The 72,089-nt window shown below is 33.8% G+C and overlaps 2 protein-coding genes and 1 non-coding gene across 3 annotated transcripts; 2 read left to right on the plus strand and 1 right to left on the minus strand.

Annotated features, from left to right (window-relative positions):
- Positions 1-8,909: 8,909 nt before the first annotated feature.
- Positions 8,910-13,787, plus strand: LOC130941852 (protein SOMBRERO). Its single transcript, XM_057870473.1, has 4 exons — positions 8,910-9,036; positions 10,996-11,195; positions 11,922-12,196; positions 12,960-13,787. The coding sequence occupies exons 2-4, from the start codon at positions 11,027-11,029 to the stop codon at positions 13,566-13,568; spliced, it is 1,053 nt and encodes a 350-aa protein (XP_057726456.1). The 5' UTR covers positions 8,910-9,036; positions 10,996-11,026; the 3' UTR covers positions 13,569-13,787.
- An 18,442-nt stretch (positions 13,788-32,229) lies between these two features.
- LOC130943199 (small nucleolar RNA R71) lies at positions 32,230-32,337 on the plus strand. The gene has a single exon (XR_009071727.1). It is a non-coding gene; the product is annotated as a small nucleolar RNA R71 (small nucleolar RNA).
- A 20,006-nt stretch (positions 32,338-52,343) lies between these two features.
- On the minus strand, positions 52,344-53,323 carry LOC130939831 (gibberellin-regulated protein 6). The gene is made up of 4 exons (XM_057867899.1): positions 53,246-53,323; positions 53,024-53,065; positions 52,829-52,862; positions 52,344-52,737 (listed from the first exon to the last, which is right to left on the minus strand). Exons 1-4 carry the CDS (start codon positions 53,321-53,323, stop codon positions 52,556-52,558), a joined length of 336 nt encoding a protein of 111 aa, XP_057723882.1. The 3' UTR covers positions 52,344-52,555.
- Between the last annotated feature and the right edge of the window lie 18,766 nt (positions 53,324-72,089).

Consider the following 72,089-nt stretch of genomic DNA (forward strand, 5'->3'; position numbering starts at 1 on the left):
GACAAAGAGCCACACAAAAGAACAGAAGCATATGAGTACAAAAGAAAAGAGACGAACAAACCTAGAAAGAAAGAAAACGGCGAGCTCCGACAGCAAGGGGAACGAAACGGCGGCGCAGAGGAAACCCCGGAAAAACGCACAGAAAGATTTGAGGAAGAAGAACAAAGTGAAAGAAGGAGCTGCTCGAAGAAGAAGATGGCGAAAACCTAGAAAAAACAGAAAGGAACAGAATAAACGAAGAAAAGGAGGAAAGGGGCAAATAAATAATGCCTTCACAAAGCCCGAACGGAAATCGAGGAGAAACGGTAAAATGCAATAAATGCAAAAACGGCCATTTTTGAATTTTGAAAAGAACTACTATGCCCGAGCTCGACCTCTCAAGGACGAACTCGGGCAGGGGCACTGTTCATACCCTGACCGAGCTCCCCAAACTCGGCAAAGTTCATAGAAGGTCCGACCTCATCCCCAGGCCCATGCCTGAGGTCGGACCTCGGACAATAAAGCTAAAGAAGCCCAAAAGGAACGAAGCCCAAGACCTAAAGGCCGAAAAGGCCTAGGAAAGGCGGTTCCACAAAGATAAAGATAAAACTCCCAAAAGGATAAGATAAGATAAGAATATCTTATCCAGGGAAGATCACGGCCAACTACTATAAATACACTGGAGCACCCAGGTATAACACACACTCTAATTCTACTCAATATCTGCTTGGACCCATGCTAACTTAAGCATCGGAGTGTCATTGCAGGTACCACCACCAACCACTCGGCATACCAAGCTCGGGTCATCAATCCCCCCATCTCGGGCCTCCCTAAGACGACCGAGCTGCGCGTTTCAGGTAACCCTCGGAACAATAACCATCTAAGAAAATAACTTACAATTTATAAATAAAATTTTAAAAATTTTTAATAACGACATCTAAGCAAATAATTTCTAAGCTCAATGTATTAACATTACATTAGTAAAAAATTTTCCATTTTTTTTGAACTACTAAATTAGTTCAATTTTTTAGAAATGATAGAAAAAAATTAAGTATAGAAAAATATATATTAATTTTTTTAAAATAGTATAAGTAATTTCACATTTAAAAAATAATAATTTTATTTTGTAGTTTGCAACTTTGCTTATAAATTATATAAATAAAAAAGATATTCTTAAAGACATTTGCTTATTTAAGAATTAAAAAAAAATATATTTTAAATTAAAAAGTTTAAACAAAGTGTTTTAATTAGCAATTAGAAATTAGAATTAGATTTTTTTAAATAATTACACATTAAAAATTAATAACTAACTTAATTATATCAACAATATTTCATATTAAAAATATAAAACTTTATGATATCAAATACTAAATTAGAAATTAACAAAATATCAACAGTATAAATTGAAAAAAAAATCACAAGTAATAACTAAATAACATTAACTTATATTAAAAAAAATTCTAAATTCCAAACATAAAAATAAATAAAAAATAACAACTTAAGAATAAGGAGGTTTGAAAAACAAGAGAATAGGTTAAAAACTCAAAAATACAACTTTTATTAAACACGGTTGTCACGTGTACGCATACCACCCCATGTGTACTCATGGACGTGATTTTCAACAAAATCGTGTATGCAGGCACTCAAAATAGAAGGGGTGGTTCGCGTACGCATACACATCACCACGTATACCTACGTTAAAAATTCGTCATTTTCGCGTACGCATGCCCCATACACACAGATGATCGTAAAAATTGACAAGGTCGCATACGCATGTTGACAAGGTCGCGTACGCATCCACTTCATGGTGAAACAGAAAGGATTTTCGCGTATGCATATATGCTTCGCATGTCTTGAGTTTTTCAGAAAAGCTGTTAAGTTTGCAGAAATCAATTTGACACACTAAAATTTAAATGCACATAACTTTTTCATTAAAAATCATTTTTAGTCCATTCTTCAAACGTTATAAACTTCATGGACCCAATTTTTATTCAAAATAAGATTTTACAAAACTTGAGAGTATGAAAGCCAAGTTATGACCTGTCGAAATTGGTCAAAATTTAGCTTTTACTCAAAAACACCAAACCTCAAGTTTTTCCAAAACTTTCAATTCAAAATCTATCGTATCACAACCCAAAACAGCCCTTCATGTCCCAAACTATATTTACATGCTTTCTAAATCACTTTATAATATACCAACACAAAACCATACAATCTATTCAACAAATTTATTCATACAATCTCACCAAATCTAACACCGACTATTAACGCTTAATATTAAATGCATATATCAAATACATATATCGTATCTACTCCCAATCTCTAACCACAATGCACATTAGACTTCTACAATCATTTCTATATCCACAAAACATGAACAATTCACAAATTCAGCTTATCCTACAGTCAATTAGCCTAAGTTTTCACATGACATTATACATTAACTATGAGAAACTAAAATCATACATTGGCCAATTTCTTCCTAAACTCGGAACACTTCAAAATGTCCCATTCCACAAGCTCCAAGCCTTCAACTCCTCACCAATTGAATTCTTAGCTTCCAAGACTCAAATTAAGCATCCAACATTCACCAATTTGATTTCAAATAATACAATTTCATCTAATAACACCATACAATTTCACTATAATCAACATAGGATTCACCAATTTAGACAAACCATAAAAGTTTTGAGTTTTCTTATCTTATCCATTAATGATTGGGGTAAAATCTAACAATTATCCACCGCTAGAGTATCCCTAAACCATCAAAATCACAAAATCTCTTAATATTAAAATCCAAATTCGTGAAAATGTAAAGAAGGAAGAAATGGGCATAGAATTCGAATTTTTTACTACTTTATTCAGATAAAATTGAAGAGAATTTCGAGACAAATGCGTTGTCGCTACGGCTCGTCACTCGAAACTCTGAATTGAGAGATATGATGGATTGAAGTTCTGGACAAGAGTTAGGGTTCTTCTTCCCTTCTCTTTCCCCTTTTAGTGTGATTCCCTTTGAATTTTCGAGGAAGAAGGTTGAGCTTTTTCATTTATATAGTAGGTTTTGAGTTCGATTTGGTTTGGTTCAATCGGTTTGTTTCATTGATCCAATTTTAAGCTAAAATTTTTAAAATTAATGTCTAAATTTATATTTTAAATATTTTTATCATTTTAAAATATAAAATTTATTTTTTATTTTTTTTAATAATAATTAATTTATTAATTAATTATTTATTAATTTTTTGGAGTTTAAATAGGTAAAAATAATAGATATAGAGGGACTTAGGGTGTTTGGTTTCTTATTGATGGTTGCAACTTCTTTTATATTTGTTCATGTGAGTTTATCATCTTTAGCAATATAGTATCATTTCTTTTCTTGTGTTTTCGCTGCACTCTGTTTTTACAATCGAAAGCATCATAGCATATATTCAGGGAAGCTTTTAAAAAATCTCTACTGGAATTAGAAGAAGATTATTTTGCTGTAAAAGGGAAGTTATCTCGTACTTAATCTAGTTTACTTAATGCTCTATATTTCAAAAACTTTTTGTCAACAAAGAGGAAATTGTTAAATTTAAAATATTTTATCTAATTTATTGTAATGACAAATATTGGTTGAGTTAATTAAGTTGGACTCAATTAGTTTTATGACTGAATGTGCATTGAGTGTTTTAGGTATAAAAATAGTATTAAAGGTTAAAGATGCAACTTTAGGGTTATATTGGGAAAGAATTACCTATTAAGGAAAAGTTTTGATTAGAATCAGGCCAAGAAGAGATAGTAGCTACCACCAATAATAAAAATAATTATTATAGTAATCAATTTGAGAGAGATGTGGATTGCAATGGCAAGGAAAAACAAGAGCTACATACTATTATTGTTATAAGAAGATGATCAAGCATGCATTAAGAAGAAGTAAGAAGAAAAGAAAGAAAATATAGCCTGCACGTTTGAGTAACATGTTTCTTTTTCGCTGAGTTTCAAAGCATATATTCAATTTTAGATTTTGGAATTTTTCTATTTAAAAAGAAAAAGACATTTTTTTTTTTGTGTGAGAGAAACTTTGAGAAAAAAAGCTAATGAAAAAAAAGGTAGCACAATAAAAAGAAAAGCCAAGATATAGTTTTTGTTTGGGTTTATGAAGCTCGTAATCGTATATAGTTTTGTTTGTCTTGAAATAAAATCAGTTTGGGTTCATTTATCTTTGACTTTGTATTTGAATTGGTGTTTGTAATTTTATTGATTATTATAGTAAAATTTTATCATAATTATAATGAAAACTGAATGTAGATTTTATAGTTTTATTGTACTTTAAGGTTAAACTAAGATATATATTAGTGTCAATTTCTCTCATCCTTTAATCTATCTTAAAATTTCTCGTTACAAAGGCAAAATAAAAAAATATCCTATTTATTCAATAACTTATTTTAAAATTAAAAGTGACTTAATTCAATTTTTCTTTTTCTGAAAACCTATAAAACCTACACAAATAATTATCATTATGGTTCCAAATTAATGATAGTTCTGTACGCTTCAAAATATATTCAAATTCAAACTAGCTAGGTATGTAGCCACAGCACATGTATGTGTTCATTTCATAGAGCTAGTTATTGATGTCCTTGGAATCAAGAATAACATGTAACGCAGTAACGTAGCGTTCATGATGAGCTTCATTTAGACATATAATAGATTATCGGCTATATATATATCCAACAAAATATTAATGTTGTGGTGCAGTATGTACGTGTTCGTAAAGGTAACGGCACCAGCACTAAGAAGCAAAATGCATGTGTATGCAATAGTAATAGCAATAGCATATAGTATATAGTATATACCCTATATCATATATATAATAAACAACCAAGGAGAAAGTACTAGTTAAGTGGTTTAGAAGATTATTAGTAGCAATAAAGAGTAGTTAGTGCAAACTCAAAGAGCAAATAATGGCATGTAATGTGGCATTCATTTTGGTGTATGTAAAGGTTCATTCATTACATTCGTCAGCGTGGTTGACCAGCTAAGTAAGTAAGTAAGTAAGTAGCTAGTAATAACAAGTGGTTGCGTGGGAATCCCTTTGGTAAGGATGATCACACTGAAATTATTTAAGTCTGAAACGAATTGAAGCCATTAGTCATCAGATCCCGTTTTTGTTTTTGCAACTTATTTTGTTTATGGGAATTTATGTGACCGAGGACCTTGATTTGTGTATTTTCTGTTGAATCTGCACGTGTATAAGCCACGGACTTTAAGGGTATTTTGGATCCTCTTTTATACCCCTCCAATTATTATTATTATTATTATTTTGTGCAAATAATAATGAAAAAATGCAATGGGAAAAAACCAAAATCCAAACCTGCCCATCATTGTGATTCACACATGCATTTTGGGCTTATTAATTAACTGCTTCAAATTTGAGAGGGAGGGGAGGGATAATTTTTATAATTTATTGATTAAATTTCAATAGATTGTAAGTATGAAAAATTTTATATCAATATCTAGTTATGTATTATTATTTTCTTTTCATGACATAATTATGTATTATTATGTTAATAAAATAAATAATTTTGAAATAGAATAATTAATTAATAATCCAATTCAAAACAGTCGTTTCAATAATTAAGTAAATTACTTTTATGTTATTAATGCATCAAAACTAATCACACTCAAACCATATACTTGAAATCCCTAACATAGATTTATAATTTTTGTAGCTATATATTAAGTATTAACATACATGTGATATTTAGAATAAATATATGCATATATAATATAATAAAACATATAATGTGTACATAAAAAAATTAGTTATTAAATCAATCAAAATATATATATATATATATATATATATATATATATTATTTAAATTATTTTTAATATATATTTTATATTTTAATATATATTCTATATAAATAACTGATTTTTGATTTGCATATAAGATAATAGATAAATAAAACTGAAACATTTGTACGAAAATTCCCACACGACCCCACCTTTAGATATTGTTATGAATATGAATGTAGGATAACTATTTTATAACAATATTAATAACCTAACAAAGATGACTTGCCTAACTTATCATCACAAAATTACACAGGATATGATAGAGGGTCTTATATATATATATATCTACGAGAAAAGAGACAATTTTTGTTGGCTCTAACCACAAATTTTCTGCATCATTTCGGATATATACTAACAAGCTGTTTGTTTATATGGTTAAAATTATGTGTTAGTCCGGAGATTCTGTCAGCATGTGTATGACAAAAACGTATAATGTAACATCTTTCTATCAAAAGAAAAAGAAAAACTTGAATACAAGGGCTTGGTCAAGGACATGTTAGATGTTATCCATGTATCACGTACTAACAAACAAATGTGGTCTCAAGTAACCACCAAAAAAGAGTTCCATCTCTCTCAATTAATAATGTAACAAACAAAAAGACTCAGAAAATAAGCATAACGATATATTAATTAGATTTTTAAAGTTGTGAGGTTTGAATGGTCATTTTAGTTTAATTAGCTTGCTTAGCTTAACTACCTCATTGATTTTTATTACCATCACTTTGAGAAACACATTAAAAATATAACTATTTACGTAATTTTTTTATTAATTTTAATTTTTTTTAAAAAATAATTTTATAATATAATATTAAAATTTGATATTATCTTTTGAAAAAAAGTAGCATAAGATAAATAAACAAAAATTATGTAAAATATCTACATATTTTTAAAAAATATAATTATTTATGTATGTTTTTTACTTTTTTAATCTATTTAACAAAAAAAAAGTGCCTTCTTGACAACTACTACGTGGCTAATTAAAAGAAGTGAGGATCGAATGGTCATTTTAGTTTAATTATTAGCTTCCTTAGCTTAATTACTTCACTGATTTTTATTATCAGCACCTAGGATCCGGAATCATGATACAACTAACGTCGTCCTTAGGCAGCTGTAGCTGCATCCCAATAACTCGAAAGATATAAATCGGTAATTAATTAAATAAATTAATAATATTGCGTATGCTGTTAGGCGTGGTGGTGAATAATGACTATACTTGATAAGAGAATTAGAACCCCTAGGTTTGACACTTACACTGAATTTGATGCAAATTCTTCACTTTTATGAACATGATTCAAGGCCTGCCGCTAGATCTCTTCGTCCTTTTTGATTAGTTGACTGCAGCTTTACATTTGATGTAATCACAAAAGTAATTAATTATTTATTTATTTAATTAATTAATATTTACAGATATGAGTGCTAGATAGCTCCTCCTCATATGGCTGATTATAATTAACAAGATATAAAGAAGCACACGCTCGTCACTTGTGCTTGTTCAATTATTCAAACTCATGCATCAAGATATAATTAATTATTAATTCTTGATTACTTGTGGACCATGATACAATACTTTTTAAATAATTAAAAGTCATTGTGAATTATACAAATATCTATAATTTTCGTAATTATTAATAATAGTATTATAATGTCACCAAAGGTGCATGTATTGGGAATATTGGAATGAGCTGAAAATGCCTTATATCATTCTTTCTTTGACTTTGACTAACTGTCCGTGAGAGAGGGACTAATTGAAGACAGATCAGATCTATTTTCATATTGGTAAATAAAATGAAGAATAAAAAAAAAAAATAGAAGTTACTGTTTATTATTTGGATTTAGTAATAGCCAGTTAAGCAGATTTTCTTCATTTTAATGGGGCGAAATTTAGGACTAAGGTCTCCTATTCAACGAACATTTACCAAAGCCTATTTCATATATTATTAACAATGTTTCTGTATCTACCTATCTATAATCATGGTTCATATGATATCATGATAATATACATATAAATATCTATAAAAACCAATAATTTACCCACTGGAAAATTTAATTTATATCGTAAGGCATAGTATTCAAGATTAAGCTGTATATATTAGTGCACACTTTTATGATATCATCATAAGCCATATCACAGCTATATAGCAGCTCAGATACTTAATAATTTACTCAACTCCTTGTCATTCATCTTCTTGTATATTTGGTTCAGCAACACGAAAGCAAAATTAAATTAATTTGATACGGATCGAAGTATATCTTAGGTTAAGCAAGAATAAAAAGAGTTAAAGTTATATTTAGATAATATTATATGAATAATATAATTTAATTTTTGAGTTTTTATAATTTAATAGTTTTTTTCACTATCAAAAAAATTCTTTTAGCAACTATTTATCTCATTTTTAGGAGGAATTAAAATAATCGCTAATCTATTCACCGATAATTAAATATTAGGTCCTATGTTTTGTCATTAAAATATTTTAGCGACCATTATATAATTTTTGAAAAAAATTTACAAAAAATATATAATTACTATTATAACATATAATAATAACAATAAATATATAATTGTCACAAAAACATAAATTAAATAAGATATATAGGATTCATTATATTATTATTACTATTTTTTTTTTGTAGTGTTTATGTTATGATATTATTTTTTTAAAAAATTTTAAGATAGTAAAAAAATATACATAGTAATTAGTTAAAAATTGAGTTTGCGTAAATTTTGTATAAATATTTTATTTTACTTAATTTGTTTTATATTAATTTTTTTTAAATTAATAAGAATTGAACATTAAATCTTCAGATCATAAAAAATTCAATTAAAATATTATATTATTTTTTAAAACTTAAATTAAAAAGAAGTATATAAATAGCTATGTGTCTAACATTCTAAAAATATGATAAAACAATAATGAAATAAAAAAATGTTTTTATATTTTTTATATATTTCTGTGCCATTCTCGGTTGTCAGGCCTTGTTAGAGAAGCTAGCATATTGCACCGATCCACACACACATTACACATCTCCCTCTCTTTCTCTCTCCTAAAAGTTAAAAGCCACATAGATACATAGATACATAGATACAGGTCCGTGCCCTTGAAGCTAAGAAACTGTGCAAACTAAGCCTTCTCTTTGCTTGTTTGTCCCCTCTTTCCTGTGAGCTTCTTTGTCTTTTTTCCTTTGTCCTCAAACGCTCATTTCCCTTATTGCTTCTCACTAAAGGTTTGTATCTATCTATCTCTGTGTTTTTGCTATCACTACTTAATTTCTTCTTCTTCTTCTTTAATTTCTTTTTTGACATGCATGAGTCTTGGTTTTCTTATTTTTCACTTTATTAATAGAATCTATTTTTGTTTCTTACTCTTCCTTTTTGTTAGCTTCTATATGTATTGCCTTTTGATCTATCATATGCTTCATTTCAGAAAATGAACTAACCCTTTTCTTTAATTTTTTTCTTGGTGTTTTAATTCTGTAATATTAGTTACACTTAAACTCTAGCATACATAAATCATAAATATTACGCTTTCTCCTAGCTAGCTCTTGTATTAATTAGGTTTGGGACAAAAAGGATTATATATATTCATATTATTTGGTTGAAAAAACTAAAAGCTTTAGAGAGAAGGAACAACAAGCTTAGGGTTTTAGCTAATGGGTTCTATATCTTAATTATACAAAACTTTTCAAGATATGAGATGAAGATACTAGTTACTTTTCTTTAATTTTATTAGTTTACTTCCTTTCTCTTAAGTGATTTCTTTCAATCTTTGGTTGTGGTATGTGCTTAATTATCCCTCCAATAATACACGTGTAGTAGTCCAAAGTTCAAACTGATATGCATGAACGTTGGTGTTTGTTTCTAAGGCAATCAGCATGGACATAACTTATCATTTTTTTTTCTTATAGTTTCTGATTGGTTCTGGGTCAAATATCAGTCTAAGTTTAATATAGTCATCATTGGAAAAAAGATCTCTAGCTTTTCTCTAAGGATCTTCCCTAGGGTTAGATTATAGATAGATCTCATAGATTGAAAATTCCTTGTGTCAGAAGAAAATGCCTCTTATATTGTGTATGGACACAACTTTAAATGAAAAACTGATATTTGTATTATTATAAATAATTTTTTGTACTCCTTTATTTATTTTTTTTTATGGGTGTACTCCTTTATTTATAGTATAAAAGACAAATAGTTTATCTTCTTTCAATTTTTTTTTATCAATCATCTTTAATTTTAAAAGTAAATGTACAAAAATATGTACACAGAGTGATGTATATAACATTCCTCGTTTTAAATCATATATACTTAGTATTTTTCGATTTGATAAAATATATTTACTTTTGTATATTTCTTATATACTTAATCATTTTCTATTTGAAGTATATATATAATATATATTCTTAAACTTAATTAGTTTCAATAATAATTAAGGTAGTATCTCTCTAAATAAATTGGATCACATAAATCACACTACACTTTCCAATATTACATTTGTATTTATGTTATTTTTTAATAAATTATGGAAGGTGTGATTTTATTTAGACTAATTTTCTATATAATTGTTATTTCCTGCAAGTTCTCCTTTTTTTAGTTATATAAAAGTAGGATTTTCACACAATGACGGTTCAGGAAGAACACACATACACATATGTTCTCGAGATTATCAATTTTTGGGCCACTAATTTTGAATTTCTACAACATAGACTACCGCTAGCTAGTTCCATTCATTCATACTTGCTATGTTCTTAATTAATTAACTATAAAAAAACGTTTCACATCTACCTTTTAATTATTTATTCAACAATGTTAAATTACTAGCTAATAAATATTATTATTTTAAATCATCACATAATTAACAACAATTTATACTAATATTTACAAAAAATTATATAATTTAGATTTATATTTACTAAAATTTACACACATAAATAAATATATTTTATATTCATATTTATCATGATTTATACTAATAAAATAATAAAATTTATTTGTTAAAAATAATTTAATATTTATATAGTCAAAATTATTAAAAAGTACTCACTCCCAAAATTTTTTGATATTTATTTATTTATTTTGGTATAGATATCTACCATCTATTGCTATCTATAAAATAAACATACAATCAATAATAATCCAAGGATTAAGTAAAGCTTAATGATTATTATTATCCTTGATTTATTTATCAGGTAATTAATTAAAAGCAGAAGAATAATCAGAATGATGGCAGGTAGTGGACAACTAACAGTTCCACCAGGGTTCCGGTTCCATCCAACTGATGAGGAGCTTCTCTACTATTACCTAAGGAAGAAAGTTTCATATGAAGCCATTGACCTTGATGTCATTAGAGAGGTTGATCTCAACAAACTTGAACCTTGGGACCTCAAAGGTATCTTTCCATCTAGCTACATTCATTACATATATCAATATAAATTCTTAGCTTCAGTATGATAAAACTAATTATAGTAGTTGGAAAACCTTAACTTTTTTGTTCACCCCTCTATCTAATTAGGGCTTAACGTAGCATGGGTCAATTATATTAATCGTGATGGTTAAAAATGGAGGACTACAATAATTGTTGCAAGCAGCAAGCCCCTGCAACTGTGGTGTGTTCTCGATTTACATTAAATTTGTAATGAATAAAAAAAATTTAAAGAAACCATTAATTTGACATTAAACGAAAGTAATATTTAGATGTTATACATGTACGATCATACTAGTACTAATAGAATAAATTCCATCAAAACTTCATAGTTAAGTGTACTAAGACAAAGTAGTACTAGGATGAATGAATTTTCAGTAAATCTCGGTGTTACACATCTTTTTTAGTATTTAATCAATGTAGTTGGTTGAATGGCTAGTTCTCTCATTCTTTCAAGCAAATTTGTCAGAGTTCGACTCCTATTTTATATATACAGTAATAATTTATTGACCAATAATAAATTTTTAAATAAATATCAGATTCGTTTTGGATTAATTTTTAATTCTTTGGATTAAAAAATACGGTGATAATTGAAAAAAAAAACAATGCTTCATCTTTGTTTAAAATAGTTAAGTACCGTACTAAGATGTTGGCATTGAATGATGATTGAAATATACGTGTGGAGTTGTGCAGATAAATGCAGAATAGGATCAGGGCCTCAGAACGAGTGGTATTTCTTCAGTCACAAAGACAAGAAGTACCCAACAGGAACAAGGACCAATAGGGCAACCACTGCTGGTTTCTGGAAAGCCACTGGGAGGGACAAGGCCATATACCATACTAGCAATTCCAAGAGGATTGGGATGAGAAAAACCCTAGTTTTCTACACCGGCCGTGCGCCCCACGGCCAGAAGACTGACTGGATCATGCATGAGTACCGCCTAGACGAAGACGATGCCGAGGTTCAGGTGACAAAGAAAAATAATTCCTTACATGCATGCAATGCCATTCAATAATAACAATCATGTTTGGAGAAAAATTTAAGATTGGCAAAATTTATTATTTTTTATTAGCATTTTTACTCATTAATTTATTTTATTTAGTCTAATAATTTAATAATGTATTTTTAATTCATATATATTTTTATAATTATGTTACATAAACACTAAAATTAGTCATTAAAATTAATTATTAGTATAAAATATATATTGAATATAAATATACATTTGAAAAAATTAAACCTATATACAAATATATTAGTAATTAATTTTAGTGACTAATTTTAGTGTACAAATAATATTTTTAATATTTTTAAAAATTAATGACTAATTACTAGTAAAAAAAATAATTTATTAATTTTCTAGTATTTCTCTAATGTTCAAGATGAAATATTATCTTCTGTAAAAAAATATGTATTATACATAAATATAGATGACTGATTTTGATAATTAATTTAGTATAGATATGAAATTTTGCCGTACAAATATGGTTTATGTTCATCTTATAACAACAAAATGAGTCATTTTATTTGTGTACACAAAAGATAAGTTATATAAATAACTTTTTAGTCACCAAAAAAAATATAAATAACTTTTTGAAAAATTGATATAGCCAATAAGTCATTCTATATTCCTAGTGAAATTTGACATGCTTCAAACAATTAGTGAGTGCTATATACATATAATGAGAAAATTGAAGTTGCAATAAAAAATGATTTTGTATGTATTGCAGGAGGATGGGTGGGTGGTGTGTAGGGTTTTCAAGAAGAAAAACCAAAGCAGAGGGTTTCAACAAGAAATTGAAGAAGAAGAACATCATCACTTAGCAGCAGCACATCAACACATGAGAGGAGTAGCAAGCCAACAAGTTCTGGACCCAAAACACCACCACCACTTGCAACATCATCAAGGACTCTATGATAATGAAAATAATAATAATTACACCAATAATTTTGATGGATCCATGCATCTTCCACAGTTGTTCAGTCCAGAATCTTCCGTGGCTACTGCGGCGGCGCACACTTCCATGAATGCCATGGACATTCTTGAATGCTCCCAGAACCTTCTAAGGCTCACAACAACAAGTGGATGTGGACTCAATCTCATGCAACAACAACATGGAGAGAGGTTCAATGGTGATTGGTCTTTCTTGGATAAGCTTCTTGCTTCACACCATGGCAGCACCATGGATCATCATCAGCATCATCATCATCATAGCAAATGTAACAATAATCTTCATCATCAGCATTCTGCAATTGCTATTGGAACTACTTCATCTCAGAAATTCCCATTTCACCACCTTGGTTGTGACAACCATGATATCATGAAGTTTTCCAAGTAGGGTTATTATGAAAAATAATAATATAATTATTATTATTATTATTATTATCATAAAAGATGATGAGGTGAGAATCAGAAACTTCCTTTCTAGTATATGTATTTCAGAGTATCCTCCTGTTTGTTAGGTACTCATTGGAAAAATTCTCCCACTCATTAATATTTATTAGCATTTCTTTATTTTGAGTATCAATTGTGTATAGGTATGTATCTTTGTTATATTTTCAAGCTGCTGTTAAATAATATGATACTATTCATGAATGCTCATTATTCATGTTGTTGGATACCATGGCGATCTACTTTCTGCACATAAATAGTTCTTTGCGATGTATAATATTTTCGAAAAAAAAAATGTTTAGGGGACAACAGTAGGTATCGAGCCTAAAACTACTCAAACTTTTTTTTTTCACTATTTATTTGAGTGAAGGATATATTAGAGGAAGTATAGGGAGCCAATGGAATATTTGTACAATGTGTATAATGGAGGTTTAGAGAGTATTAGAGATATAATCATTAGTGTTACTTTTTTTCATTAGCGTAAGCTTCTGGGATGAGTGGTATCTGACATGGTATTAAAACTCTAGATCCGAAAGAGACAATAATTTAAAGTTACCTTATTTAACTTAATATTTGAATATATATTTTTTAAAATAAAAAATATTTTTATTTGTAAGATTTATTAAAAATTTTTAAAATATTCTTAAGTTTTATTTTATTTTAATTTTATATTAAAAATTTTTAATTGCACCAACTTTATCTCTAACGACTAATTTTTCAAAAAAATTATGACCAACATAAGAATAACTCCACAAAAATAACTTTTAACGTAAGCAAATTAAACATATTTATCATGTATTATGATTAGATTTGTCCTAAACTTTTTTAAAATTTAGTTATGAGGGATATATTTAATATAAATCGAAAATTTTTGAAATAAAATTAAAACAAAATGAAATTCAGGAATACTTTTAAAATTTTTAACAAATTTTAAAAAAAATTATATTTTATCCTTTTTTATATCTAATATTATATATTTATTCTAACAATAATTAATTATTATTGAAAACAAATAACAAAAAAAGGCAAGATATGATTATCTTTCGCTTATAATTTGTTTATTTTTTTGTTTTTTTAATTTATTTTTATTTTTTATTCTTTAATTATTATTGAAATTAATAGATAATTTTAAATATAATAAATATAAAATTATAGATATTGAATTAGGGTTTAATCACTTAAAGTTTGCCATAAACTGAATCTTTGCATGATTAAAGTAATTGATAAGAACTATTAATGCAAAAATTTAAACACCTCCAAAATCTTAATTGTTCTCTCATATTAATTTCACCAACTATTCTTTGTTTGCTTTCTTGCACTCTCTGATTTACTGTTTTATACTATTTGACCTTGAAATCACTCCTTTTAGCTTGTCTAACTAGCCTAATCACTCAACTATTGTTGCTTCTTCATTAATTCTTGTGGGATCGACAGTCACTCATCACTTGAGTTATTACTTGATACGATTCGGTGCACTTGCTAGTTAGTTTGTTGTATTAAAAAATTCGCACCAGTTGATCAACATACATATACTTCTTCCACTTTTTTCTATTTAGAAAGGCAAATTTTCATATCTAGTTGATAGATCTTTCATTGCTTTTTGTGCAGCAGTGCAATGAGTGTCAATTATTGTATTTAGGTGAGTTACAAGTACAAATATCTCTGTATAATCTATCTTAAAAATTTAGGAATTCGTACATATTCTTTAGCTATGAGTCTTGCCTTATGCTTCTGAATGGATCTTTTAGGATTGAGCTTAGTCTTGTACACCTATTTGACTCCAATGATATATTTATTTAAAGGGCGATATACCAGCTTCCATGTGTTGTTCTTCTTTATCATCTTGATTTTTTCTTCTGTCATATTTCTCCATTCTTCTTACTTTTCTGCTTTTTCAAAGTTTGTAGGCTTGATCTTGACAAAATGCATGTTTTGTATACATTTTATAGAGGTTTAGTTTTTCTTGTAGGCTCAATGCTTCTTTTCTCGACTTTTACATCTTTCTAGTCCTATGAAGCATCTTCATCAAAATCCACTTCTCAAAAAATTACAAGTTTCTTTGTTTTCAAGTTATACACATGATATCCTTTTGATTGTGTACTATACCAAAGAAGATTTATTTTTCTATCTACTCATCAAACTTGCTTCTTTTCTGTGTAGGGATGTGGGCATAACATGTGCATCAAAAGGTTTTTAGATGCTTTGTTGAAGATTTTTGTCCAATTCATGCTTTAATTGGAGTTTTATTTAATTTTCTACTGTCTTAGTGGGACAATGATTTAGTAGGTATACTATTGTATATATAGCTTCTACCTAGAAGATGTTGGACAGATTTTTCTCCAAACGGATCGAGCGTGTCATCTCTATCACAGTTCTATTTTTTTCTCTCAGATACTTCATTCTGCTTAGGAGCATATCCAACTGTGAGTTAACGTGTAACGATTTAGCTTCTAGCACGTCATGATCATACCAAATGTAAGGCATTACTAGCTAATTCCTTTATTATCTATTTAATATTGAACCTTTATGCAACAATTTGTTGACAATTTTTCTAAAAGGTTAAAATTTTTCCATCAAGAACAAATAACGCATATTCACATACTTAATATTAATAATACATTATAATATTACATACAAAACCAACTACAAAATCTATCCCTCTGAATAAAACTTCAAATAACAAGGCGAGGGAAAAAATAAATTCTAACGACAACTCAACTTGCAAACATATTTTTCTATGCTCCTGCAGTTTCGCAATAAGCTTTCGCACCTGTAGCTGAAAGGGGTGAAAATAGGGAGTAAGAACTGGGGAGTTCTTAGTCGTAGGGCCAGGGTAGTTAGTTAAGTCCATTTTAATACTATACCCAGTCAGCAGCAACAACCAATAAACTCAACAAGCATAATAATTAAAGAACATAGAAAGTCAAGCACAACACATACACAATCACAGAAAACAAAGTTCACAGAAAATATGTGAAAATAATTATGATGCATGTCTATTCCTAGTGTAGGTAATGTGCTCAGCTGTTAGTTTCTACCCGCTCCCAACACTATCTGGTACTAGTTCTAGACATGGCTTTCTAATTGGCATAACCCCTATAAACAAGCTCACCATACAGGTGTAGCTGTCTTTAGCTGTCAAATGTCGAACATAACCTCTATAAGCAAATTCATCTTACAGATGCACTTCTTTCTTGCTGTTGTATGTTAAGATAAACCTCTGTAAACAACCTTGCCTTATAGGTGCGACTCTCTATGGCCGATGTATTCCTGGAAAGCAACTTTCTCAGTGAAATTACCACCATATATCTGCTCGATCTCAGCAGCAAACAATCATCTCAGCCCGCTTTCAATGAAAAATGTCTCTGCTCGTTTTCTTTTTGTTTCAATTTTTTTCTCTTTCTTCAATCTTTTACTTTATTATTCTTAATATATCAAAACTTGTTTGCACTATACGCTCGCCTTCCCCTAAATATTTTATGAAAAGAGAATTATAAAATTTATAATATAACTCTATTTTTCTAATGATTTTAGAAAGTCTTATTGTCTCACTTTTCCTTTCTTATTTAATAAAAATAATGATTTTAGTAAAAATAACTAATAAAAATGTATACTAATTAAATTGATATAAGTAAAATAATATTAAAGGAGTATTAATAATATTCAATGTTTCTAAGTTAATATACCAAAACTAATTTTATTAAAACTTTATTCTTAAATTTTTAGAAATTATACTTTAAACCTCAAACTTTTAAGTATTTTATTTTTAACCCAACAACTTTAAAAAATTACTAATTATATATATATATATATATATATATATATATATATATATATATATATATATATATATATATTCACAAAAGTAAATCTGAGTTTTTATAAAAAAAGAAAATACTCACTCACCCCCTAAAGGCTTATTTTTTATTCAAAATATCTCTAAAGTTATTTATTTATAAAATCAACTTCAATTTTTTTTTTATAAAATTACAATTTTATTCTCAAAATAATAATGTTATATTCGTAAAAGAATACATTTCTTTAAATCCAAAATTCTTTCTTGTAACCTGATAGAAAACTTTTATTCTATTTTTGAGCTTTACGGTTACTGATTTTTTTTTAATTTTTCGTTTAATCTCTTGGCCATCAAAACCTATCAATTTAATCAAGTTTTCTCACTGGAAGACAACCCCAAATTCACTCAAAATACCTCGGTTCTAGACTGTAACCATATAGATTGAATCATCAAGCAATCAAAACAACAACAATTTCAATAAAAATCAAGCATAATCTCAATCAAACTAAAAAAAATCAATTAGACCAACAATCACTTATCACATTAACATTTAGTCAGTAAAAAATTATTAAAACCTACCTCCGTAGAAGAATCACAACCGAAACTCCATGGAAGGCTTCTGGAAAAAAAAATTGACAAAAATGTCAAAATCGGCTACTCCACTTTCGAGGTTTTCACTTGGCCAAACCATGCATGGAAGATTAGTGGCGTCATTGTTGATTTTTTTCCGAACAAAAATGACGTCAACGTGAAGAAGAGAAAAATACGAACACTTTAATCGGATTAAATTTTTTATCGGAGTTACAGAACTCAAAAAATCGAACTCAAAATCTTTTGAGTTCCATGAAAGTTCTTACGTTCTCTCTTGTTCTCTTTCTCTGAGTTTTGGCTGAAATGAAATAAGAATGACGATGATTAAGGATGATAATGATGATTATGTTAGTTTGGTAACACACAAGGGCTGGGTGTCATACATATGGGCTGCTGAGTCAGCGATTCAAGTTATAAATATCTGAATAACTATGAAAGCTGAATATATTAAAACATATATATATATATATATAGGGATAAATATAGATGAGTTACTAATATAAATGATATTAGTAATATAATGATAAAAAAATATACGATGAAGTATTAGTGAATCTAAGTTCACCAAAGAGTACCGATATTTATTCATACCGGCAGATTTTAAACATAAAATATTAATTATCAAAATTAAATTATAAAATATTTATTATTAATAGATTACGAAAATTATAATTTCAATTATGTAAAATATCTTATTATAGTAAAGATATATAATAATCTTAATTATTATGAACTCAAGGTATCATAAAAATTAATTTAAATACCTTTAACAAAATAGTTTCTAGAAATAAAAAATCAATAAAATAAGTCATAAATTATTCATAGTTAATAATTTAAAATATGATATTTAACAAAATATCAATCACTTAATTTGAATGATATAATTCTTACCATTCATAAATTACCGAAATTCTAATTTCAATTGTGCAAAATATCACATTTAATAAAATTATATATAATAATCTTAGTCAATTTAAATTTCAATAATCATAAAATCAATTTGATTATATCTAATAAAATAATTTTCAAATAAATAGTTCAAATTAATAAAATAGGTCATAACTAATTTATAAAAGAAGTTTAAAAAATATAGGTTGTTACATGATGTTTGATGATTTCTACTTCACAAAATTTATTAAATTCCTTTGAAGTGTATTCAGTTTATCTGTCGCTGCGAAGTACCTTGATGCTTTGACCGCTTTGCTTCTCCAAATGTTCCTTGAATGTCTTGAAGATGCCAAAAACTTATGATTTTTTGTGTAAAAAATATACTCACATTATCCTGGTATAATTATCAATGAAGAGAATGAAGTACCTATTATTACTGATTGACAGTATCTTCATCGGTTCACAGACATCAATGTGAACTAATTCAAGCATCTTCTTAGCTTGCCAAGTTCTTCTAGAAGAAATTAGTTGACAATATTATTTGCCAAATAAGCATCCTTTACAAAGTTGTTCAATCTCTGTGATGCTTGGTAGATCTCTCATTAGTTATTTTTTGTGTAGTACCATGAAACTAAAAATGACCAAATCTTCAATATGCCACAACCATAAATTATCTTATTGTACCTTTAATGCAGTTTCTATGATATAACTCCAATTTAATTGAAAGCTTATGTTTTTTATTTTTACTATTGCTAGAAATCTTTTAGTTTTTCTTTTACTTATGGTGCATAAGTTTTTTCAATGTGTAATATGTAATCTTTTTTCATTATTTGGCCAATACTGCAGATCTTGTGTAAGTTTAGAAATTAATAGAACATCATGGATATTCTTAGTTTTTATCTTGGTGTACACGGTATTCATAGCTTTGCCATTCGCCCGCACGATCATTCTGTCTTTAAGTTTCATGCCAAATCAAACAGATTTATTGATTTCACTGAATAGGCTTTGATCACCTATCATATGATTACTACAACCACTATTGAGACACCATATGTCATCTTTTTTTCGCAATCTTTTTGTGATGATATATAGAATAAACATTTTTTTCTATCCTTTTTTTCAGAGAAGTTTGGGTGATGATTGATTTTTATTCTGTAGCCTTTCTCCATATGCCCAAACCTTTTGCAATTGCGATATTATGATTTTTTACGATGCCAATAATCCTTCTTTAGGTTGTTAGATTTCTTGCATATGCCAAATAGAGAATATTATTTTCTATTGTCAATTTTATTTTCTATTTTTCTAGATGTGTCTGTCTTTTCAAAATATTTGTCTTTTTTTTCTTCCTCTTTTATTTAGATTATGAGACTTTATATTGAACTTAGACTGAAATGCATTTTCTATTAAATCTTTATATTGTCTCGATTTGCATGCTTGTTCAAAAGAGTGTAATGAGCTTATTAACTCTATTACTATTATCTTTGATAAATCCTTTATATCTTAAATTGTAGACAATTTAGGATCAAATTTGGATGACAAACTAATGAGTATTTTCTCCACAATCCTTTTATCGGACATGTCCTCTCCATAAGCTTTTATTTCAGTTACTAAGCTCATTAATCTTGTATAGTAACTTTTTATTGTCTCATAATCTTTCATTTTCATATTTTCATATTACTTTCTTAGAGATTAGAGGAGGATTGTGTGTACCTTTTGTAAACTTCGTAATACTAGCAAATAATTAGTAAATAAATTAATTTTTAATAAAAAATAAAAAATGTGAATTTTATAGTTTTATAATATAGAGCTAATTAAAACAAGAAATTTAACACTAATTTCAAAGAATTTGGCCCAAGATTGGACCAAACGGGCTAAACCAGTCAAACTGAGCCCGTGGGCCCAACCAACCCCTTCCACTTAATGAGCTCAGCTCACCTCTTCCCCGTTTTTGCATGCAAACACGCTGGAATCACAGCCAAGGGGGGAAGAACACTCCTCCACACCCAAACCCTCACTCACATAATCAAACCCACATAACTTTTCATTCTGAACTTCGATCCTCGCACCGTTTGTGGCTACGCGTTCGCGTTGTTGAGCTCTACAAAGCCTAGAACATTGTAAGGTAAGGAAGCCATGTTTTCTTCCTCAATTTTCTCATTTTCAGTTTCGAAATTCATGAGCCAAGATGTTGAAAATTGTTTAATTTTCAGTGTTTAGATTCGAATTAGCTTGGAGAAAACACTTAATCTTGCTTTATGGGTGCTTGAGTAAGGTGAAAATCCTAGAACCCTTGTTAATTTATTGATTTTGAGTGTTGGGTATTAAATTTTGGGTATGTATGTGTGAAAAATGTGTTAGGTGTATGTATATGTGTGATATGAAGTAATTGGATATGTTGGAAGCTCAATTGGAAGCTTAGGATTTGGTGCTAGTTGCTGAAATTGGTGTTGAGGGCTTGCTTCTTGCCTAGTGGGTTGCCTTGGGAAATACAAAAAAATTGGCCAAGGTATGGCTTAGGTTTCTCGTATTTAATATATAATGTCTTGTGAAAATTTAGGCTAGATGACCATAGGATAGGAATAAATGCATGAGTGTGTAAATTGCTTAATGCCTTGATGATAATTGTGAACCAAGTTGAGTATGGATTTGTTGTTTATTGTTGGGAGTGGAAATTGAATGTTAAAAGATGATTTAATGATGGTTGACAAATTGAGAATAATGAATATGTATAGATGATGGATTGTTGATGGTCTTGTTGATATAATTGAGAACAATGAATATGTATGAGAATCATTTAAAATTGAGGTATGATAGATGATGAAGGGGGTGTAAGGCTGTGTTGTTGTGATATTGCATATGTTGGAACTGATTTTGAAAGTAGGAAGATTGATATTGAATGGTGAATTAATGAAAATAAAGGTTTGAAGATTTTTGTGTAAATTTGAATTTTTGTCTGAACTTCAACGAGTCATAATTCGGTTTTCAAACCCCTAAATTATTTCAAAATTATTTCATATAGAAATTGGGTCTGTGAAGTTTACGTCGTTCAAAGAACGGATGAAAAATGTTTTAAAACGAGAAAGTTATGCGCGTCGGAAGTTCGGTATGTAAAACTAAAAAATTTGCAGACTTAGCCATTTTTGACTAATCTGCAATGTATGCGTACACGACCCCTCCATACGCGGATAGGCGTTTCTATTTGGCATGCATGTATACGCGGATGACGTAATGCGTACACAAGCATGGCCAAAAGAGACCCGTGCGTATGCGAGCCTAGTGGGTTTCATATGCGGACGTTCAATTCTGCCCAGCACACTTGTGTACACGGACGAGGTAATGCGTTCGCGTGATGGGCGAATTGCACTCCCAGGACGCTGTAAATCTGGCGTTAAAGGCCCAGAAGGTGCTTCTTTCTGGCGTTCAACGCCCAGAAGATGCTTCTTTCTGGTGTTTAATACCTAGATGGCTATCTCTACTGGCATTGAACCCCTAGTAGATGCTTCTTTTGGGCGTTCAATGCCCAAAACAGCTCTTATTGATTTTTTCGCACTAGTGAGCTTCTTTTTGCTGTTTTATCCTCTGAATCCTTCTGTAACTCTGTGAACTCAAGCAATTACTATTTTACCTTGAAGATAATTGACATAAACCTCTAAAAATCAATTAATTAACAAATAAGCTTTGTAAATGGCTGGGTTGCCTCCCAGCAAGCGCTTCTTTATTGTCTTTAGCTGGACTATTATTGAGCTTTAATCAAGTCTCAATTTTGAGCATTCAAGCTCAAAATTGCTTTCAAGATAATGTTAGACTCTCTGTCCATTAACAATGAACTTTTTGTTAGAATCATTATCTTGAAGCTCCACGTATCCATATGGTGACACACTTGTAATCACATATGGACCTCTCCACCGGGATTTTAATTTCACGGGGAATAATCTGAGTCTAGAATTAAATAGCAGAACTTTCTGCCCTGGCTCAAAGACTCTGGATGACAGTTTCTTATCATGCCATCTTTTTGCTTTCTCTTTGTAAATTTTTGCATTTTAGAAAGCATTGAGTCTGAATTCTTCTAGCTCATTTAACTGGAGCAATCGTTTTTCTCCAGCTAACTTGGCATCAAAGTTTAGGAATCTGGTTGCCCAATAGGCCTTATGTTCCAGTTCCACTGGCAAGTGACAGGCTTTTCTATACACCAGCTGGTATGGAAAAGTTCCTATAGGTGTCTTGAATGCTGTTCTGTATACCCACAGAGCATCATCCAAGCTTCTTGCCCAATCCCTTCTACGGTTAATCACAGTCCATTCCAGGATTCTTTTAAATTCTCTATTAGAGACTTTAGCTTGCCCATATGTCTGTGGATGATATGGAGTAGCTACCCTGTGGCTAACTCCATATCGAACCAAAGCAGAGTAAAACTGTTTATTGCAGAAATGAGTGCCCCATCACTGATTAGTACTCTAGGGGTACCAAATCTGCTGAAGATGTATTTCTGGAGGAATTTCAGCACTGTCTTAGTATCGTTAGTGGGTGTTGCAATAGCTTCCACCCATTTGGATACATAATCCACTGCCACCAAAATATAAGTGTTTGAGTATGATGGCAGGAAAGGCCCCATAAAGTCAATACCCTATACATCAAACAACTCAATCTCCAAGATCCCTTGTTGAGGCATGGCATAACTGTGAGGCAGATTGCCAGATCTTTGGCAACTGTCACAATTAAGTACAAACACTCGGGAGTCTTTATAGAGAGTAGGCCAGTAGAAGCCACATTGGAGGACTCTTGTGGCTGTTCGCTTACTTCCAAAATGTCCTCCATACTGTGATCCATGGCAGTGCCAGAGGATCTTCTGTGCTTCTTCTTTAGGCTCACATCTACGGATTACTCCATATGCACATCTCTTGAAGAGATATGGTTCATCCCAAAGATAGTATTTTGCATTCGTGATCAATTTCTTTGTTTGCTGCCACTGTACTCTTTGGGTATGAATCTCACTGCCTCGTAGTTTGCAATGTCTGCAAACCATGGCACTTCTTGGATGGCAAAGAGGTGCTCATCCAGAAAGTTTTCAGAGATTTCAGTAAGAGGGAGGGACGCCCCTTCTACTGGTTCTGTTCGGGACAGATGATTTGCTACTTGGTTCTCTGTCTCTTTTCTGTCTCTTATTTCTATATCAAACTCCTGCAGAAGTAACACCCATCTGATGAGTCTGGGTTTTGAATCCTGCTTTGTGAGTAGATATTTAAGAGCAGCATGGTCAGTGTACACAATCACTTTTGATCCTACTAAATAAGATCTGAACTTGTCAATGGCGTAAACCACTGCAAGTAACTATTTTTCTGTGGTTGTGTAGTTCTTCTGTGCGTCATTTAAAACATGACTGGCATAGTAAATGACGTGCAGAAGCTTGTCATGCCTTTGTCCCAACACTGCACCAATGGCATGGTCACTGGCATCACACATCAGTTCAAATGGTAGTGTCCAGTCTGGTGCAGAGATGACTGGTACTGTGACCAGCTTAGCTTTCAGAGTCTCGAACGCCTGCAAACACTCCTTATCAAAGATAAATGGCATGTCAGCAGCTAGCAGATTACTCAGAGGTTTGGCAATTTTTGAAAAATCTTTTATAAACCTCCTATAGAATTCTACATGCCCCAGAAAGCTTCTAATTGCCTTAACATTGGCAGGTGGTGGTAATTTTTCAATTACCTCTACCTTAGCTTGATCTACCTCTATTTACTTGTTCGAAATTTTGTGCCCAAGGACAATTCCTTCAGTCATCATAAAGTGACATTTTTCCTAGTTTAAAACCAGGTTAGTCTCTTGGCACCTCTTTAGAACAAGTGCTAGATGGTCAAGACAAGAGCTGAATGAGTTTCCAAATACTGAAAAGTCATCCATGAAGACTTCCAGAAATTTTTCCACCATATCAGAGAAAATAGAGAGCATGCACCTTTGAAAGGTTGCAGGTGCATTGCACAGGCCAAATGGCATCTTTCTGTATGCAAATACTCCGGATGGACAAGTGAATGTTGTTTTCTCTTGATCCTGGAGATATACTGTAATTTGATTATAACCTGAATATCCATCCAGGAAGTAGTAGTATTCATGACCTGCTTGTCTTTCTAGCATCTAGTCTATGAATAGTAAAGGAAAACGATCCTTTCTGGTAGCTGTATTAAGCCTTCTATAATCAATACACATACGCCACCCTGTAACTGTTCTTGTAGGAACCAGTTCATTTTTTTCATTATGAACCACTGTCATGCCACCCTTCTTAGGGACGACTTGGACAAGGCTTACCCAGGGGCTATTAGAAATAGGATAAATAATCCCAGCCTCTAGTAATTTAGTGACCTCCTTCTGCACCACCTCCTTCATGGCTGGATTCAGCCGCTTCTATGGTTGAACCACTGTCTTAGCGTCACCCTCCAATAGGATCTTGTGCATGCATCTGGCTGGACTAATTCCCTTAAGATCACTGATGGACCATCCAAGAGCTGTCTTGTGTGTCCTTAGCACTTGAATTAGTGCTTCCTCTTCCTGTGGCTCTAAGGTAGAGCTTATGATTACAAGAAAGGTATCACCTTCTCCCAGAAATACATATTTCAGGGATGGTGGTAATGGTTTGAGCTCGGGTTTGGGAGGTTTCTCCTCTCTCTGAGGAATTTTTAGAGGTTCTATTATTCTCTCTGGTTCCTCCAGATCAGACTGAACATCTCTAAAGATATCTTCTAGCTCTGATTCGAGACTCTCAGTCATATTAACCTCTTTTATCAGAGAATCAATAATATCAATGCTCATGCAGTCATTTGGGGTATCTGGATGCTGCATAGCTTTGACAACATTCAACTTAAACTCATCCTCATTGACTCTCAGGGTTACTTCCCCTTTTTGGACGTCAATAAGGGTTCGGCCAGTTACTAGGAACGGTCTTCCTAGAATGAGAGTTGCACTCTTGTGCTCCTCCATTTCTAGCACCACAAAGTCAGTGGGAAATGCAAATGGCCCAACCTTGACAATCATGTCTTCAATCACGCCTGATGGGTATTTATTGGAGCTATCAGCAAGTTGGAGACATATCCGGGATGGTTTGAATTCTTCAGTCAAACCAAGCTTCCTGATAGTGGATGCAGGTATTAGGTTGATACTTGCCCCAAGATCACATAAAGCTTGCTTGGTACAAGTACCCTCTAATGTGCATGGTATCGTAAAGCTTCTGGGATCTTTAAGCTTCTCAGGTAAGCTTTTCAAAATGACTGCACTGCATTCTTCAGTGAGGTAAACTTTTTCAGTTTCCCTCCAATCTTTCTTATGACTTAAGATCTCTTTCATGAACTTAGCATTAGAGGGTATTTGCTCAAGTGCCTCTGCAAATGGAATCTTTATTTCAAGAGTCCTGAGATAGTGTTCAAAGCGGGCAAATTGCTTATCCTGTTCTGCTTGGCGGAGTTTCTGAGGATAAGGCATTTTGGCTTTGTATTCCTCAACCTTAGTTGCTGCAGGTTTATTACCTACAGATGTGGGTTGAGAAGCCTTTTTAGAGGGATTGCTATCAGCACTTGTATGTGTCTGATGGTGCACGAAATTGTGATCAATACTTTTACACAAACAATCCCCGGTAATGGCTCCAAAGACTTGGTGCTCAATACCATGGCATAAACACAACTTCGCACAACTAACCAGCAAGTGCACTGGGTCGTCCAAGTAATAAACCTTACGCGAGTAAGGGTCGATCCCACGGAGATTGGTGGTATGAAGCAAGCTATGGTCACCTTGTAAATCTCAGTCAGGCAGACTCAAATGGGTATAGTGGTATACGAATAAAGCATAAAGATAAAGATAGAGATACTTATGTATATCATTGGTGAGAGCTTCAGATAAGCGAATGAAGATGCCTTCCCTTCCGTCTCTCTGCTTTCCTACTGTCTTCATCCAATCCTTCTTACTCCTTTCCATGGCAAGCTTATGCAAGGGTTTCACCGTTGTCAGTGGCTACCTCCCATCCTCTCATTGGAAATGTTCAACGCACCCTATCACGGCACGGCTATCCATCTGTCGGTTCTCAATCAGGCCGGAATAGAATCCAGTGATTCTTTTGCGTCTGTCACTAACGCCCCGCCCTCAGGAGTTTGAAGCACGTCACAGTCATTCAATCATTGAATCCTACTCAGAATACCACAGACAAGGTTAGACCTTCCGGATTCTCTTGAATGCCGCCATCAGTTCTCGCCTATACCACGAAGACTCTGATCTCACGGAATGGCTGGCTCGTTTGTCAGGCGAGCACTCGGTTGTCAGGCGATCAACCATGCATCGTTTATCAGGAATCCAAGAGATATTCACTAAGCCTCAGATGCTTGTAGAACAAGAGTGGTTGTCAGTCACTTTGTTCATGGGTGAGAATGATGATGAGTGTCACGGATCATCACCTTCATCAAGTTGAAGAACAAGTGATATCTTGGACAAAGAACAAGCGGAATTGAATAGAAGAACAATAGTAATTGCATTAATACTCGAGGTACAGCAGAGCTCCACACCTTAATCTATGGTGTGTAGAAACTCCACCGTTGAAAATACATAAGAACAAGGTCTAGGCATGGCCGAATGGCCAGCCTCCCAAAGAGGGTTCAATCATCAAAACATGATCAAAAGATAGATTAAAAATACAATAGTAAAAGGTCCTATATATAGAGAACTAGTAGCCTAGGGTGTACAGAGATGAGTGAATGACATAGAAATCCACTTCCGGGCCCACTTGGTGTGTGCTTGGGCTGAGCAATGATGCATTTTCGTGTAGAGACTCTTCTTGGAGTTAAACGCCAGCTTTGGTGCCAGTTTGGGCGTTTAACTCCCATTTAGGTGCCAGTTCCGGCGTTTAACGCTGGAATTTCTGTAGGTGACTTTGAACGCCGGTTTGGGCCATCAAATCTTGGGCAAAGTATGGACTATCATATATTGCTGGAAAGCCCAGGATGGCTACTTTCCAACGCCGTTGAGAGCGCGCCAATTGGGCTTCTGTAACTCCAGAAAATCCACTTCGAGTGCAAGGAGGTCAGAATCCAACAGCATCTGCAGTCCTTTTCAGTCTCTGAATCAGATTTTTGCTCAGATCCCTCAATTTCAGCCATAAAATACCTGAAATCACAGAAAAACACACAAACTCATAGTAAAGTCCAGAAAAGTGAATTTTAACTAAAAACTAATAAAAATATACTAAGAACTCAACTAAAACTACTAAAAACATACTAAAAACAATGCCAAAAAGCGTATAAATTATCGCTCATCACAACACCAAACTTAAATTGTTGCTTGTCCTCAAGCAACTGAAAATCAAATAAGATAAAAAGAAGAGAATATACTATAGACTCCAAATTATCAATGAAACTTAGCTCCAAATTAGATGAGCGGGACTAGTAGCTTTTTGCCTCCGAACAGTTTTGGCATCTCACTCTTTCCTTTGAAATTCAGAATGATTGGCTTCTTTAGGAACTCAGAATCCAGATAGTGTTATTGATTCTCTTAGTTAAGTATGATGATTCTTGAACACAACTACTTTATGAGTCTTGGCCGTGGCCCAAAGCACTTTGTCTTCCAGTATTACCACCGGATACATACATGCCACAGACACATAATTGGGTGAACCTTTTCAGATTGTGACTCAGCTTTGCTAGAGTCCCCAATTAGAGGTGTCCAGGGTTCTTAAGCACACTCTTTTTGCCTTGGATCACAACTTTATTTCTTTCTTTTTCTCTTTTTTCTTTTCTCTTTTTTTTTTCGAATTTTTTTTTTGTATTCACTGCTTTTTCTTGCTTCAAGAATCATTTTTATGATTTTTCAGATCCTCAGTAACATGTCTCCTTTTTCATCATTCTTTCAAGAGCCAACAATTTTAACATTCATGAACAACAAATTCAAAAGACATATGCACTGTTCAAGCATACATTCAGAAAACAAAAAGTATTGTCACCACATCAAACTAATTAAGCTAGTTTTAAAGATGAATTCGAAATCCTGTACTTCTTGTTCTTTTGTGATAAAAACAGTTTTCATTCAAGAGAGGTGATGGATTCATAGGACATTCATAACTTTAAGGCATAGACACTAAGACACTAATGATCATAAGACACAAACATGGACAAACATAAAGCACTAAAATTCGAAAAACAAGAAAATAAAGAACAAGGAGATTAAAGAACGGGTCCACCTTAGTGATGGCGGCTTGTTCTTTCTCTTGAAGGTCTTATGGAGTGCTTGAGCTCCTCAATGTCTCTTCCTTGTCTTTGTTGCTCCTCTCTCATGATTCTTTGATCTTCTCTAATTTCATGGAGGAGAATGGAGTGTTCTTGATGCTCCACCCTTAGTTGTCCCATGTTGGAACTCAATTCTCCTAGGGAGGTGTTTAGTTGCTCCCAATAGTCTTGTGGAGGAAAGTGCATCCCTTGAGGCATCTCAGGGATCTCTTGATGAGAGGGGTTTCTTGTTTGCTCCATCCTTTTCTTAGTGATGGGCTTGAGGTCATGCCTTCTCAGTTGAACCGGCTTCCCTCTTGAATCTCTCTTTCATTGAACGCCCTCTTCACAAATGTTTATGAGGACTTTGTCCAACCTTTGATCAAAGTTGACCCTTCTTCATGGCCACAACTTCATAGAAGTGGTTTTGATGCACCCTTGAGATGAATCTCTCCATCTCCCATGACTCGGAGGTGAAAGCTTTTGCCTTCCCTTTCCTCTTTCTAGAGGTTTCTCCGGCCTTGGATGCCATAAATGGTTATGGAAAAAATAAAAAGTAATGCTTTTACCACACCAAACTTAAAATGTTTGCTCGTCCTCGAGCAAAAGAATAAAGAAGAGAGTAGAAGAAGAAGAAATGAGGAAGAAAGGAGTGGCTTATGTATTCGGCCAAGGAGGGGTAGAAGTGGTGTGTAGGTTGTGTGAAAATGAAGGTGTGAAGGAGGGTTTATATAGGAGAGGGGGGAGATGGGGTTCGGCTATTATGGGTGGGGTTTGGGAGGGAAAGTGGTTTGAATTTGAAGGGTGAGGTTGGTGGGGGTTTTATGAAGGATGGGTGTGAGTGGTGAAGAGAAAGATGGGATTTGATAGGTTAAGGGTTTTTGGGGAAGAGGTGTTGAGGTGATTGGTGAATGGGGGAAGAAGAAAGAGAGAGTGGTGGGGTTGGTGGGGGTCCTGTGGGGTCCACAGATCCTGAGGTGTCAAGGAAAAGTCATCCCTGCACCAAATGGCACTCAAAATCACGTTTTGAGGCATTTCTGGCGTTAAACGCCGGGCTGGTGCCCATTCCTGGCGTTTAACGCCAGGTTCTTGCCCTTTTCTGGCGTTTAACGCTAGTCTGGTGCCCCTTTCTGGCGTTAAACGCCCAGAATGGTGCCAGAATGGGCGTTAAACGCCCAACTGCTAGCCTCACTGGCGTTTAAACGCCAGTGGGTTCTTCCTCCAGGGTGTGCTATTTTTCTTCCTGTTTTTCATTCTGTTTTTGCTTTTTCAATGGATTTTGTGACTTCTTATGATCATCAACCTACAAAAAACATAAAATAACAAAAGAAAATATATAAAATATAATCATTGGGTTGCCTCCCAACAAGCGCTTCTTTAATGTCAGTAGCTTGACAGAGGGCTCTCATGGAGCCTCACAGATACTCAGAGCAATGTTGGAACCTCCCAACACCAAACTTAGAGTTTGAATGTGGGGGTTCAACACCAAACTTAGAGTTTGGTTGTGGCCTCCCAACACCAAACTTAGAGTTTGACTGTGGGGGCTCTGCTTGTCTCTGATTTGAGAGAAGCTCTTCATGCTTCCTCTCCATGGTGACAGAGGGATATCCTTGAGCCTTAAACACAAAGGATTTTTCATTCACTTGAATGATCAGTTCACCTCCATCAACATCAATCACAGCCTTTGCTGTGGCTAGGAAGGGTCTGCCAAGGATGATGGATTCATCCATGCACTTCCCAGTCTCTAGGACTATGAAATCAGTAGGGATGTAATGGTCTTCAATCTTAACCAAAACATTCTCTACAAGTCCATGAGCTTGTTTTCTTGAGTTGTCTGCCATCTCTAGTGAGATTCTTGCAGCTTGTACCTCAAAGATCCCTAGCTTCTCCATTACAGAGAGAGGCATGAGGTTTACACTTGACCCTAAGTCACACAGAGCCTTCTTGAAGGTCATGGTGCCTATGGTACAAGGTATGGAAAACTTCCCAGGATCTTGTTTCTTTTGAGGTAATTTCTGCCTAGACAAGTCATCCAGTTCTTTGGTGAGCAAAGGAGGTTCATTCTCCCAAGTCTCATTTCCAAATAACTTGTCATTTAGCTTCATGATTGCTCTAAGGTATTTAGCAACTTGCTCTTCAGTGACATACTCATCCTCTTCAGAGGAAGAATACTCATCAGAGCTCATGAAAGGCAGAAGTAAGTCCAATGGAATCTCTATAGTCTCATTTTGAGCCTCAGATTCCCATGGTTCCTCATTGGGGAACACATTGGAGGTCAGTGCACGCCCATTGAGGTCTTCCTCAGTGGCGTTCACTTCCTCTCTTTCCTCTCCAAATTCGGCCATGTTGATGGCCTTGCACTCTCCTTTTGGATTTTCTTCTGTATTGCTTGGAAGAGTACTTGGAGGGAGTTCAGTAACTTTCTTGCTCAGCTGTCCCACTTGTGCCTCCAAATTCCTAATGGAGGACCTTGTTTCAGTCATGAAACTTTGAGTGGTTTTGATTAGATCAGAGACCATAGTTGCTAAGTCAGAGGGGTTCTGCTTAGGATTCTCTGTCTGTTGCTGAGAAGATGATGGAAAAGGCTTGCCATTGCTAAACCTGTTTCTTCCACCATTATTGTTGTTGAAACCTTGTTGAGGTCTCTCTTGATTCTTCCATGAGAGATTTAGGTGATTTCTCCATGAAGAATTATAGGTGTTTCCATAGGGTTCTCCTAGGTAATTCACCTCTTCCATTGAAGGGTTCTCAGGATCATAGGCTTCTTCCTCAGATGAAGCATCCTTAGTACTGCTTGGTGCATTTTGCATTCCAGACAGACTTTGAGAAATCAAATTGACTTGTTGAGTCAATATCTTGTTCTGAGCCAATATGGCATTCAGAGCATCAATCTCAAGAACTCCTTTCTTCTGACTTGTCCCTTTGTTCACAGGATTCCTTTCAGAAGCGTACATGAATTGGTTATTTGCAACCATTTCAATGAGCTCTTGAGCCTCTGAAGGCGTCTTCTTCAGATGAAGAGATCCTCCAGCAGAGCTATCCAAAGACATCTTGGATAGTTCAGAGAGACCATCATAGAAAATACCTATGATGCTCCATTCAGAAAGCATGTCTGAGGGACATTTTCTGATTAATTGTTTGTATCTTTCCCAAGCTTCATAGAGGGATTCTCCATCCTTCTGTCTGAAGGTTTGGACTTCCACTCTAAGCTTACTCAATTTTTGAGGTGGAAAGAATTTTGCCAAGAAGGCATTGACTAGCTTTTCCCAAGAGTCCAGGCTTTCTTTAGGTTGAGAGTCCAACCATATTCTAGCTCTGTCTCTTACAGCAAAAGGGAATAGCATCAGTCTGTAGACCTCAGGGTCTACCCCATTGGTCTTGACTGTGTCACAGATTTGCAAGAATTCAGCTAAAAACTGATGAGGATCTTCCAATGGAAGTCCATGGAACTTGCAATTCTGTTGCATTAGAGAAACTAATTGAGGCTTAAGCTCAAAGTTATTTGCTCCAATGGCAGGGATAGAGATGCTTCTCCCATAGAAATCAGGAGTAGGTGCAGTAAAGTCACCCAGCACCTTCCTTGCATTGTTGGCATTGTTGTTGTTTTCGGCTGCCATGTCTTCTTCCTTGAAGAATTCGGTTAGGTCCTCTACAGAGAATTTTGCCTTAGCTTCTCATAGCTTTCGCTTCAAGGTCCTCTCAGGTTCAGGGTCAGCTTCAATAAGAATGCCTTTGTCTCTGCTCCTGCTCATATGAAAGAGAAGAGAACAAGAAAATATGGAATCCTCTATGTCACAGTATAGAGATTCCTTGAGGTGTCAGAGGAAAAGAAAAATAGAAGAAAGAAGAAGGAGAAGAATTCGAACTTGATCAGATAGAGTTCGAATTGTGCATTAAGAAGGAGTGATACTCCATAAATAGAAGGATGTGAGAAGGAGGGAAGAGAATTTTCGAAAATTAAGTTAAAAAGTTTGAAAACATTTTGAAAAACACTACTTGATTTTCGAAAATAAGAGTGGGAAAGAAATCAAGTGATTTTTGAAAAAGATTGTGAAATTAGAAATTAAAAAGATTTGATTGAAAATTTATTTTGAAAAAGATGTGATTGAGAAGATATGATTTGAAAATAATTTTAAAAGATATGATTTTTAAAAATTAATGACTTGCCTAACAAGAAAAGATATGATTCAAACATTAAACCTTTCTCAACAGAAAAGGCAACAAACTTGAGATGTTCAATCAAATCATTAATTGTTAGTAAGTATCCTTGAAAAAGAGAAAGAAATTGATTTTGAAAACATTTGATTGAAAGGATATGATTTGAAAAAGATTTGATTTTGAAAAACTTTGAAAACTTGAAAAAAAAATTGATTTGAAAAACAAAATCTTCCCCCTAGCACCATCCTGGCGTTAAACGCCCAGAATGGTATACATTCTGGCGTTTAACGCCCAAAATGCTACCTTTTTGGGCGTTAAACGCCCAACCAGGTACCCTGGCTGGCGTTTAAACGCCAGTCTGTCCTTCTTCACTGGGCGTTTTGAACGCCCAGTTTTTCTGTGTAATTCCTCTGCTGCATGTTCTGAATCTTCAGTCCCCTGTACTATTGACTTGAAAATAGAACCAAGATCAAATAAACAAGGCATGCAAAACACCAAACTTTAAGATTAGACACTAGACTCAAACAAGAAACATAAAATATTTTTGGTTTTTATGATTTTTAAAATTTTTTTGTGCTTTTTTCGAAAATTATATGAAAATAGAAAATAAAGGTTTCAGAATTCTCAATTTGAATTTCCAGGAATCATTGCAATGCTAGTCTAAGACTCCGGTCCAGGAATTAGACATGGCTTCACAGCCAGCCAAGCTTTCAAAGAAAGCTTCGGTCCAAAACTCTAGACATGGCCAATGGCCAGCCAAGCCTTAGCAGATCATTGCTCCAATAGCAAGATTGATGGAAATCAACAAGCTACTGTGATGATAAGTTGAAACCTCGGTCCAATAAGATTAGACATGGCTTCTCAGCCAGCCAGATTTCAACAGATCACCATGAAACACTAGAATTCGTTTTTAAGAACTCCGAAAAAAAATACCTAATCTAAGCAACAAGATGAACCGTCAGTTGTCCATACACAAGAACAATCCCCGGCAACGGCGCCAAAAACTTGGTGCACGAAATTGTGATCAATACTTTTACACAAACAATCCCCGGTAATGGCTCCAAAGACTTGGTGCTCAATACCATGGCATAAACACAACTTCGCACAACTAACCAGCAAGTGCACTGGGTCGTCCAAGTAATAAACCTTACGCGAGTAAGGGTCGATCCCACGGAGATTGGTGGTATGAAGCAAGCTATGGTCACCTTGTAAATCTCAGTCAGGCAGACTCAAATGGGTATAGTGGTATACGAATAAAGCATAAAGATAAAGATAGAGATACTTATGTATATCATTGGTGAGAGCTTCAGATAAGCGAATGAAGATGCCTTCCCTTCCGTCTCTCTGCTTTCCTACTGTCTTCATCCAATCCTTCTTACTCCTTTCCATGGCAAGCTTATGCAAGGGTTTCACCGTTGTCAGTGGCTACCTCCCATCCTCTCATTGGAAATGTTCAACGCACCCTGTCACGGCACGGCTATCCATCTGTCGGTTCTCAATCAGGCCGGAATAGAATCCAGTGATTCTTTTGCGTCTGTCACTAACGCCCCGCCCTCAGGAGTTTGAAGCACGTCACAGTCATTCAATCATTGAATCCTACTCAGAATACCACAGACAAGGTTAGACCTTCCGGATTCTCTTGAATGCCGCCATCAGTTCTCGCCTATACCACGAAGACTCTGATCTCACGGAATGGCTGGCTCGTTTGTCAGGCGAGCACTCGGTTGTCAGGCGATCAACCATGCATCGTTTATCAGGAATCCAAGAGATATTCACTAAGCCTCAGATGCTTGTAGAACAAGAGTGGTTGTCAGTCACTTTGTTCATGGGTGAGAATGATGATGAGTGTCACAGATCATCACCTTCATCAAGTTGAAGAACAAGTGATATCTTGGACAAAGAACAAGCGGAATTGAATAGAAGAACAATAGTAATTGCATTAATACTCGAGGTACAGCAGAGCTCCACACCTTAATCTATGGTGTGTAGAAACTCCACCGTTGAAAATACATAAGAACAAGGTCTAGGCATGGCCGAATGGCCAGCCTCCCAAAGAGGGTTCAATCATCAAAACATGATCAAAAGATAGATTAAAAATACAATAGTAAAAGGTCCTATATATAGAGAACTAGTAGCCTAGGGTGTACAGAGATGAGTGAATGACATAGAAATCCACTTCCGGGCCCACTTGGTGTGTGCTTAGGCTGAGCAATGATGCATTTTCGTGTAGAGACTCTTCTTGGAGTTAAACGCCAGCTTTGGTGCCAGTTTGGGCGTTTAACTCCCATTTAGGTGCCAGTTCCAGCGTTTAACACTGGAATTTCTGTAGGTGACTTTGAACGCCGGTTTGGGCCATCAAATCTTGGGCAAAGTATGGACTATCATATATTGCTGGAAAGCCCAGGATGTCTACTTTCCAACGCCGTTGAGAGCGCGCCGATTGGGCTTCTGTAGCTCCAGAAAATTCACTTCGAGTGCAGGGAGGTCAGAATCCAACAGCATCTGCAGTCCTTTTCAGTCTCTGAATCAGATTTTTGCTCAGATCCCTCAATTTCAGCCAGAAAATACCTGAAATCACAGAAAAACACACAAACTCATAGTAAAGTCCAGAAAAGTGAATTTTAACTAAAAACTAATAAAAATATACTAAGAACTCAACTAAAACTACTAAAAACATACTAAAAACAATGCCAAAAAGCGTATAAATTATCCGCTCATCATCTGATCTCCCACTGGCATTTGAATGCCAGGGGTGGAAGCTGGAGTGGCGTTAGACGCCAACTCCTTACCTGTTTCTGGCGTCTGAACGCCAGGACTGTGCTTTCTTTGGGTGTTCAATGCCAATTCTTTGCTTGTTTCTAGCGTTGAATGCCAGGACTGAGCATGGGTTGGGCGTTCAACGCCAGCTTTCCACCCATTATCTGGCGTTTGAGCGCCAGAATTATTCCTCTCTGGGCTCTGACTGTCCTCAGAGGGATTTTGGATAGTAGTCTGTTCATTTCTTGGCTTCCTGCTGCCTTGAAGTGGGGTATTTAATATTTTTCCACTTCTTAATTGAACTGCTTGGCATTCTTCTGTTATTTGTTTTGATAATTGCTATTCTGTTTGCTTCAACTACACTTCCATATTCATATTATCCATTCTTGTTTCTTGCAATATCTCCTTGAATTCGACTAACTATTTTGTTAGAAAATCTAATTGCTGATTGAATTCAGTAGCTTGATTTGCAGGACTGAGTTCAGCAGTTGCTGTTTTAGCCTCTTCGTTGATGGAAGATTCACTGCTTAGGTACAGATGCTGATTTCTGGGAACTATATCAATAAGCTCTTGAGCTTCTTCTATTGTCTTTCTCATGTGTATAGATCCACCAGCTGAGTGGTCTAGAGAAGTCTGAGCTCTCTCTGTAAGCCCATAGTAGAAGATGTCTAACTGCACCCACTCTGAAAACATTTCAGAGCGGCATTTTCTCAGCATCTCTCTGTATCTCTCCCAGGCATCATAAAGGGATTCTTTATCTCCTTGCTTAAAGCCTTGGATGCTCAGCCTTAGCTGTGTCATCCGTTTTGGAGGAAAATAGTGATTCAGAAATTTTTCTGACAGCTGTTTCCATGTCTTTATGCTGTCCTTAGGTTGGTTATTTAACCACCTCTTAGCTTGGTCTTTTACAGCAAATGGAAATAGTAACAATCTGTAGACATCCTGATCTACTTCCTTATCATGTACTGTGTCAGCAATTTGTAAAAACTGTGCCAGAAACTCTGTAGGTTCTTTCTGTGGAAGACCGGAATACTGGTAACTTTGCTGCACCATGATAATGAGCTGAGGGTTCAACTCAAAGCTACTGACTCCGATAGAGGGTATACAGATACTACTCCCGTATGAAGCAGTAGTGGGGTTAGTATATGACCCCAGAGTCCTTCTGAACTGTTCATTTCCACTTAAGTCCATAACGGAGAAAGGGAGATGATGTGAATTTATTTTATTTATTTTATTATATATAAAAATTTTGAATAATAAAATAAAATAAAATAAAATAAAGACGACAATAAAATTAAAAATAAATAAAAATAAAAATAAAATAAAAAAAGAATTTAAAAATATTTTATGAAGATTTTCGAAAAAGTGAGGAGAGAGAAAGTGGTTAAGATATTTTCGAAAAAGATATAATTTTTTTTAAATCTTAAAAGGATAAGATTTGAAAAATTTTGAAATTGAAATCTGAATTTTTATATAAAAAATTCGAAAATATGGCTTAAAATTAGTTAGAAAATATATTTTTTTGAATTTTGAATTTTATGATGAAAGAGAAAAACACACAAAAGACACAAGACTTAAAAATTTTTAGATCTAATGCTCCTTGTTTTCAAAAATTTTGGAGGAAAAACACCAAGGAACACCAAACTTAAAAATTTTAAGATCAAAACACAAGAAAGACTCAAGAACACCTTGAAGAATCACAAGAACAACAAGAACAAAAGAAAGAGTACCAAACTTAAAATTTTTAGAAAACCAAAATAAATTTTCGAAAATTAAAGAAAATTAACAAGAAAACACCAAACTTAAAGTTTGGCACAAGATTCAATCAAAGAAAAATTATTTTTGAAAAAGATTTTAAAAAGAAGATACCCAATTACCAAGAATATAAACCAACGCTCTAGCCAATTGAGCTATAAATGTAACGTGTTTTAAAGAGGTATTTTTAATAAATAAAAATAAAATTTTTTTGAAAACTAATATTTTGAACTTGCACAAGGAAAACACAGAAAATACACAAAATAGGAAAAATCAAAGATCAAACAAGAAAATTTGACAAGAACAATTTGAAGATCAAGGAAAAATAAAGAACATGCAATTCAAAAATTGAAAGACAAAGAATAGCATGCAATTGACACCAAACTTAAAACATGACACTAAATTCACAGAAAAACTAAAAATTAATAAAGAAAACTAATATTTTTGAAAAAAAATTTTTAGAAGGGATAATAAAAGATGCAATTCTAGTAAAAAAGATAAATTTTTCCTAATCTAAGCAACAAGATTCACCGTTAGTTGTTCAAACTCAAACAATCCCCGACAACGTCGCCAAAAACTTGGTGCACGAAAATTGCAATCACACTTTTGCAATCCGCACAACTAACCAGCAAGTGCACTGGGTCGTCTAAATAATACCTTACGTGAGTAAAGGTCGAATCCCACGGAGATTGTTGGCTTGAAGCAAGCTATGGTTATCTTATTATTCTTAGTCAGGATAGAATATCAATAATAATTTTTAGTTTTAATTGTAAAAAGTAAAAGAGTATGAAATAAATACTTATTATGCAGTAATGGAGAATATGTTGGAGTTTTGGAGATGCTTTGTCCTCTGAATTCCTGCAACATAATGCTTTCTCACTTTCATAAATGCAAGGCTCCTTCCATGGCAAGTTGTATGTAGGGCATCACTGTTGTCAATGGCTACTTCCCATCCTCTCATTGAAAATGGTCCAAATGCTCTGTCACAGCACGGCTAATCATCTGTCGGTTCTCGATCATGTCGGAATAAGATCCATTGATCCTTTTGCGTCTGTCACTACGCCCAACACTCACAAGTTTGAAGCTCGTCACAGTCATCCAATCCCAGAACCCTACTTGGAATACCACAGACAAGGTTTAGACCTTCCGGATTCTCAAGGATGCCGCCAATGGATTCTAGCTTATACCACGAAGATTCTGATTAAGGAATATAAGAGATACTCATTCAATCTAATGTAGAACGGAGGTGGTTGTCAGGCACACGTTCATGGATTGAGGAAGGTGATGAGTGTCACGGATCATCACCTTCTTCATAGTGAAGCACGAATGAAAATCTTAGATAGGAACAAGTGTGTTTGAATGGAAAACAGAAATAATTGCATTAATTCATCGAGACGCTGCAGAGCTCCTCACCCCCAACAATGGAGTTTAGAGACTCATGCTGTCAAAAGGTACAAAATTCAGATATAAAAATATCATCAGGTACAAAATAAGTCTCTAAAAGTTGTTTAAATACTAAACTAGTAACCTAGGTTTACAGAGAATGAGTAAACTAAGATGGATAGTGCAGAAATCCACTTCTGGGGCCCACTTGGTGTGTGCTGGGGCTGAGACTTAAGCTTCTCATGTGCCTGGGCTCTTTTTGGAGTTGAACGCCAGGTTGTAACCTGTTTCTGGCGTTGAACTCCAACTTGCAACCTATTTCTGGCGCTGAACGCCAAACTGCAACATGGAACTGGCGTTGAACGCCAGTTTACGTCGTCTATCTTCGAGCAAAGTATAGACTATTATATATTGCTGGAAAGCCCTGGATGTCTACTTTCCAATCCAATTCAGAGCGTGCCAATTGGACTCCTGTAGCTCCAAAATATCCATCCCGAGTACAGGGAGGTCAGAATCCAACATCATCAGCAGTCCTTTTTCAGCCTAAATCAGATTTTTGCTCAGCTCCCTCAATTTCAGCCAGAAAATACCTGAAATTACAGAAAAACACAAAAATTCATAGTAAAGTCCAGAAATATGAATTTTGCCTAAAAACTAATAAAATTACACTAAAAATTAACTAAAACATACTAAAATCTACATGAAATTACCCCCAAAAAGCGTATAAAATATCCGCTCATCAATAGACTCTTGGGGATGCGCGTCGGAAGACAGTGCAGGGTTTAGCAGCCGGACTTGTCAGGTTATTTTTATAACCGACAGATGAGACTCATCAGCCATAGGACAGGTATACATCATGTGCATATTGTTTGAATTGCTTGCTTGTGTATTAATTGTGAATGTCTAAGTGATTATAATATGCTAATTGTGATACTTGCTATCTGCATTACTTGTACTCTACTTGTGTTTGCCATTGTTTGCTTTTCTATCTGTGCAATTTTATCGGAGTTTGAGGAACAGAGGAAAGGCGGGGAGATTTGAGGGTTTTAGTTCAGTTTTAGTTAAGTTTAGGAATCCCTAGAGGACCACACATTCATGGTTTCTATTTTAGTTCTTTAAGTTTTATAATTTGAGTGTCGGTATTCTAGGATTTCCTCTGGCATTCTCAAGACCTTATATCTTATGTACGTGGCACCTTTACCATGCTGAGAATCCCCGGTTCTCATCCCATACGATATTGTTGTTTTTCAGATGTAGGTCGAGAGACACCTCGTTAGGCGTCTAGAGTTCTGCAGCGAAGTGGATTTTGGGGCTTTGTTTTGATGTATATTGTATATATGATCATATATATAGAACTCTCCTGATAACTTGTTTTACTTTTGTACCTCTTAGAGGTGTATGAAGAAGTAGGATTTTATATATGTATTTTGGATTGTGGGTTACGTATATATGTATGTAAATATTCTCCGGCCAGCCTTAGCTTCGCAGGCTGGGTTAGGAGCTTGTTATTTTATACTATTGACCCTCTGTTCTTACTTTATATATATATATATATATATATGAACTCTAGCTTTCTTCGTACGCAAGAAATCCTTAATCTTGAGCGTTACGCTTTTAATTTTGCGATTTTGTTTCACCAATTCTTTAAGACTTCTCGTATATTATATCCTTTCAATTACTATATATATATATATATATATTTTAGAGGTCGTAATACCACACTACCTCTGTAGAGCCTGAGAGACTGACTGACTATGCTTCTGTGCATTCTCTATGTATGTGTCTATGTGCTATTAGGATATGTAATTGATATATGTGGCATAAATGTTCACGAGCATGCATTTGGGACTTGAAACACTAGACTTATGATATTGAGACTAATCAACTTAATATTACCTGTTTGGTGTGTATAGAAACCAGATGTCGACTCGCGGATGCGGTCGCGGGCGAGGTAGAGTTAGAATAGGCAATGCCATTCCTGAACTATGCAGGTGACAGTCGAAGCGCTGGGAAACCAGATGAATAACGGGAACAACAGGAGAATCGAAGAGGAGGGGCCAATGACTCTCGCCTCCTTTCTGAAGGTTCACCCTTTGACCTTCAGGGGGACCTCAAACTCCACTGAAGCGGACAACCAGATTCAAGCTATGGAACGGGCACTGTAGACTCAGCAAGTTCTCGAGGAGTAGTGGGTTGAATTCAGGATTTATTAGTTACAAGGGGAGGCCCAGTACTGATGGCAAGGAGCACAATGTATCCTATAGCCAGATATAGCTATGGTACCGTGGAAAGTGTTTCGAATAGAGTTCTATAGAAAGTATTTTCCAAGCTGGGTCAGAAACGCCAAGGAACTTGAATTGCTTCAATTGAAACAAAGCCAGATGACTGTTACTAAGTACACTAACAAGTTTGAAGAATTATGCCATTTTTCGTGAATCTGTCAAGGTTCGCTTGAGGATTTCCTTGAATAGAAGTGTATTAAATACGAATGAGGCCTTTAGAGTGATATTTTGAGCTCTGTTGCACTGATGGAGATTAGAGTGTTCTCTGAGCTTGTAAACAAAGCCGAGTGGTGGAAGAGTGTGTGAGGAAGGCAGCATTAGTGAAAGGAAGTTTGAGGGTTGATAAACCACTATTTTATGGTTTACAATGTATTTAATTGTGTGGTTTTATCATGGTCTTTACCCACTTATTCATATAATTAGCATACATTTATATTTTTCTCCTAAAATTATTATATGATTGAAAACTTACTTCCTGGAGACTTTTAATTAGGTATTTCAATCCTTCTTTACTCCATTTGATACAGTGATCTGTGTGTTAAGTGTTTCAGGCTTTATAGGGCATGAATGAGTGGGAGATTGGGAAGGAAGCTTGCAAAAATGGAAGGAATACAAGAAATTGAGGAGATGACCAGTGAGAAGTGACGCATACACGTCAGCAACGCGACCGCGCGGAAGAGAGAAAATCGCAGTAACGCGGCCGCATGAGTGACGCGGATGCGCGGATTGGAAAAACAGAAGCGACGCGGAGGCATGGACAACGCGCCCGCATGGAAAAGCAAAACGCCGAATGACGCGTCCACGTAAATGATGTGTCCGCGTGACGTGCGCGATCTGCAGAATTTTAGAAAGTCACTGGCAGAGTTTCTGGGCCGGATTTCAACCCAGTTTTCGACCTGGAATTACAGATTAGAGTCAGGAAACATGCAGAAACGGGAGACACAATTCATTCTGCATAATTTTTATTTTTAGATATGGATTTACTCCTCCCCTAGTTTTTTCACTCACTTGAGCATTCATAATTAGGATTGGAAGATTTTGGCTTTAGCTTTTGAGAAGAGTTTACCTTCGGTACTGATGAGCGGATAATTTATACGCATTTTGGCATTGCTTTTAGTATGTTTTTAGTATGTTTTAGTTAGTTTTTATTATATTTTTATTAGTTTTTAGTTAAAATTCACTTTTCTGGACTTTACTATGAGTTTGTGTATTTTTCTGTGATTTCAGGTATTTTCTGGCTGAAATTGAGGGACCGGAGCAAAAATCTGATTCAGAGGCTGAAAAGGACTGCAGATGCTGTTGGATTCTGACCTCCCTGCACTCGAAGTGGATTTTCTGGAGCTACAGAAGCCCAATTGGCGCGCTCTCAATGGAGTTGGAAAGTAGACATCCTGGGCTTTCTAGAAATGTATAATAGTCCATACTTTGCCCGAGATTTGATGGTCCAAATTGGCGTTCCAAATCAGCTCAAAACTGCCCGGCGTTAAACGCCGGAACTGGCACAATACTGGGAGTTAAACGCCCAAACTGGCACAAAAGTTGGCGTTTAACTCCAAGAAAAGTCTCTACACATGAAAGCTTTAATGCTCAGCCCAAGCACACACCAAGTGGGCCCGGAAGTGGATTTTTATGTCATTTACTCATTTCTATAAACCCTAGGCTACTAGTTCTCTACAAATAGGACCTTTTGCTATTGTATTTTCATCTTTGGATCTTTGGATCACTTTAGATCTTTTGATCATCTTTGGACGTCTAGTTCTTAGATCATCTTGGTTCTTCTGGTTCCCTCTCTGGGGCCGAAGCCAATGATCACCATTATCACTTATGTATTTTCAACGGTGGAGTTTCTACACACCATAGATTAAGGTGTGGAGCTCTGCTGTACCTCGAGTATTAATGCAATTACTATTGTTCTTCTATTCAATTCAGCTTATTCTTGTTCTAAGATATTCATTCGCACTCAAGAACATGATGAATGTGATGATTATGTGACGCTCATCATCATTCTCACTTATGAACGCGTGTCTGGCAACCACTCCCGTTCTATAAGCAAACAAGGCTTGAATGTTTATCTCTTGGATCCCTTAATCGGAATCTTTGTGGTATAAGCTAGAATTGATGGTGGCATTCAAGAGAATCCGGAAGGTCTAAACATTGTCTGTGGTATTCTGAGTAAGATTCAATGATTGAATGACTGTGACGAGCTTCAAACTCCTGAAGGCTGGGCGTTAGTGACAGACGCAAAAGAATCACTGGATTATATTCCAACCTGATTGAGAACCGACAGATGATTAGCCGTGCTATGACAGAGCGCGTTAAACATTTTCACTGAGAGGACGGGATTGTAGCCATTGACAACGGTGATGCCCAACATACAGCTTGCCATGGAAAGGAGTAAGAAGGATTGGATGAAGACAGTAGGAAAGCAGAGAGACGGAAGGGACAAAACATCTCCATACGCTTTTTTGAAATTCTCACCAATGAATTACATAAGTATCTCTATCTTTATCTTTATGTTTGAAAAGTAGAGATCACAATTTCGTGCACCAGGTACTAGTCATCTTATTTTGTTATTTATTTTTTATATTTATTCTTCCATATTCTTAATCCCTCTAGAGTTGACATTGGATTATTTCTACAAGTTATTAATATAGACTATTTTTATTTTCAATTAATCCTTTTATTATTATTTATCATGTCTTCTTTTATTTTTACCATTAATTCTGTGGAACTTATAATTATGATGAGTGAGTAGTCCCATGACTTAATTGGGGATGATTGAAAGGAACCCTTGAGTTGAACTACTCAAGAGAGAAATTATAATTGGGTTAATAGTTGAATCACCCTCTAATCATTAACTCTAGTCCGTCCCAAGGGAGAGGATTAGGACTTATGATTAGAAACAGATTTCCAACTTGCTTGACTTTCCTTTACCTAGTGAGGGTTAACAAAGCAGAGTAACTTTCAATTATTAATTAATCTTGAGAGTACTTCAACAAGAATAGGGCTTCCAACTAATCTACCCCCAGTCAAGGCTTTTATTCAAAATTAATTAAAAATTCTCTAATTTAAATTTCTGTCTATCAACTCAACAATTTTTGAAAATACCCGATTGATGAAATAGCACATCTCTCTGCAACTCGTTGGGAGACGACCTGGGATTCATACTCCCAGTAATTTAATTTTCAATATTGTGACAACCCCTTTTAAATTGATAAGTGGATTTTCGGCTGGTTAAGGACTGTGCTTGCAACGTGTCCCTTTTTATAAATTCTTAACTTGCCAATTTTCGCCACGTCAAGGATGCCTTTTTAGAAGGCTCAAGGAAGGAACTTTCCACCGAGGGGTAGAATATTCAAGCGTGGAGGTTTTTTTCCACAACATAATCAGGGTCAAGGCAATTTCAGGAGTCCGAATAATAATGCCAATCAAGGAAGAAGGTGTGGAAAGTAGCCACAGCAAGACTTAAGTTGTTAGAGGTGTGGAAAGCATCATCCGGGAATCCCATGTAGAGTAGGATTAGGGGTGTGTTTCTTTTGTGGACAACATGGGCACCTAGCCTGTAATTGTCCAAAGAAGAAAAAGTATGAGACCGGTAGAGTACAGCAATCAGGGAGAGTATTCACTACTTTTGCAGCGAGTGCCGAGGGATCTGAGGCCTTGATCAAAGGTAACTGTGAAGTAGCTAGTAAAATTTTAAATGCTTTGTTTGAAACTGGGGCGACGCATTTATTTATAGCATTTGAACGAGCTAGTAAGTTAGGATTGAAGATTGTGGTCTTAGGTTATAATCTAAAGGTGCATAATGCCACTTCTGAAGCCATTGTGACTAGGTTAGGATGTTCACAAGTCTCGTTTTGGGTTCAACAACGTGATTTCGTTCATGATTTGATCTGTTTAACGATGATTGGTCTGGATCTTATTTATGGACTGGATTGGTTATCTAAGAATCATGTTTTGCTTGCCTGTTATGAGAAATCAGTGTACTTTATGCCGGAAGAATTGGAAGGGCTGGTTGCGGTGAATAGCTACTATTTGAAATCAGCGCACTTGCATATGCAGACGAAGTAATGCGTTCGCGTGATGGGCGAATTGCACTCCCACGCATACGCGTGGCCCACGGGTATGTGTGGCCCCTGTTTCAGCAAATATGAATTTTGTATTTTAAAGCTTAATTTCAAAACTCTAAACCTTTATTTTCATTCCTTTGGCCGTAGATCTTATTAGTAAGCCTAGTAATAAGATGGAATTAGGAAATTGTGGTAACTTGGGGGTGAAGCAAGGTTAGAAAAATTGATGAATTATTTATGAAAATGTAAATATTCGGAGTGTATGTGGTGCCATGGCTTTGATGATTGATTGTGCAATGCTTATGAATGTTTGTGAGGCTTATACACTCAATTTTATCTGAGATACGAGTTTTTCTGGGTAAAGTACCGTGGCTTGCCACCACATGTTCCAGATTAAGACTCAATACGCTGTTGACCCTATGACGTAAGGGTGACCGGGCACTTATAAATTCCCGGAAAGGTTCCCCCATTGAGCAATTATAGATAAATGAGAAAAAGCTATGCATACACTCTTGGGGATGCGCGTCGGGGGACAGTCTAGGGTTTAGCAGCCGGAATTGTAAGGTTGGCTTTATAACCGACAGATGAGACTCATCATCCATAGGACAGGTATACATCATGTGCATATTATTTGAATTTTTTTGCTTGTGCATTAATTGGGATTGTCTAAGTGATTATAATACGCTAATTGTGATACTTGCTATCTGTATTACTTGTACTCTACTTGTGTTTGTCATTGTTTGCTTTTTTGTCTGTGCAATTTCATCAGAGTTGGAGCAACGGAGGAAAGGCGAGGAGATTTGAGGATTTTAGTTAAGTTTTAGTTAAGTTTAGAAATCCCTAGAGGACCACCCATTCATGGTTTCTGTTTTAGTTCTTTAAGTTTTATAATCTGAGAGTTGGCGTTCTAGGATTGCCTCTGGCATTTCCAAGACCTTATATCTTACGTACGTGGCACCTTTACCATGCTGAGAACCCCCGGTTCTCATCCCATACGATATTTTTGTTTTTCATATACAGGTCGAGAGGCACCTCACTAGGCGTCTAGAGTTCTGCAGTGAAGTGGATTTTGGGGCTTTATTTTGATATATATTTTATATATGATCATATGTATAGAACTCTCCTGATAACTTGTTTTACTTTTGTAACTCTTAGAGGTGTATGGAGAAGTTGGATTTTATGTATGTATTTTGCATTGTAGGTTATGTATATATGTATGTAAATATTCTCCAGCCAGTTAGTTTTAGCTTCACAGGCTGGGTTAGGAGTTTGTTATTTTATACTCTTGACCTTCTATTTTACTTTATATATATATATATGAACTCTAGCTTTCTTCGTACGCAAGAATCCTTAATCTTGAGCGTTGTGCTTTTAATTTTGCGATTTCGTTTCACCAATTCTTTAAGGCTCCTCATATGTATATATCCTTTCAATTACTATATATATATATATATTCTCACTAGTCTTTGTACTGATTTAATATTATAACTATCAATTTTCTCAAAATATTTATCAAAATTACTTCTTCATCAAAACTATCTTTACTATTCTTTCTATAACATTTAAGTCCATGTACACAAAATCAATTTTAAACTAATTCATAAAGCTAATAGTGGCATTAGAGCTACATTTGGTCATCTAATGGGGTGGAATCTTTCTTCTTAATCTATCAACTATATATATATATATTCTATTTTAGAGGTCGTAATATCACACCACCTCTGTTTTACGGTTTAAGCGTAAAACTCTGTGTGGTAAAGTGTTACACCTTTGTGTCACCTCTGAACTCTTCCTCCAAAATTTTTTCATACTTTCTTATCTAACGATATTCTTCTTATCCTTGAAAGAATTGTCTTTATCATAGCTTGTTGAAGGAAGCATATAGCAATATAATTTTTTTGTTTCTCTTCCTTCAATTTCTTCTTTTCTATAGCAAAAGGTATTTTGCTTGATTATTTGGCATGGTGAACCCTTCGTGAACAACATCCATATGTCTTGTGCAAGTAGAAAGATTTTCATTTGAAAATACCAGTCCTCATAATTGTCTTTTGACAATATGAGCACGAGAATATTTATAGTTGGGATAGTTATGGTTATGAGAAATTTGTTTGAGTAGAATATAATACACTATATATATATATATATATATATATATATATATATATATATATATATATATATATATATAGTTGATAGATTAAGAAGAAAGATTCCACCCCATTAGATGACTAAATGTAGCTCTAATGCCACTATTAGCTTTATGAATTAGTTTAAAATTGATTTTGTGTACATGAACTTAAATGTTATAGAAAGAATAGTAAAGATAGTTTTGATGAAGAAGTAATTTTGATAAATATTTTGAGAAAATTGATAGTTATAATATTAAATCAGTACAAAGACTAGTGAGACCTTATGTATTTGTTAGTTGATTATGTAAAATCCAGTTAATTTATGGCTAATTAACCAATAAATTAAAATATATTCTAGAAAGTGAGAAATGAGATTTTTATGGTTTTATGTGGTAGAGAAATTCAAAACAAGAATTTGGACACCAATTTTAAAGAAATCGGCCCAAGATTTGGCCGAGCAGGCCAAACTGGGCTAACCGGACCCAAGTTGGGCCCAAGGGCCCAGCCAAGCTTTATTAAATGAATCAAAGTAGGCTAGTGAAGAGGGTAACTGGTGGAGGAAGAAAGGGGATGTTGTGCTGAGTTATGATGAGTACAATGAATGATGATGGTATGAGTTGCCGATGATGATGGTGGAGTACTATACATGTCGTGAGCCGAATGGCTGTGTATGTTATGAGTCGAATGGCTAGTTGTGAATCATGAACTTAAGCCGGATGGTTGAGATGAATGTTGAGTCATGGCTGAGGATAAATGCATGTATAATTCATGATTGAACATAGTAAATGAATAATGAATGAAAAGGTTGGATGTGAGTATGTTTGTTTGCTTTCTCTCTAGTTGTAAGGGTGACAGGGCACCGATACTCTCTAATGGTAAATAGGTGACAGGGCACAGATACCCTCTAATGGTAAAAAAGCGACAGGACACAGATACCCTCTAATGGTAAAAATAGAGATTGGGCGCATATACCCTCTAATGATATTGATGTACAACAGAGAGACTGTGTCCGGGTTAGCTACCGGATACGTCGGGTTGGATTGATAATCGACAGATGAGATTCATCAGCCACTAGGACAGGCATGCTTCATATGCATTATGTATGACTCGTTTGGAATGCCTATTTGATTGCATTATTACTTGCTATTTGCTTAGTTGATATATTCGCTTCCTACTTGTGCATTTCTTTGTTTGATATACTTGTGTTTGCATCTTTACTACTGTTGGCGGTTGGGAGGTTTACAGGATTTGGAGAGGGGATGTTTAGTTAGACTGAAGACCCTTAGTTAGTTGCCTGTTTTCGATTCTTATGGATTAGAACTGTTTATACATTTTGATTATAATTTGGAAGTTCTAAGATTGCCTTCGACTTTCCCAGGACATTACATGTTAGATATTTGGGTACTCTTACTATGCTGAGAACCTCCGGTTCTCACCCATGCGGATTTTGTGGTTTTCAGATGCAGGACGTGAAGTTCCTCGCTGAGACATGTCGGAGACTTCCTTTTGGCGAAGACCCTTAGTATCATAGGATTTTATTTTGGTTTATATACTTTATATACTTGTTTAGATACTTATATTCTCCACTATATAAGTATTTTGTATTGACTCCTCTTAGAGGTTATTTCGGAAAAACAGGATTTGTATATTGTCTTTTGGGTTGTCTTTTGGGATTTCCTTACTATATATGTATGTGTACTGTATGCTCGGACCGGTTATCTTCGCAAACCGAGTCCCGAGTCTTGATATACGTATGTTGGCACTCTTTTGTATGTCTCTACGCGTTAGCTTACTCCTTATATGTTCGTTTACGTTATCGATCGGAGAGTTGTACTTTTCGGTTTAAACAGCTTTGATTTACCCCTTTTTCTTCTAAAACCCTTAGTTATAAACATTCTTGCAATACTATATGTACTAGATCTTATTTTTAGAGGGCGTAATGCCTTGCCACTTCTATCTTATGACTTAAGCATAAGACTTCGTGTAGTAGAGTGTTACAAATTACAATAAATACTATAATGGCCTGTTTTTAAGCCTTACAAGTTAGTTCTAGATCCTAGATATTAACTTACATATATCTAGATTTTTTTAAATATTATTTTAATTATTTATAGCACTTGATTAATTTATTTAATTTCTAAACTTCTCCATCATAATATTTAATTATTTATTTTTATTAGATAAGAAAATTCCACAAATGTTTAATAGATTAGTAAATAATATAGTCCGAATTTTCGTATTTTTGTACAACCATTTACCGAATACAACTTCTTTTGTATTGATGGCTAAAAAAAAAACCTTTTGTGTCCCCTAAAAAAATTTAAGGACAAAAAACTTCAAAAGTTGAAGGTTCATAATCATGGCTTATGTTTTAATTTATTTATCCCTTGTTATCTTGAAAGACTGATACTTCAAGATAAAAAATAAAAAATAAAAAACTGATATTTTAATTTAGTTCTCAATGTAATAATTCGTAAACATTAAAATAATCAGAACTCAAAAGTTAAGATAAAAAATAAATAAATAATAAGAAGTTAATATTTGTTGTTGAGATAAAAAAGATTTTAAAAATTTGGGAATCAATTTGTTGTCAATAATTTGTTTTAAGATTAAGTTAATTATTTAAGGAATTTTGAAAACGTCCAAAATATAATTTCATTTTAAAGACTAAGTTAATTTTCAAATGATGTTTTGCTCATTTGTGTAAGTTTCGGGTTTAACATTTTGTAGTTGACAAATATTTAATATTTAATATACAATAAAGTAAGAATTAATTTTTTAAAAATTTTGACCTTAAGCTAATTAATTCTTTAAGAAGAGTTGTCTATATATTGTGTTATTCTTTCAGCGGATATTTAACCGTCACAATATGTTTATCCGTAGTTAAAAATGGCCGCAATATGGTCCTAGAACTACCGCAATCTACTAGTAGTATTGTAATGAGGGACGGATGCATACATTGGAGTGTGGGGCAATCGCCCCCACTACGATTTGAAATTTTTTTGAGTAGTATATGATAATAATATTTATTTGCCTCACTAAATTATTAAATTTGACCCTACAATAATTTTTTACTTAATTTTTGGTACTTCATAAACAATTTAAAATTTTCATATTAGATATCATTAGAAAGATCAATTCTCAAATTAAATGAAATTTGTGTTATTTATCTTTTTTTATATTAGTTTTAATTTTTTTTCTGTAACAATTACATTAATTGAAAGAACTTTTTCAACTATGAATCTCAATAAAAATTAACTTCTAATTGTATAAGAAATAAATTTTTAAATAAGTATTTACTTATATATATGTAAAAGAATACTACACATCCAAGTCTTTTTTTGAACTAAGTCTAACCATGCAAGTTAAACAATAAAACTTAAAATAATATTAGTCATAACTGATTTTTGTTGTCTTAGACAAATTTAATTGGATTTGGTTAACAAAAAAATATGAATATGTAGCATTATCCTATATAAAAAGACAGATATTTATAAGGGTAAAGTATATTTTTTTTCTCTGAAGTTTGGCAAAAGTTTTAAAAGTATCCATAAGTTTTATTTTGTTTCAATTTTCTCCCAAAAATTTTCAATTTGCATCAAATATACCCTCGGAAACTAAATTTTCAAAAAATTTAAGACCAATATAACAATGATGCATGAAAATTATGCTTGATTTGCTTGTGTTGAGGGGTTGTTCTTATGTAATTATTGTTGAATTGATCTTAAATTTTTTGAAAAATTAGCCGTCAGGGGTATATTTGATGCAAATCGAAAACTTTTGGGACAAAATTAAAACAAAATAAAACTTAGGGATATTTTTGAAACTTTTATCAAGCTTTAAGATAAAAAATATATTTTATCCTATTTATAAATGATTATTTTAGTATTTTAATTTGTAAAATTAGATATTATAAAAACTAATCATGTTATATTTACATCGAAAATAACTACCTGTGTATATATATTGAAATAAGAAATACACATTAAAAATAAATTAAACAATATATATATTTATATACGAATACATAATGATTAATAAATAATTTGATAACTAATTTTTATGTACACATAATATTTTTATTATAAAAATTATTATTATTATTATTATTATTATTATTATTATATATATATATTTTTTGCCCCCACTATCAAAATTTTCTAAATTCGTCACTGATTGTAATATATGAATATATAAAAATTATGTTATTTTAGAGAATAAATCATTTCATCTAAATTTTCACTTGTAACTCTTATCAATTATTCTATATTTATCATAAATTTTAACAAATCAAATAAAATTTCGTTTTAAAAATTGTTGAATTTTATATGATGAAATGACAAAATATATAATATAATTTATTCACTGTTTGTTATCATAAAAAATTTAATTAATATTTTTTTTAGAAATTAATTAGTTTAAAGTAAAAATTCTAATTAAGGACGTAGTTGTGCAATATGGTACTACTTTCTAAGAGAGATGCCAGATCCTATACGCATAACTAGTATTGGGAAGTAGTGAAGAAAACATGAACAAAATCAAGGACTGATCTACAAATCCCTTAAACCACAGGAGATGTCTCATAATTCGTGATATCAAAACTAAAATTAACATATGCACAGTACTCCATTTAACACGAGAACCGGACAAGGACAAAGAGGATTGATTAGATGAGATCATGGTGAATGGGCTTCTCATATCGTGATTAGGAGCGGGATCCCAATCCCACAAATTAAAAAGGCCTCAGCAATGAAGCATGAAATGAATCACATCACAGCAAATGAGCATATAGTCCTAATAATTCCACTTCTTTCTTGGTACAGTTTAATGCAAGCCAAGCAATAAGTATAAAGTAAAATTATATAGCTGCAGGTGCAGGTGACATAGTTTCAACTTTCAAGGGCACTTGGGTCCTCCACGCTTGGTCTTCCAGTTGTTGTAGCAGGGGCAGACAGCCTTGTTGCCATAGTAGCCAGGAGGAACACAAAGGCACTTAGCACAACATTTTTGGCAGAAGAACATGCATGGCTTGTGGTACTGTGTCTGCCCACATCTTCTAGCACATTGAGATGGGCACTCTGATGATCCAATCAAATTCACAAGCAATCAAACAACCATTAATTACCATTATTACTTAAAGAAAAATATATTAATTAGATTGTAACTCACGGTAGCTCTTCAGACTTCCGGGACCATAACTACCCTGTAAATTAAATCAATTATTAAAATATATAAGACGATATTTGCAGCATTCTTTATTGATCTTGCCATTAAGTTACTAGAAAAGCATTAAATATGTTTTAAGAACTTCCAAATCAAATGTTTGGATAAAAAAACAACAAAAAAGAGAAGAGATATACTCACACTGTTCAAGTGATACTGAGCAGCCTCTTTTGCCATAACCTGCTGAGATATGAATTGGAGATTTAAAACAAAATGTTATATACTTGAATTGCATAGTACAAAATAGTAGCTACTAGTACTGGCTAGAGATCATATATATAACGACTTGACAACATATATATATGTATGCATTTTCACGGGAGTTATGTTAGGATGGTATAGGGACTAGTAATAACTTCTAACCTTAGCTGAGATCGCGGAAATGGCAATGAGTAGTGCCAGAAGCAGAACAGAGACAAGCTTAGCCTTGGCCATGGCCATTGCACAAGATTGTATCTGAGGAAGCCAACAATTAATAATAAGATGAGGGGTCCTCTAGTTTTAAGAGGCATCAATGGGTTTGGTGCGTTTGGTTTGGTTCAGAGGAAGGTTTTAAAAACCGAACCGATCATTAATCTTTTTAATTATTAATTTATTTGTTTAACTGATTTAATCACAGTTTAATCAAAATAATCATTTTATATTAAAATAATAAATAAAATATAAATAAATATACTAAAATATAATTATAGTTTAATATGAATTTTTAAATATCATCCAAAATAAAAATATTGAATTAATATTAAATTTAGTCTCTAAACTTACATACAGTCTTAATTTAGTTTTTGAAATTTTAATTGTTTTTCTTCAATGCCCAAACTATGATACCGTGACTCACATTAGTCATTCAAACAATTTATGGCATAAAAACGTTAATGAAGTGCTAACATAGATAACCAAATGCCATGTTGAAACTTGTAAAACAATGTCGTGTTGGTTTTCGCGCTCAAATAGTCCAAAAATGACACCAGATCACTTGCATTTGGAGAAAAAATTTCAATAAATACCATTGACGATATTTTTTTTTTTGTTATTTGAGTGCCAAAACAAAAATATCGTTGTTTTACAGAGTTCAACGTGGTATCCGACTTCTATGTTAGCATTCTGTTAATGTTTGTGCGTCGAAAATGATCCCAAGGACTAACATGAGTCACATTCACAAAGTTTGAGGACTAAATATAGGCAATTGAAATTTTAGAAACTAAATTGAATCACATGTTGAGGGACCATATTGAATATTATCTCAAAAATATTACATCAACTAAAATATTATAATCTCATCCAAATACAAATTCAATAGTTAAATAACAAAAGAAATATCTAAATATCAAATTCCAACATTAAAATTTGTCATCGAAATATCAAAATATCAAAATTTTAATATAAATTTAGTTTAAATTAAATATATTATATTAATATCTTAAAGATAAGTATAATTTATTATATAAGAAAAAAATACATTATTATATGATATATATTAGTTTAATAATATCTTAATTCCTAATTTTTTTCTAACACAAATATGTTTTAGTAAATAAATATATTTTTAGAAGTAAATAAATATTGAAAGAAAGTTTGATGAAGGCAAAAAAAAAAAAGAAACATCCCAAATGTGGCACAATAGCAGCAGTTCGACAAAGAGAAAAAAAAATCATAATCTATTGAGGCAAAATTGATACACTCAAAAATTGGCAAGTGTACTAAATCGCATCAACTAATATCATAGTGAGTGGATATCATTCCCACGAGGATTAACGGATTGAATAAGAAACATCTAATTGAATCTCTAATTAGATCGATCAAACCTTGGCAAGAGGATTGTGAATCTTGAAGTAGAGCAAACAAACAATAAAGAGAGAATTGCTTGGACCGAAAGAGGTTTAGAGATCTATGAAGGTAATCAAAGAATGGGAATGAGAATGTTAAAGGCTTTGGAAATGTTAAATTTTTAGAAAAAGTAATGCTTGTGTTTTTCTATTTGACTCGTGCAAAAATCTTTTCACAGCAAATCATTAATACTCAGATTCCAATTCTTTGACAATTTAATTTCTCTTAACTTAATTAATCGCTAGAATAGACTAACTAAGAGAAGAGGTAAAGAACAATTTCGATTTTAAGCCACATAATATTCAAAGACTATCCCTAGCTGGATTAAATATCACATATTTAAAGACTAGTTCTAAATAATTGAAGATTATGAGATGAGTTTCTAGCTAATTCTGATATTAAATTTCATAAAGTAATAACAGAATTCAAAACATAATTAGAATATTTTCTAATACTTCCAACCATTAATGATGAAGAACGAAACTCAATCTTAAAAATGTAGAAAAGCATGAATCAAAATAAAGCAAAAATACTTGCATTACTAATCCGTAAAATAAAATAGAGCTCGTAATATTTAACAAGAGAGGTTTAGTTACTCATGATAGAAAGAAAAATAGCCTAAAACTAATGAGGTGCTGGATGGCTCTAGTGATTATTCACTGATTAGAGATCAAAGATAATTCTTATGAATCGTGTTCACTTATTTATAATCTAACTTCTTAACTATTTGAAATTCAAAAACTAATCTTGGTGCTAGGCTCCTTATTTGGACAATGGGCTTAAAAATATTGATGATGGGCTTGATAGATTTTGAACCACTGGAAGTGACAATTGTACTTGGAGCTGGGCTCTGAATCTTGGTACTAGGAGCCCAGTACTTAAGAATTTGGTGGGGTTGGGCACCAGCCCACTTTGCTTTCTCCCAAGCACGAAGGTGCTGGGCTTGAGGATACTGAGCTAGGCACTACTTCCTTGGAGTTGGGCGCCCAGCTTGGATCAAGGGCATTGGACGCCAGTCCTTGAAGCCGGGCTTTGGATTTTGGGCGCTCATGTTAGAGTTTAGGCGTTGGGCTTGGCCTCCTTAAGCTTGGTGCCAGTTTCTCTTCTAAATTTTATCCTGATTTGCTTAATTATATCCTGAAAACAAAATCATTCTAACACAACTTCAAACATATGATTAATCATTAAAACTTCACTAAAAATATAAGAACTTTGATTTAAATCCAAGAAAACTAAAAAACAACTAAAGATGCCTAGGCATCACAATACTAAACTTAAAACTTTGCTTGTCCTCAAACAAAAAAGAAAAGTAAACAGAGCTTATCTTAATGAAAATAATTGAAGAGTTTATAAATTCAACTCCAAATCAAAGTAGCGTTTGCAATGAGCTCTCTGATTATAAACAGACTTCTCTTATCTTAATGAATCTTTCATATCTAGGAATCAAGAATGTTCAAAAACTCAAATTCAAATTGTATTATGAGAATTTTTTTTAGACTTGTATAATCCTTGAAGTAGTTTACTTTTCAATTCAATCGAGGAAAAGATGTTGAGGTTCTTGACTCTAAGTGTTTTGTCTTATATATGGCATCTCTTATCAGATTTTCAACCGATAGTCTCAAGCTAGTTGGCCCAAGTTATCGGGTGATAAAACGTCCCTCGGATCTAATTACCCAAGTCTCTCTTTAACACAGTCACACCACAAGAACATAACTAGAAATTTGTTCATCCAGACATCGATGCCCAGAGCTTCTTTAAACCCTAAATATTTTGTTTCAAGGCAACTCTTTAATGTGGACTTTAAATCGATAATCCCAAGCTAGTTGGCCCAAGTTATCAGGTGATAAGGCACCCTTTGGATTTAATTGCCCAAGTCTCTCCTTGAAACACAAATATCACAGGAACATAACTGGACTCCAATCATTGGTGCTCAGAGCCTTGCAACTTTAGGTTTTTCGATCTTTTCATACTTTTTTTTCAAATCACTGCTTCAAGGTCTTGGATATTCAGAATCTCATAATGTCTCTAAACTTTTGTTTCTAGAGATTTTGTCTCTCTTTTCCGCAAGATTCGTTCAAATACTTTAAGTCCATGGAATATAATTATATTACTAATGACTACCACTTTTTAATTAGACTTCTGATGAGCGGATAATTTGTACGCTTTTTGGCATTGTTTTTAGTATGTTTTTAGTATGATTTAGTTAGTTTTTAGTATATTTTTATTAGTTTTTAGTTAAAATTCAATTTTCTGGACTTTACTATGAGTTTGTGTATTTTTCTGTGATTTCAGGTATTTTCTGGCTGAAATTGAAGGTTCTGAGCAAAAATCTGATCCAGAGACTGAAAAGGACTGCAGATGCTGTTGGATTCTGACCTCCCTGCACTCGAAGTGGATTTTCTGGAGCTACAGAAGCCCAATTGGCGCGCTCTCAACGGCATTGGAAAGTAGACATTCTGGGCTTTCCAGCAATATATGATAGTCCATACTTTGCCCAAGATTTGATGGCCCAAACCGGCGTAGCAAATCAGCATCAGAAATTCCAGCGTTAAACGCCGAAACTGGCATAAAAATTGGAGTTAAACGCCCAAACTGGCATGAAAGCTGGCGTTTAACTCCAGAAAAGGTCTCTACATGAAATTACTTCATTGCTCAGCCCAAGCACACACCAAGTGGGCCCGGAAGTGGATTTTTTTTGTCATTTACTCATTTCTGTAAACCTTAGAATACTAGTTTTACTATTTATAGGATCTTTTGACATTGTATCCGTACCTTATGACCTCATGACATTTTTACACGTTTCTTTGTATACATTCCACGGCATGAGTCTCTAAACCCCATGGTTGGGGGTGAGGAGCTCTGCTGTGTCTTGATGGATTAATGCAATCACTACTGTTTCTTATTCAATCATGCTTGCTTCCATTCTAAGATATCACTTGCTCCTAACCCGGATGAATGTGATGATCCGTGACACTCATCATCATTCTCAACTATGAACATGTGCCTGACAACCACCTCTGTTCTACCTTAGATTAAGTAGATATCTCTTGGATTCTTTAATCGGAATCTTCGTGGTATAAGCTAGAACTGATGGCGGCATTCAAGAGAGTCCGGAAGGTCTAAACCTTGTCTGTGGTATTCTGAGTAGGACTCAATGATTGAATGACTGTGACGTGCTTCAAACTCCTGAAGGCGGGGCGTTAGTGACAGACGCAAAAGAATCACTGGATTCTATTCCGGCCCGATTGAGAACCGACAGATGATTAGCCTATGCTGTGACAGAGCATCAGGGACGTATTTTCACTGAGAGGATGGGAGGTAGCCACTGACAACGGTGAAACCCTACATACAGCTTGCCATGGAAGGAGCATTGCGTGTTTGATGAAGATGACAGTAGGAAAGCAGAGATTCGGAAGATGGAGCATCTCCAAAGCCTCAGCCTATTCTCCATTACCGCAAAACAAGTACCTTTTTCATGTTCTTTTGCTTTTTACAATCAATCCTGATAATTTCTGATATCCTGACTAAGATTTACAAGGTAACCATAGCTTGCTTCAAGCCGACAATCTCCGTGGGATCGACCCTTGCTCACGCAAGGTATTACTTGGACGACCCAGTGCACTTGCTGGTTAGTTGTGCGGGATTGCAAAAGTGTTATTGCAATTTCGTGCACCAACTTCCTAGTTTATTATTCATTCCTTTTCATTAAAAAGCTACTTCCTTTACATCAGTGGAGTGTAGTAGACAAGTACTAGGAGTAAGCACTTAAAAGAAAAACAAACAAAAGAAAGAAACTGAAAAGAAACATGATGCATAGAAAGAAATATAAAAATAAAACAAAGACAAAGTTAAAGAAAAAGAAAAAGAAAGAAAACTAACCACCAAAACAAAATTAATTTACCAAGTTCATCATTCATCATCTTCTTCATTCTTAGTCTTGACCATTCCCTTCGGGGTCCATAGGCGCCATTTTTGTCTTAGTCGTGCCTCTTCTCATATCCTTCAATATTTCTCTTCTCTTCTACCTTGTTCCCACACTTGATGTATATGATCAAAAGGAAGAATTTGTTATGGGTGCGAGGACTGAACGACAACACACAGATAGGATGTTCTATCCATCATATCCAATCAAAATCATTGAAATTCTTGATAGAATCTCTCCACGTCAATCCCTTGGGCTTGAGATTGACTGGGTCTAGCTTGAGGTTCAGGTGCAGGAGAAAAAGGAGGAGGCTGCTATTATGGTTCTTCTTTTTGCCCTTCAGTATGGTATCTTTTTGGTCTTCTCTTTATTATTACCACAGTCATGGGCCCTGCAAGTTTGATGGCGGTGTCTTGCTCAATGGACACCCCAACAGTCTCACAAAGACGATAAAAAGACCTGAGAAACCAAGCCTTGACCTTGAATTGGAGCTTTGCGCCATGGTTCTTATGTGAGGGAGAATAAGGTTCTCCACTCTAATCTTTCTCCTAATCATGATAGAGTGTATTAAGATCGCTCAGTCCACTGTCACCTCAAAGTTAATGGAGGTAGGAATAAGTTAATGTTGGATAAAATCCAACCACCCCATGGCGACATGGACGAGGTCCGACCTTCTTAATTGGTTCGATATTCCCCTTGTATTAAGTTTTCATTGTATCCCAGGGACACAAATATTATGGAGCACATCTTGCTCCCTTCTATCAGTCATCATCCTCATGTTATGTCGGCAGAGCGAGATGGAGGAGGAAGGCAAAGAACCTTTTGGATACTCCAAGGCCCATAGTCAATGGGTTGGCCTCGAACATAGCTCATATAATCTAGTTCCTCATCTTGAGCCTCCTCTTTAGGGCTTAGCCAAGTATTAACATAAAATTCATGGACCAAAGTAAGGCTGATATTCTTCGGTGGACTTGTCAAGATAGTCCACTTCTAGCATGAGATCTCGGCTTAAATTACTGAATCTTCTTCTAGTTTCAAGTCAAACTCACATCGGAAATTATGACCTTCTATTTTACCCATGTTCTATATTGATTTTCATGTAATTGGGTTCAGAACCGGTTATGTCAAAAGATAGAGTAGCCAGTTCTTTCTCTTTTTCCTTCCTCTTCTTGAATAAAGGCATTTTGAATTTTGTTTAACACTTATAGTGGTACGAACTATAACCACAACACCAAATTTAAAGTTTGGCCATATAAAAAGAAAAATAGAATGCAAGTGAAGAAAGAAGATAATGTTTAAATGTGTTTATGCTATGTGATGGACGAAAAAATGCATGTGAATTTATAGTGGAATAGTGAATGGTATGGTAATGAATGCTCGGTGAAGTGTGTAGTGTGCAAGTGTGCAGAAAGAATAAGTATACAACAAAAATTAAATTTCAATATTCAAACTATTAAGAGTTGAAAAAATAGAGTATACAAAGGTAACGTGCTAGGCTTTCATGCATGTGAATGAATAGAACTAGCTTGAAGTGATATATCATGCATGCTTAATAATGAATCCTTCGGACATAATAATTTATGGTGGTAGTGAAGAAGTTAAAAAGAAAATAGTATGCATGTGATGATTTTTAAAGAAAGCTTTTTACTAAGAAATCAAAAAACAAAAAATAAGAAGTTAAAGAAAATAGAGTTAAAATTTTTTTTGAGAAGGATGCATGTCCTAGTTATGGTTGGCACTAGGTGTCAAGCTATGAAGTTAGGCGTTTCCCCTTCAAGAAACAATGAGGGGTACTGGGCTTGGAAAGTGGGCGCTAGGTGCCACTCCAAAATTATGCCCCTAGGAGCGCTCAATGCTTGGGCGTTGGGCTCCCATATGTGGCACTGGGTGCCACCCTCTTTGGGGGTTGGGCTTTACATTTATCCTTTTTTTTAAGAAAAATTTTGAAAAATAGCGTAACCAAAATAAGGAAAGTGAAAGAAAAATGCAAAAGATCAGAGAAGAAAAAGAAAAATACAACTATAGAATGATTAAATGAAAAAGAAAAGAAAAAATACTAACCATGGTTGAATCAATGACTCTTCTAATGTCATTAGCTTGAAATATGAGTCTTCTAGGTTGGGAGTCAGATTACTTCATGGAGTCTTCCTCCAATGCCATCCTTTATTAATTGTACATTTTCCAGCTCCTCTTCCTCTTCCTTGTCCGTTTCAGAATCAATGTGATGTAGAAGATTTTCAGTGGTTCCGTTGTCCACAATCTCTTGGACTAGGGATTCAATTATGTCAATCCTCATACAATCTCTGATTCATTAGGATATTGCATGGCTTTGAAAACATTAAACACCATATACTCATCATGCACTCTTAATGTTAGCTCACCCTTTTGGACGTCTATGAGTGCTCGTACAACGGTTAAGAATGGTTTTTTCGAGATGATGGAGGCATCCTCATCTTCTTTCATTGCAAGAATCACAAATTCATCCAAAAAAATTAACTTTCCGACCTTGACCAATGCATTTTCACTATCCCATGTGAAAACTTTATTGACCGGTCGGCTAGTTGTAATGAGATTCTTGTTGGCTTTACTTTCTCAATTTATAGCCTACTCATCATGGATAAGGGCATCAAATTGATGCTAGTCCCTAAATCACAAAGAACTTTACCAATGGTGACATCCCCAATGATACATGGTATGGAAACTATCGGAATCCTTTAACTTCAGTTGTAGTTTCTTTTGAATAATGGCATACACTCTTTGGTGAGAATTACCGTCTCTTCCTCTTTTAGGGTTCTTTTTTTGGACAATATCTCTTTCATGAATATGGCATAGAGTGGCATTTTCTCTAGGGTTTCAGCAAAAGGGATGTTGATTTGTAGCTTTTTGAACACATCTAAGAACTTGGAAAAGTTCCTCTCTTGATCTTGTTTCTATAATCTTTGAGGATATGGAATCTTTTGTTCATAACCCTTTACTATTTCTTTCTTGGTCTCTATTGGTGCAGGAGCTTTTTCTTCCTTTATGACCTCCTTTTTTTATCTCTTTTAGAGGTTCTTTAGTTTTTTGCTCATCTTCCTTAGGAAGCTCCTTGTTGATCACTTTTTTGCTCCTTAGAGAGATAGCCTTGTATTCCTCCTTAGGGTTTGGAATGATGTCACTAGGAAAGGAATTTGCAGGCTTTTCTGCCAATTGCTTGGCGATTTGTCCCACTTGCATTTCTAGATTTTTTATTGAAACTTCTTGATTTTTGAAATTTGCTTTTGTTTCTTCCATGAAGCTTCGATTTTATTGCATGAAAGAGGTAGTGAATTGGAAAAGATTCTCAATAGCAAGCCCAAGAGATAATGGCTTTCGATAATTGGCTTGTTGTTAATAGGGGACATGGAAGTTACTTTGTCCTTGATTTTTTCAACCGAAATTGGGATGATTTCTCCATCCGGGATTGTAAATTTTAGAGAACGGATCGCTCTTTGGCCTTGAGGAATGTCCCATGAAGTTTACTTGCTTAATGAGTGGATGGTCTTCCTTGCTCAACTCACACTCCTTACTCGGGTGTCCTTCTCCACACAAATCACATGAGGGTTGAATTCTAATGGCTGAAACTTGTCTATGTCTGAGTTATTTTATAAGTGCGGAAGGTTATTGAGTCATGAGTCTGTTATGAGCTAGAATTGCATCCATTATGTCCAATGCCAACACCCTTTTAGTGGACCTCTCGAATGTGTACATGAAATTATTTGCCACCGCTATTTCTATCAATTTCAATGCCTCTTCAAGAGTCTTTCTATGTAAAGAACCTCCAGCTGATGAATCAATCATCATTCTTAAGGCTTGAGAGACCCATTATAAAAGATTTGGATTTGAAGCCACTTGGAAAAGGCATGGTGTGAACACTTTATGAGCATCTCTTTATACTATTTCCAAGTTTTATAATGCGATTTTCCCTCATTTTGAAAAAAAAATTAATATCATTCCTCAACCAGGCTAACTTCTGCGGAGGAAAGTACTTAGTTAGGAATTTCTAACCAAATCCTCCTAAAAAGTGATGTTATCCAAGGATTGAGTTTGGAGCCATTGTGTGGTTCTATCTCTTAAAGATAATGGGAATAGCCTTAGTTGGATGGCTTTGGGACTAACTCCATTACTCTTCAAAGTGTCACATAACTACAAAAAGATAGCCATGTGTTTGTTTGGATTTTCTTGTGGGTTACGATCGAATTGGTCTCGCTATACCAATTGGATTAGTGATGGCTTCAGTTCAAAATTATTTGGTTGAACTGTAAGCATGAATACTATGCTACTTCTAGAGCTATCAGTAGTAGGTATATTATAATTGCCAAGAGTCTTTCTCATATTATTATTCTTGTTTGCCATTCTTTCTTCTTCTTCTTTCCTAGTCCTTAATCTCTTCCTTATTTGTGCAAGCGGCTTCTCAATTTATGGACCGAAGAAATGCAACTCTCTTTCCCTTGCATGCACAAAAACAACAAGAAATCAAACGTACTGTGGAATAAAGAAGAAGAAGAAAAAAGAAAGAAGAAATATTACACAGAATAAAGAAAAGAAAATAAAATAAGATAAAGTAAAATAAAAAAGATCTAAGTTAGTGATTTAACCGGACATATGTTTTCAATCTCAATTAATCTCTGGCAACGGCGCCAAAAACTTGATGAGGCAAAATTGATACGCTTGTAAATTGGCAAGTACACTAGATCGCATCAAGTAATACCACGGTGAGTAGATATCATTTCCATGAGGATTAACAGATTGAATCAAGCAACTTTTAATTGAATTTCTAATTAGATCAATCAAATCTTAGCAAGAGGATTGTGACTTTTGAAGTAGAGCAGAGAACAGTGAAGAGAGATTTATTGTGACCCAAAAGAGGTTTAGAGATTTAAGAAGGTAATCAAATAATGGAAATATTAAAGGCTTCGGAGATGTTAAATTCCTAGAAAAAGCAATGCTTGTGTTTTTCTACTTTGACTCATGTAAAAATCTTTTCACAGCAAATCATTTATAATCAAATTCTGATTCCTTGGCAATTTAATTTTTCTTAACTTAATTAATCACCAATCCTTTGGTCAACTAATTAAGGGAAGAGGTGAAGTGCGGTTTCGATTTTAAGCCACACAATATTCAAAGACTATCCCTAGCTAAATTAAATGTCACATATTCAAAGACTAGTTCTAAATAATTAAAGATTATGAAATGAGTTTTAAGCTAATTCCGATATTAAATCATCCAAAGTAATAACAGAATTATAATATTTTCTAATACTTCTAACTATTAATGATGAAGAGCGAAACTCAATCTTGAAAAAGTAAAAAAGCATGAATCAAAATAAAGAAAACACTTGCATTGCTAATCTATAAAATAAAACAGAGCTCCTAACCTTTAACAAGAGAGGTTTAGTTACTCATGGTAGAAAAGAAAGTAGCCTAAAACTAATGAGGTGCTGGATGGATCTAGTGATGATTTGATGATTAGAGATCAAAGATAATTCTTGTGAACATTGTTCACTTATTTATAATATAACTTCCTAACTAATTGAAATTCAAAAACTAATCTTATTTTCCAAAGAGAAAGATAATAACTTATTCAAATTCAAATCTAATCTGATCTAATCTAAATCCTAACAACTAAATCCTATCTTTCTAGAAGAAGTTGTTGCTAACTAATCATTTAAATCTTAAATCTTGAATTGAATTCAGAGCTTTCTGAGAGTTGACTTGGTACTTGGCACTAGGCTGCTCATTTGGGCACTGGGTTTGAAGACATCGGCACTGGGCTTGATAGATTTTGAACCACTGGGAGTGAAAATTGCACTTGAAGCTAGGCTCCAAATCTTGGTGCTGGGCGCCCTGTATTTAGGCAAGCAAAAAAGGAAAGCATGTGGGCCTGTGAGTTTTTACCTTAGATTTAGATAAGGTCACTTATTTTTAGCAAGTCTCTGTAAGGCTCCAGGATAGCTTTCTTTTTTTTTTGGAATGCCTGAGTCCGAATCTTTCAAGAGAATTTGGTGGAGCTGGGCGCCACTCCCTAGAGTTGGGCGCCAGCCCACTTTGCCTTCTCCCAAGCACGAAGGCGATGGGCTTGAGAATAGGGAGCTGGCCGTCAGTCCTTGGGGCTAGGCTCCGAATTTTGGGCACCCAGCTTAGAGTTTAGGCACTGGGCTTGACCTCCTTGAGCCTGGTGCCAGCTTCTCTTGAAGTACACTTGTGTTTTCTTCTAAATTTCATTCTGATTGCTTAATATATCCTAAAACACAATTATTCTCATACAACTCTAAACATATGATTAGTCATCAAAACTTTGCTAAATACATAAGAACTTTGATTTGAATATAAGAAAATGAATAAAAAAAGTTTAAGTGGTGAACTGTAAAAGTGAAAGTGTGAACTGTGATGCCAAATTGCCAATTAGGGATTGATACATTTAGGGTTTCAGAGCTCTAAACGGCAGCGTTTTGCTGCATAGCTCAAAAACCGGCCGGGTCACGGTTCGGTTCGACCAACCGATTACCGGTCGTTTCACCGGTTCAACGCCAGTTTTTAGATTTTACGATTTTCTTTATTGTTCGAACCATCTTTGTGACTGGTTCACGGTTCGACTGGCCGGTTCGAACCGGTTTTTAGAACATTGAAAAAAACTAATAATAACTAAAGGTGCCTAAGCATCAACGTCAATCAAATGACCACCGGCAACGCAACGGTGAAAAAATGGCGACACAATGGATGGGCGACGAAGTTGGATCAGGAAATGAAGCATGCGATGCGACGTGAAGAAGTTGGAAAAGAACGGAAGAATGACAATGGTGAGAAGGACGCACAGCAACAATGATGAAGGCTAAAGTTTTCGTTTTCACCTTTTTCTTTCTTTGCGAGAGGAAGCTTGACACTAAACTTTGACAGTGAGAGAATGAGGGAGGAGGAAGGTTCGAGGGAACTTTATCTAGTTTTATATTTCTATATTTTCTAATTCAAAACAATGACGTTTTTAGAAAATCGGTTGAGTCCCAATTCAGTCCAACTAATCGGTTCCTAGCTTATTTATCGATTTCTTGTTGGTTGCCTGATCGTTGGTTATCCCTCACACACCAAACCGCTAATGTTTCCGATTTCTAGTCGAATCGATTAGTCTGATTTGATTCTCAGAAATTTGATTCAAATGCAAGCTTTTATGTACTATAAATATATGCACTTCAGTTTAGTTTGAAGGTAGCATATTATTGGATAAGTCGAGGGTTGAATTCTGTAATGCAATTATAGTATATACTTGTTGTTGTTGTTGTTGTGAAATTAAGATGGATATATAGAATAGAGCTAGAAAATTATAGGAGAGAGTAAAAGAACATTATTATTAATTTCAATATATGTCACTCAATATAATATATCACATTTACACTAATATTTAATACACAATATTCTTCTCAAAAGAGCTAAAAGACTACTTGAGATAGGTAGCTATGCGTGTTCTCTTCTATGTGTTATTTTTGATGTGTTGAAACCTTCTCTTTAGCATCTATTTATAGATGATGGTTTTGAATTGAATAATAATATGGTATTATTTACCTAACCCACTTACTAATTAGTGAAAATACATTATGGAAGTACATTCCCCATTAATTGATAATGTTCCATATAACACATTATAAAAATTCATGTCCTATTAATTGATAAAGTCCTATACTCCATTATGTATGATAATGCTCCATTATATGACATCTAATCATTTTATAACACTCTCTTTTATATGATTAGTAATATGCCTCATTAAAATTTTTGTCAAGAAAAATCATGTGGGATAAAAACCTGACTAAAGAAAAAAGAGTAATAACCTTTGTAATAAGAACTGTCTCGTTAAAAAATCTCATTAAGAAAAACTCAATTGGGATAAAAGCCTTATCAGGAATAGAGTAGTCTCTCACCCTCTTAGTAACATCATATAAGATCTTGAAAGTAACGTATTCTAATTTTGTCTACTAGATTTTCAAAGGAGGATGTTGGAAGTGACTTTGTAAATAAGTCTGTTAAATTATTACTTGAACAAATTTGTTAAACGTCAATTGTTTCTTGATTTTGAAGGTCGCGTGTGAGAAATAACTTGAGAGAAATACGCTTTGTTTGGTCATCTTTGATGTATCCACTTTTGAGTTGAGCAATACATGTTACATTATCTTTATATAATGTTGTAGGGGTTGTCTTCTTATTAGACAACTCACATGATGATTGAATCCAAAAGTATTCAGGACTTGCCTCATCATGTATTGCAAGTATCTCAACATGATTGGAAGATGTTATAGCTATAGTTTGCTTCATAGATTTCTATGATATAGTGTTACTAAATGTAAAAATTATTCTATTTGAGATCTACTTTTATAGTGATCAAATAGATAACATGTATTTGCATAGCCAATCAATTGTGATCTGAATCCATAAAGGATAAAATAATTTCATATCAGTCGTTCCACAAATATATTGAAACACATTTTTATTCCATTCCAATATCTTCTAGTTAGAGAGAAACTGTATCTGGCTAATAAGTTTACAACAAATGCTATATCGAGACGTGTATTATTAGCAAGATACATTAATGCCCTCATAGCATTAAGATATGGTAATTTAAGACCGCATTTCCTTCTTACATCTTTACATCTAGTGACCTGACGATTATTGGAATTCTTACTGAATGTGATTCGTTCATATAAAATTTTTTTAGAATTTTTTATGTGTAAGTCTTTTGATAAATAAACATCCTTTTGTTACATACTCGATCTGAAGGCCAAGACAAAATTTGGTTTTTCCAAGATCTTTAATCTCAAACTCTTTTTTTAGAGCATTTATGACAGTTGGGATATCTTCAAGAGTAGCTCCAATGATATTTAAATCATTAACATACACAGTAATTATAATGAATCCAAATGCATTTTTTCTTATATAAACACATGGACAAATATTATCATTTTTGAACACCTTGTTTAGATTACTTTAAACCATATAAAGATCTTCGTAATCTAATCAAGTATAATCCTCGAAAATTATCTTTAGATGATTCATATATCTTTAGTCCTTCAGGGACTCTCATATAGATATCACAATCTAATGACTTATATAGATAGGCCATGACCATACACGTCAGGTGCATATTTAGCTTACGTATGTAGATAAGCTAATCAAATATCTCAAGGTAATTGCATCAACTATAAAAGAGTAGGTTTTCTCATAGTTTATATCAAGTCTTTGTGATAAACTTGGTGCTACAAGTCGATCTTTATAGTGTACAATTTCATTATTTTCATTTCATTTTGGTACAAGTACCCATTTATATCCAACAAGTTTCACACCTTCGAGTATTCGAACTGTAGGTCAAAAGACTCCACGTTTTGCAAGTGAATCTAATTCTTTTTTCATAGTTTTTTTCTATTTTTTTCAATCATCCCTTCGTCAATATTCTTCGATGATTTTTTGTTCAAAATCCTCATTTTTTATGCATAATATTTAATGCTACATTATATACAAATATGATGTTGACAATTTTTTCTCTTCAATTCCATTTTTCCTGTAAAAATATAGTTTATTGAGATCTCATCATTTTGTAATTTTTATGTACCTAAACATCTTTCGATGTTTCAATTATAACAAGAGTTTGAACAACTACAAGTATCCTAACTATGTCTTTGTCCTCCTCAATAAGAAAGGTATTTGCTTCTTTATCACAATTTTCTCCTCTTCTTTTGCAAGAATTTTTAGTTTTAGAACCGACTAATCTACTACATTTTGGCATGTGTTTGCATTATTAACTATATGTCCAACTGGGACATCAATTTAAATTGGAGCACTTTCAGCTAGTATATAAAATTATGTTATTCTTTTTGTATCAAAAAATGCATCAGACAATTTATTTGTAATTTTCTTCAAATGTATAATCTTTTGAATTTCTAATTCGTATTACCTTGATCAAGGATCCAAATGTATTAATGATAATGCATTCCAATTTAGTTCTTTTGCCAGCTTTTTATTCTCTTTTTAATGTTAAAAATATTGTCTCATTAAAATGACAATTTGCAAACCAAGTTTTAAATATATCTCATGTTTGATCCCAATTTTTGTAGGACATATGGATAACTATTTAGAAGTTACATACAAAATGTTGCTCAATCTTTATACTACTTTTTTTCATTCTTTAAAAAAAATTTGGTTATTCATAAAAATAATAATAATAATAATAATAAGAGAAGTAAAACCAACAAATTTTAATGATGAAAGGTCATTTTTCTAATAATGCTTGTAAAAAATGATCAAAATTTAATTTCTAAAGCCCTTTTTGATATTATATAATGTTTTTGCTATATTTTTAAATCTTTTAAAAACTTATTTGTCGTTTATAACTTTTAGAATTATTTTTGTACTATTTTAATAATTTACCTACTTTATTATTCGTTTTATGTGCTTGCATGGATTTATTTTTGTAGTTAAATACATTATATATAGTTAAAAGTTTTCTCTATAAAAATGATATTTTTCTCATTTTTAATTTGGTACTTTTTTTTAAATATTTATCTTTCTTATTTATTATAAAAAAATGTATTGTTAAATTATCAATTACATTTTTAATTTATAAAAATATTAACATTTATTATATTATTGTTAATTAATTAAGAGTTGTTTAATCATATTATCTTTAGAATATTTTTAATTTTAAATATTTCAATAATTGTGTGTTTAGACAAAGCGACATATATATGAAAAAAGTATAATTTGCCGGAGAATAATGTTAGATAATTAATTTTTTTTCTGTCAATATTAGTCAATTTTTTAAAAACTATTTTATTTATCTAAAATTTCTAATTCCTAAATCATAAATTATAAATCTGCACATTAAAGTTAGTTAATATTAGCTAAATAAAAATTAATTCCCTATATTTTGTTTTTGTCAAAACTAGGCAAGCTTAAACATGCATGTTGTAGTGATTAGTATGGTTGTTGAGTGGGACTGGATATTGGTCTGAGGAAATAATGGAGAACTATAATTGAATTGATTGCAAATGGGTATATGATTATAGACAAAATTTGAATGAAACGTAGATCACATGGGAAGGGGAATGTGGTTGAAAATTGGGACCCCAAAGGGATGAGGATACATATATCGTATAGTATAGTATCATATGATTAATTGTACAATAATAACTGAAAGGAAAAGAAAGAAGGGTAAGCCATGTGCATCAGGCGAAGGTGCACATGCCAAAGATAGAGAGCACACAGAGGCCAAATGTGTGACAGCGTTGCACACGTTCCACTGTCACCACCACACCCAATTTCCAATGACCTTCACTATGTGCTCTTCAAGGTTGTAATTACTAATTACGGGGTCGAAACCGGCCAAACGGCCTTTAAGGGCCTCTACTACATGATTTAGTCGTTTGTTAGTTTGATTTGTCGAAAGAAAATATTAGATTTAAGCCATTTCCAATGACAAAATTGTTTGTCTCCAAAATTGACAAACTAGGTTTGAACTATGGTTGGACCAAAAAATCTAAATTTTAAATCCAATTTAAATTAGACCATTTGTGGCGAGGCTTTGTACCGGCCTATTTGTTGGCCTCATATAGCCACATCTCCAGGTTCAATTTCCAGTTGTAGCTAGGTGTGATAGAATCTGAATTGTATGTGTAAGTGTGATGTGCGTGAATGGATAGTGCCTAGAATTAAAGGTTGTTTAATTCATCAACAAAAAAAAAAAAAATCATTTTAAAAAGAATTAATATTAAATAAAAAAAATTCAAACCAAATTAATATGATTTTTTGTAATTTGGTTTTTATTTTTAAACTATTTAAACAGTTGTAAATCCGAATCCGGATTCGGATCTAAAATAAAAATTCCCTAATCTGAATTTGAGACTGAGTCTACTTTTACAGTTCACCGTTCACACACACAGCCTCTTCTCTTTTCTCTTTCTTCTATCGTGTTGTATCTGTCGCTACTTCTCTGGTCGTTCTTTTACCGCTTTTGCTCTTGCTGAGGCCGCGTAACCTCTTAGGATCGTCGCTGCGCCGCCGTTCTGTTATATCATCCACCTTTCCTCTTAGGGCACCAACACTCTGGATAAGTGTTGATAGCTTTGTGGCTTTAAAAATTGTGACTTGGAGAGAGTGACGGAAGTAGGTAATGATGTTTGAACTTATGTTTATTGAGACTGAAAGCTTCTACCCTAATTATTACGATTGGTCTTAAAATTCATAAATTACGTGAAAATTAGGGGGTCTTTGGTTGTTTTGATATTGGTGCCCCTCTGATTGTAATGTGAAGGGCGTTGAGATGGAATCGTGAAATACAACAAAATATAGAAATTTAAAGTTCTTTCTCTCTTTTTAAGTGGTGTTGTCTTGATTTAAACATGCACCAAGAAGTTCAAACCTGAAAGATGTTTAAATTTATATGATATTTGCTAGTCTCCATCAAGAAAAACTATTAGCTTTCGATGGTACTTTTTTACTTTGGTGTGTTGAATGAAAATTTACAGCTCTTATAAGTTTTATTGATGGTTGGTGCAGTTTCTAATGATAATTGATTGCTTACTAAACCAAAAAAAATCAAAGTTAAAATCCTCTGACTTTGGCAAGGTCAAGTTTAAAGAAATTATTCATAATTTATTGTTGGAAAATCCTATTATTTATTGTTATTTTTGATGTGATGGACCTTGGTTCAAATGTTTGTAATGTGCTTATTGTTGTTGTCAATGGTAGAAGTGATATATTTGTCAACTTTTCACCCATAAAAAAATGCTCAGAAAATTCATGCTTTGTTGCAGTTCAATCTTATAGTTATATCCGTTGATGTATTTGTCAATAATCCAAAATAAGAATAAGAGAAAAGGACAAATAGGTCCCTGACCTTTTGCCTCGCAGATATTTTTGTCTCTGACCATTAAAAAATACTTTTAAATCCTGACCTTCACAAAACTTGGACGAATCAATACCTGACGGAGGCATTTGGACGGATCAGTCCCTGACGGAGACATTTGGACGGAGGGATTGATCTATCTAAATTTTGTGAAGGTCAGAGACTTAAAAGTATTTTTTAATAGTCAAGGACGAAAATGTCCGCTGGACAAAAGGTCAGAGATCTATTTGTCCTATCTGTCTAAATTTTGTGAAGGTCAGAGACTTAAAAGTATTTTTTAATGGTCAAAGACGAAAATGTCCGCTGGACAAAAGGTTAGGGATCTATTTGTCCTTTTCTCTAAGAATAATTAGATTCTTGGTGCAATTTAAATTCATAATAATCCATTTTATTGATTGGTGTCCCACAGCTTCAATAAAGTGTTATCATCTTGTCTTATTTATCTTAGGTAATGGATTAAGTCATCTGTTTGCTAATTCAATTTCTATTTTTGATTTGTTACCTATATGTAAAATTCAATACACGTTCCTGGTTGGTTTTTTTATTTTTAAATTC

This window comes from Arachis stenosperma, chromosome 7 (assembly GCF_014773155.1).
Source record: "Arachis stenosperma cultivar V10309 chromosome 7, arast.V10309.gnm1.PFL2, whole genome shotgun sequence".
In the NCBI taxonomy this organism is placed as follows: domain Eukaryota; kingdom Viridiplantae; phylum Streptophyta; class Magnoliopsida; order Fabales; family Fabaceae; genus Arachis; species Arachis stenosperma.

Bases quoted from the DNA above. Each gene is read 5' to 3' on its own strand.
- LOC130941852 (XM_057870473.1), top strand. From the start codon at position 11,027: ATGATGGCAGGTAGTGGACAACTAACAGTTCCACCAGGGTTCCGGTTC. The intron at 11,196-11,921 runs GTATCTTTCCAT...GGAGTTGTGCAG, and splicing joins TGAACCTTGGGACCTCAAAG to ATAAATGCAGAATAGGATCA. The intron at 12,197-12,959 runs GTGACAAAGAAA...TATGTATTGCAG, and splicing joins AAGACGATGCCGAGGTTCAG to GAGGATGGGTGGGTGGTGTG.
- LOC130939831 (XM_057867899.1), bottom strand. From the start codon at position 53,323: ATGGCCATGGCCAAGGCTAAGCTTGTCTCTGTTCTGCTTCTGGCACTA. The intron at 52,863-53,023 runs GTGAGTATATCT...TTTAATTTACAG, and splicing joins CTCAGTATCACTTGAACAGT to GGTAGTTATGGTCCCGGAAG. The intron at 52,738-52,828 runs GTGAGTTACAAT...TTGGATCATCAG, and splicing joins CGGAAGTCTGAAGAGCTACC to AGTGCCCATCTCAATGTGCT.